The sequence below is a fragment of the Crinia signifera genome, chromosome 1, assembly GCF_055691185.1.
Source record: "Crinia signifera chromosome 1, ASM5569118v1, whole genome shotgun sequence".
Taxonomy (NCBI): Eukaryota; Metazoa; Chordata; class Amphibia; order Anura; family Myobatrachidae; genus Crinia; species Crinia signifera.
This window is the reverse complement of record NC_139217.1, coordinates 457,778,581-457,839,528: the sequence shown is the minus strand read 5'-3', so window position 1 is coordinate 457,839,528 and position 60,948 is coordinate 457,778,581. Positions and strand designations below refer to the sequence as shown.

Genomic DNA, 60,948 nt, shown 5'->3' with positions numbered 1-60,948 from the left:
GTATATTGTGATAAATTCTCACTCATTGGTGTATTGCATTTAAATAGCCCAATTGATGCTATTACAGAGTCATGGTGCAATCATGACTGGGACATAGCTATACCAGGATATACTTTATTTAGGAAGGACAGAAGGGAGGAATAGGAGGAGGGGTTTCAATATATGTGAAAAAGCATAAAGACTACCTTAATTCAATGTATTAAATAAAACACTGAGGCCCTTTGGATGACCATAGAAACAGGGGAGAGGATTCTTTGTATAGGGGTGATCTACAGACCACCAAGTCAGGAAAAGGAACTTGACAAGAGCCTATTGCAGGACATCAATAAAGTGCCATTAAAAGGAGAGGTGATAATCATGTGAGACTTTAATCTACCTGATGTAAACTGGGAGGTGGACAAACAAAGGTGGTGTGCCAGAGACACACACAGTAGTATCCAGATCTCCTGCGCTCTGTATCTGGATACTACTGTGTGTGTCTCTGGCACACCACCTTTGTTTGTCCATTTTCCAGGTGTAGGGTCACCTATTTTGTGTCCAGATCCCCAGCTGATCTGAAGCGCGATCAGTATAACATTTCAAATACCTTCTATTGTAAACTGGGAGGTGTCTGTTGCAAGTTCCACCAGAAGTAGGGACATGCTGAATTCCTTGCAAGGAGCATCCCTCCAGCAATTGGTGAGGGAGCCGACTCATAAGAACACGGTATTAGACTTAATACTTACAAATGGTGACAGAATATCTGATGTAAATGTGGGTGAAAACCTGGGATCCAGTGACCATCAAGCAGTATGGTTCAAAATAAAGACCGAGACCGACTCATCACACACAAAAACAAAGGTGTTAGATTTTAGGAAGGCTGATTTTGTAGAGATGGGAAACTCTGTAAGGGATTCTTTGGCAGAGTGGAGGAACTTGGAAGGAGTGCAGGAGAAGTAGGAAAAATTAAAAAGTGCAATACTAAAAGCAACAGAACTTTGTGTCAAAAGAGTTAGGAAAAACACAAGGAAAAGGAAGCCATTGTGGTTTACTAAAGAAGTACAGATGGAGCCTCCTCATTTAGCCTGTTAATTGGATTAAGTGAGTAATAGGATTACTATGCTAATCCCCTACTGTATTGTTCTATGTATTGTATTGCTGCTGAGAACAATAGGTAGTCATGGTGAGCCACGACCTAAGGAACAAAGTTGAGAGGGGCTCCAACTGTAGCAAGTACTATATTGTGATTGCAAAAAAGTTGGCCTTTAGGAAATGTAGGAAGTAGTGGGGGTTAGTGCTGAGCTTTGCCCTGGTGTGCGTACAATCAAATATAAATATAGATGTAAATATAAATATAAATGGTATCTGACACAGTGATGCAGTAAAAAAGGATGCTTTTACTGAGTGATATCTTATATCAAACAAAATAAAATAAAATCAAATACAGGTGGGGTAGTACCAAAATGATATGTCGTCTGCAATAGTGGTCTAAATACAATACTTCTAGACAAACAATTTTCTCAGCAAAAAGCTTGCTGCCCGTCTTGCCAAGGTGATTGTGGGTGTGCAGACGATTCCTTGGTATTTAAGTGAATGTCTCAGGTTTTGGTTGCTTGTACTGCAAAATTGCAGAAAGTCTCTGTCTGAGTGCGGCGTCCCGCTGCTCAGATACAATGTTAGCTTCGGGTACCCCTTTAAAACTTGCCACGGTGTTGGTGCAGGGTGCGGGTTTTCGGAGGTGGTTACTGTTGGTGCAGCCTAGGGTGTGCCAGTGTGCGGTAGGTCTGATGTACGTGTTACCGCCGCACGCGTGTGGATCCCACAGCGTGTAGCGGTCCCGGTGTATCAGACGTGTGCACTGGAGCGGATGACAGGATCACCTCGCTTTAACCGATAGTGTCGGTGTATGCATGGTGTCCCGCCGTCCGACTGGGAGCCCTCCTGCCTCGCGAGCAGTGCCTGTCTCCTACTTACCCTTCCTTTCTCAGATGGTGCTGCCGTGCCGCGTCCTCAGTTTCAGCGTTTGCTGTGGAGTCTTCCCGGGGTTGCGTCACAGAGTTGCCGGGCGTTGTTTGTGAGGGGACCTGACTGTGGATAATGTCCGTATTACCCAACGCGTTTCAGCTTTCAAAAGCCTTCTTCAAAGCTGAAACGCGTTGGGGAATACGGACATTATCCACAGTCAGGTCCCCTCACAAACAACGCCCGGAAAACTCCACAGCAAACGCTGTTTGATATAAGATATCACTAAGTAAAAGCATCCTTTTTTACTGCATCACTGTGCCAGATACCATTTATATTTACATCTATATTTATATTTGATTGTACGCACACCAGGGCAAAGCTCAGCACTAACCCCCACTACTTCCTATGATTACCATTTTCAGTGTAGTTTGAGTCAGACTATACTTAAGTGCTTTGTAGCTAGTCAGACCAGGGAACACTCAGTGCGCAGGTACACCCCCAATATCTATTCTTTAGGAAATATAAGCAGACACAGAACAATTAAGACAAAGAGGTGTGTCTTGTCAGCAGGGGCGGATTGGCAATTAAACCTGGCCCGAGAGAAATCCTAGAGCAGCCCGGGGGAAAGGAGGGGGGGGGGGGGGTTGCTAACGGGTTGCCGGGGGTGGTGCTAATGGGTGGGGGGGGGGGGGGTAATGCTGGCAGGAGCCGTTTACTTACTCTGGAAGTGGCAGGGGCGGACAACATGGCTTCGGCAGGGGAGGACAGCCTGGCTCTGATTGTAGCAAGCAGCAGAGCCGGGCTCTGGGAAAAGGAGCAGGCAGGAGACAGAGCCAGGCACCGCCACTCTAGGCAGCAGGATTTCATGTGTGTCGAGCACCCCGAAGGGCCATGGGTGGAGGAGGAGCTGCTGCATTTGGTCATGGGCAGTAGCTCTCCTCTAGGACCATGGTCGGCCACCATCTTTATCACTGGCAGCCTTCCCAGTCACCCTCCTCCAGTTAGTGGCCGCAGCCCAGCCAGGGGAGACAGCGGCGGCCCAGTCAGGGGGGAAAGTGGCCAAATCCAGTCCAGCCTACTGGTAAATGGCCTGGTTTTCCAACCACACAATCCGCCCCTACTTGTTAGACAGAAGGAGGCTAAGCAGAAAATGGCCCAGTCAGTGGGTAAAGGGGGGAAACTTTTTTAGATTTTTAAGTGAAAGGAGAAAAACAAAATTGGAGTAATAAGAGTAAAGACAGAGGCAATGAGGGAGACAATGTAATAGTAGATCATATTAATAATTATTTCTGTTCAGTATTCACTGCTGAAAGAGAGGGGAAGGGGCCACAGTTAAGTTGCAAGTATAATCAGAAAAACAAGGGAGAAACAAGTACATTTACAGAGGAGAAAGTCCTAACAGAACTCTCAAAACTGAAAGTGGATACATCAATGGGTTCAGATGGGATGCATCCAAGGATACTAAGGGCCAGATGTATCAAGCTTCAAAAGTGATAAAATGGAGAGTGATAAACAAACAGCCAATCAGCTCCTACCTGTTATTTTTTAAACCCAGCCTGTAACATGACAGGTAGGAGCTGATTGGCTGGCTATTTATCACTCTCCATTTTATCACTTTTTGAAGCTTGATACATCTGGCCCTAAAAGAGCTTAAAGGGGAGCTGGTAAAACATTAACAGAATTATTCAACCAGACACTAGCTACTGGAGTAATCCCAGAGGACTGGAAATAGCATATGTAGTCCCACTGCAAAAGTGGAAGCAAGGAAGAGGTAAGCAACTACCAACCATTGAGCCTTACATCAGTAGTAGGGAAATTGGCTGAAACACTTTTAAAACAAAGAGTTGTAGAATATCTTAAAACCAACAATTTAAAGGATCCTAAACAGCATGGGTTTACTGGGGGAAGAACATGTCAAACAAATCTTTTAGACTTTTTTTGACTGGGTGACTAAAGTAATATTATTATTATTATCGTTTAGTAATTTATTATCAAAAGTAATAGATCAAGGGGGGCTGTAGATGTAGCTTATTTATTAACAGTTTGTTATATAGCGCAGCATATTCTGTTGGCTTTACAAAAGGAGAAAGTGATACAACAAACGGGGTATTTACAGACAGTCAAAAGGTATAAGGGCCCTGGGGTTAATATATATACAGGTGCCCCTTTTGGGTTTATAGTCCAGAGGCAGGCGACTCCATTGCCTCTGGGAGTTATGCCCATGGATCACATGGAAAGGAAGTGGGTGGCGATTCTAAGCATAATAGGATGTAGATATAATTGCAAATATAAATATTTACATTGACTGAAATGTCTGTACTTGTGATCGTTGGTAGATTCTTGTTGTATAGAAATCCTCAGTGCCGGGTTACCAAATAGGGCCAATAGGCCATGCACCTTTTAGTGGCCTCCCAATACAGAAACGACTGTATTAATATCAGGGCTTAAAGTGATCCTGGAGAGGTGGTGGAACTTAATTCTCTTCCAAGTAATCCCCCCCTCTCCCGATTAGGCAGAGCCTTGGCCAGTGATAGGGTTTTTGGCACCCCCTCTGCAAACTATAATTCTTTTCTGTTGGAATGATTGTACAGGGCCAAGGTGGAGGTTGAACTGATTCCACCTGACCATTACAGTTGATGGAACTCCATTTCACCCTGCTCGCGCCCACTTTAACCCCTGATAAATATAATGTACCTATTAATATAGTGTGCCAAGCTACTGTGAATGTTGTTAATGTTCCAGGTATTATACATGATAGTGGTACTCATCAGGACTGCACATTGTATTTCAGAGTCTGCAGATATTATTTATAGTTATAATTATGTACATGTACAGTACCTTGTTATACTTCTATAATGTATGCTAATCATCTCCATCATCAATAAATGAAACCTCTACATTGACTTTTGTAAAAGTGGTGGTGGGTGGTGTAGTTGTAGCTAATGTTGTTGAGGGAGGTGTAGTGGTAGTGGGTGGTGTAGTTGTAGCTAATGTTGTTGAGGGAGGTGTAGTGGTAGTGCGTGGTGTAGTTGTAGCTAACGTTGTTGAAGGAGGTGTAGTGGTAGAGGGTGTTGTAGTTGTAGCTAATGTTGTTGAGGGAGGTGTAGTGGTAGTGGGTGGTGTAGTTGTAGCTAATGTTGTTGAGGGAGGTGTAGTGGTAGTGGGTGGTGTAGTTGTAGCTAATGTTGTTGAGGGAGGTGTAGTGGTAGTGGGTGGTGTAGTTGTAGCTAATGTTGTTGAGGGAGGTGTAGTGGTAGTGGGTGGTGCAGTTGTAGCTAATGTTGTTGAGGGAGGTGTAGTGGTAGTGGGTGCTGTAGTTGTAGCTGATGTTGTTGAGGGAGGTGTAGTGGTAGTAGGTGCTGTAGTTGTAGCTAATGTTGTTGAGGGAGGTGTAGTTGTAGTGGGTGGTGTAGTTGTAGCTAATGTTGTTGAAGGAGGTTTAGTAGTAGAGGGTGTTGTAGTTGTAGCTAATGTTGTTGAGGGAGGTGTAGTGGTAGTGGGTGGTGTAGTTGTAGCTAATGTTGTTGAGGGAGGTGTAGTGGTAGTGGGTGGTGTAGTTGTAGCTAACGTTGTTGAAGGAGGTGTAGTGGTAGTGGGTGGTGTAGTTGTAGCTAATGTTGTTGAGGGAAATGTGGTGGTAGTGGGTGGTGTAGTTGTAGCTAATGTTGTTGAGGGAGGGGTAGTGGTAGTGGGTGCTGTAGTTGTAGCTAATGTTGTTGAGGGAGGTGTAGTGGTAGTGGGTGGTGTAGTTGTAGCTAATGTTGTTGAGGGAGGTGTAGTGGTAGTGGGTGGTGTAGTTGTAGCTAATGTTGAGGGAGGTGTAGTGGGAGAGGGTGCTGTAGTTGTAGCTAATGTTGAGGGAGGTGTAGTGGTGGGTGGTGTAGTTGTAGCTAATGTTGTTGAGGGAGGTGTAGTGGTAGTGGGTGGTGTAGTTGTAGCTAATGTTGTTGAGGGAGGTGTAGAGGTAGTGGGTGCTGTAGTTGTAGCTAACGTTGTTGAAGGAGGTGTAGTGGTAGAGGGTGTTGTAGTTGTAGCTAATGTTGTTGAGGGAGGTGTAGTGGTAGTGGGTGGTGTAGTTGTAGCTAATGTTGTTGAGGGAGGTGTAGTGGTAGTGGGTGGTGTAGTTGTAGCTAACGTTGTTGAAGGAGGTGTAGTGGTAGTGGGTGGTGTAGTTGTAGCTAATGTTGTTGAGGGAAGTGTGGTGGTAGTGGGTGGTGTAGTTGTAGCTAATGTTGTTGAGGGAGGGGTAGTGGTAGTGGGTGCTGTAGTTGTAGCTAATGTTGTTGAGGGAGGTGTAGTGGTAGTGGGTGGTGTAGTTGTAGCTAATGTTGTTGAGGGAGGTGTAGTGGTAGTGGGTGGTGTAGTTGTAGCTAATGTTGAGGGAGGTGTAGTGGTAGAGGGTGCTGTAGTTGTAGCTAATGTTGAGGGAGGTGTAGTGGTGGTGGGTGGTGTAGTTGTAGCTAATGTTGTTGAGGGAGGTGTAGTGGTAGTGGGTGGTGTAGTTGTAGCTAATGTTGTTGAGGGAGGTGTAGAGGTAGTGGGTGCTGTAGTTGTAGCTAACGTTGTTGAAGGAGGTGTAGTGGTAGTGGGTGTTGTAGTTGTAGCTAATGTTGTTGAGGGAGGTGTAGTGGTAGTGGGTGGTGTAGTTGTAGCTAATGTTTTTGAGGGAGGTGTAGTGGTAGTGGGTAGTGTAGTTGTAGCTAACGTTGTTGAAGGAGGTGTAGTGGTAGTGGGTGGTGTAGTTGTAGCTAATGTTGTTGAGGGAAGTGTGGTGGTAGTGGGTGGTGTAATTGTAGCTAATGTTGTTGAGGGAGGTGTAGTGGTAGTGGGTGCTGTAGTTGTAGCTAACGTTGTTGAAGGAGGTGTAGTGGTAGAGGGTGTTGTAGTTGTAGCTAATGTTGTTGAGGGAGGTGTAGTGGTAGTGGGTGCTGTAGTTGTAGCTAAAGTTGTTAAGGGAGGGGTAGTGGGTACTGTAGTTGTAGCTAAAGTTGTTGAGGGATGTGTAGTGGTAGTGGGTGCTGTAGTTGTAGCTGATGTTGTTGAGGGAGGTGTAGTGGTAGTAGGTGCTGTAGTTGTAGCTAAGGTTGTTGAGGGAGGTGTAGTTGTAGTGGGTGGTGTAGTTGTAGCTAATGTTGTTGAGGGAGGTGTAGAGGTAGAGGGTGCTGTAGTTGTAGCTAACGTTGTTGAAGGAGGTGTAGTGGTAGAGGGTGTTGTAGTTGTAGCTAATGTTGTTGAGGGAGGTGTAGTGGTAGTGGGTGGTGTAGTTGTAGCTAATGTTGTTGAGGGAGGTGTAGTGGTAGTGGGTGGTGTAGTTGTAGCTAACGTTGTTGAAGGAGGTGTAGTGGTAGTGGGTGGTGTAGTTGTAGCTAATGTTGTTGAGGGAAGTGTGGTGGTAGTGGGTGGTGTAGTTGTAGCTAATGTTGTTGAGGGAGGTGTAGTGGTAGTGGGTGGTGTAGTTGTAGCTAATGCTGTTGAGGGAGGTGTAGTGGTAGTGGGTGGTGTAGTTGTAGCTAATGTTGAGGGAGGTGTAGTGGTAGAGGGTGCTGTAGTTGTAGCTAATGTTGAGGGAGGTGTTGTGGTGGTGGGTGGTGTAGTTGTAGCTAATGTTGTTGAGGGAGGTGTAGTGGTAGTGGGTGGTGTAGTTGTAGCTAATGTTGTTGAGGGAGGTGTAGTGGTAGTGGGTGCTGTAGTTGTAGCTAACGTTGTTGAAGGAGGTGTAGTGGTAGAGGGTGTTGTAGTTGTAGCTAATGTTGTTGAGGGAGGTGTAGTGGTAGTGGGTGGTGTAGTTGTAGCTAATGTTGTTGAGGGAGGTGTAGTGGTAGTGGGTAGTGTAGTTGTAGCTAACGTTGTTGAAGGAGGTGTAGTGGTAGTGGGTGGTGTAGTTGTAGCTAATGTTGTTGAGGGAAGTGTGGTGGTAGTGGGTGTTGTAGTTGTAGCTAATGTTGTTGAGGGAGGTGTAGTGGTAGTGGGTGGTGTAGTTGTAGCTAATGTTGTTGAGGGAGGTGTAGTGGTAGTGGGTGGTGTAGTTGTAGCTAATGTTGAGGGAGGTGTAGTGGTAGAGGGTGCTGTAGTTGTAGCTAAAGTTGTTGAGGGAGGGGTAGTGGGTACTGTAGTTGTAGCTAAAGTTGTTGAGGGAGGTGTAGTGGTAGTGGGTGCTGTAGTTGTAGCTGATGTTGTTGAGGGAGGTGTAGTGGTAGTAGGTGCTGTAGTTGTAGCTAAGGTTGTTGAGGGAGGTGTAGTTGTAGTGGGTGGTGTAGTTGTAGCTAATGTTGTTGAGGGAGGTGTAGAGGTAGTGGGTGCTGTAGTTGTAGCTAACGTTGTTGAAGGAGGTGTAGTGGTAGAGGGTGTTGTAGTTGTAGCTAATGTTGTTGAGGGAGGTGTAGTGGTAGTGGGTAGTGTAGTTGTAGCTAATGTTGTTGAGGGAGGTGTAGTGGTAGTGGGTGGTGTAGTTGTAGCTAACATTGTTGAAGGAGGTGTAGTGGTAGTGGGTGGTGTAGTTGTAGCTAATGTTGTTGAGGGAAGTGTGGTGGTAGTGGGTGGTGTAGTTGTAGCTAATGTTGTTGAGGGAGGTGTAGTGGTAGTGAGTGGTGTAGTTGTAGCTAATGTTGTCGAGGGAGGTGTAGTTGTAGTGGGTGGTGTAGTTGTAGCTAATGTTGTTGAGGGATGTGTAGTGGTAGTGGGTGCTGTAGTTGTAGCTGATGTTGTTGAGGAAGGTGTAGTGGTAGTAGGTGCTGTAGTTGTAGCTAAGGTTGTTGAGGGAGGTGTAGTTGTAGTGGGTGGTGTAGTTGTAGCTAATGTTGTTGAGGGAGGTGTAGAGGTAGAGGGTGCTGTAGTTGTAGCTAACGTTGTTGAAGGAGGTGTAGTGGTAGAGGGTGTTGTAGTTGTAGCTAATGTTGTTGAGGGAGGTGTAGTGGTAGTGGGTGGTGTAGTTGTAGCTAATGTTGTTGAGGGAGGTGTAGTGGTAGTGGGTGGTGTAGTTGTAGCTAACGTTGTTGAAGGAGGTGTAGTGGTAGTGGGTGGTGTAGTTGTAGCTAATGTTGTTGAGGGAAGTGTGGTGGTAGTGGGTGGTGTAGTTGTAGCTAATGTTGTTGAGGGAGGTGTAGTGGTAGTGGGTGGTGTAGTTGTAGCTAATGCTGTTGAGGGAGGTGTAGTGGTAGTGGGTGGTGTAGTTGTAGCTAATGTTGAGGGAGGTGTAGTGGTAGAGGGTGCTGTAGTTGTAGCTAATGTTGAGGGAGGTGTTGTGGTGGTGGGTGGTGTAGTTGTAGCTAATGTTGTTGAGGGAGGTGTAGTGGTAGTGGGTGGTGTAGTTGTAGCTAATGTTGTTGAGGGAGGTGTAGTGGTAGTGGGTGCTGTAGTTGTAGCTAACGTTGTTGAAGGAGGTGTAGTGGTAGAGGGTGTTGTAGTTGTAGCTAATGTTGTTGAGGGAGGTGTAGTGGTAGTGGGTGGTGTAGTTGTAGCTAATGTTGTTGAGGGAGGTGTAGTGGTAGTGGGTAGTGTAGTTGTAGCTAACGTTGTTGAAGGAGGTGTAGTGGTAGTGGGTGGTGTAGTTGTAGCTAATGTTGTTGAGGGAAGTGTGGTGGTAGTGGGTGTTGTAGTTGTAGCTAATGTTGTTGAGGGAGGTGTAGTGGTAGTGGGTGGTGTAGTTGTAGCTAATGTTGTTGAGGGAGGTGTAGTGGTAGTGGGTGGTGTAGTTGTAGCTAATGTTGAGGGAGGTGTAGTGGTAGAGGGTGCTGTAGTTGTAGCTAAAGTTGTTGAGGGAGGGGTAGTGGGTACTGTAGTTGTAGCTAAAGTTGTTGAGGGAGGTGTAGTGGTAGTGGGTGCTGTAGTTGTAGCTGATGTTGTTGAGGGAGGTGTAGTGGTAGTAGGTGCTGTAGTTGTAGCTAAGGTTGTTGAGGGAGGTGTAGTTGTAGTGGGTGGTGTAGTTGTAGCTAATGTTGTTGAGGGAGGTGTAGAGGTAGTGGGTGCTGTAGTTGTAGCTAACGTTGTTGAAGGAGGTGTAGTGGTAGAGGGTGTTGTAGTTGTAGCTAATGTTGTTGAGGGAGGTGTAGTGGTAGTGGGTAGTGTAGTTGTAGCTAATGTTGTTGAGGGAGGTGTAGTGGTAGTGGGTGGTGTAGTTGTAGCTAACATTGTTGAAGGAGGTGTAGTGGTAGTGGGTGGTGTAGTTGTAGCTAATGTTGTTGAGGGAAGTGTGGTGGTAGTGGGTGGTGTAGTTGTAGCTAATGTTGTTGAGGGAGGTGTAGTGGTAGTGGGTGGTGTAGTTGTAGCTAATGTTGTCGAGGGAGGTGTAGTGGTAGTGGGTGGTGTAGTTGTAGCTAATGTTGAGGGAGGTGTAGTGGTAGAGGGTGCTGTAGTTGTAGCTAATGTTGAGGGACGTGTAGTAGTGGTGGGTGGTGTAGTTGTAGCTAATGTTGTTGAGGGAGGTGTAGTGGTAGTGGGTGATGTAGTTGTAGCTAATGTTGTTGAGGGAGGTGTAGAGGTAGTGGGTGCTGTAGTTGTAGCTAACTTTGTTGAAGGAGGTGTAGTGGTAGAGGGTGTTGTAGTTGTAGCTAATGTTGTTGAGGGAGGTGTAGTGGTAGTGGGTGGTGTAGTTGTAGCTAATGTTGTTGAGGGAGGTGTAGTGGTAGTGGGTAGTGTAGTTGTAGCTAACGTTGTTGAAGGAGGTGTAGTGGTAGTGGGTGGTGTAGTTGTAGCTAATGTTGTTGAGGGAAGTGTGGTGGTAGTGGGTGGTGTAGTTGTAGCTAATGTTGTTGAGGGAGGTGTAGTGGTAGTGGGTGCTCTAGTTGTAACTAACGTTGTTGAAGGAGGTGTAGTGGTAGAGGGTGTTGTAGTTGTAGCTAATGTTGTTGAGGGAGGTGTAGTGGTAGTGGGTGCTGTAGTTGTAGCTAAAGTTGTTGAAGGAGGGGTAGTGGGTACTGTAGTTGTAGCTAAAGTTGTTGAGGGAGGTGTAGTGGTAGTGGGTGTTGTAGTTGTAGCTGATGTTGTTGAGGGAGGTGTAGTGGTAGAAGGTGCTGTAGTTGTAGATAAGGTTGTTGAGGGAGGTGTAGTTGTAGTGGGTGGTGTAGTTGTAGCTAATGTTGTTGAGGGAGGTGTAGAGGTAGTGGGTGCTGTAGTTGTAGCTAACGTTGTTGAAGGAGGTGTAGTGGTAGAGGGTGTTGTAGTTGTAGCTAATGTTGTTGAGGGAGGTGTATTGGTAGTGGGTGGTGAAGTTGTAGCTAATGTTGTTGAGGGAGGTGTAGTGGTAGTGGGTGGTGTAGTTGTAGCTAACGTTGTTGAAGGAGGTGTAGTGGTAGTGGGTGGTGTAGTTGTAGCTAATGTTGTTGAGGGAAGTGTGGTGGTAGTGGGTGGTGTAGTTGTAGCTAATGTTGTTGAGGGAGGGGTAGTGGTAGTGGGTGCTATAGTTGTAGCTAACGTTGTTGAAGGAGGTGTAGTGGTAGAGTGTGCTGTAGTTGTAGCTAATGTTGTTGAGGGAGGGGTAGTGGTAGTGGGTACTTTAGTTGTAGCTAATGTTGATGAGGGAGGGGTAGTGGTAGTGGGTACTGTAGTTGTAGCTAAAGTTGTTGAGGGAGGTGTAGTGGGTGCTGTAGTTGTAGCTAATGTTGAGGGAGGTGTAGTGGGTGCTGTAGTTGTAGCTAAAGTTGTTAAAGTAGGGGTAGTGGTAGTGGGTGCTGTAGTTGTAGCTAATGTTGTTGAGGGAGGGGTAGTGGTAGTGGGTGCTGTAGTTGTACCTAAAGTTGTTGAGGGAGGGGTAGTGGTAGTGGGTGCTGTAGTTGTAGCTATTGCTGTTGAGGGAGGGGTAGTGGGTACTGTAGTTGTAGCTAATGTTGTTGAGGGAGGGGCAGTGGTAGTGGGTGCTGGAGTTGTAGCTAATGTTGAGGGAGGTGTAGTGGTAGTGGGTACTGTAGTTGTAGCTGTTGTTGAAGGAGGTGTAGTGGTAGAGTGTGCTGTAGTTGTAGCTAATGTTGTTGAGGGAGATGTAGTGGTAGTGGGTGCTGTAGTTGTAACTAATGTTGAGAGAGGTGTAGTGGTTGTGGGTGCTGCAGTTGTAGCTAAAGCAGTTGAGGGAGAGGTAGTGGTAGAGGGTGCTGTAGTTGTAGCTAATGTTGTTGAGGGAGGGGTAGTGGTAGTGGGTACTGTAGTTGTAGCTAATGTTGTTGAGGGAGGGATAGTGGTTGTGGGTACTGTAGTTGTAGCTAAAGTTGTTGAGGGAGGGGTAGTGGGTACTGTAGTTGTAGCTAAAGTCATTGAGGGAGGTGTAGTGGTAGTGGGTGCTGTAGTTGTAGCTAATGTTGTTGAGGGAGGTGTAGTGGTAGTAGGTGCTGCAGTTGTAGCTAAAGTTGTTGAGGGAGGTGTAGTTGTAGTGGGTGCTGTAGTTGTAGCTAATGTTGTTGACGGAGGGGTAGTGGTAGTGGGTACTTTAGTTGTAGCTAATGTTGATGAGGGAGGGGTAGTTGTAGTGGGTACTGTAGTTGTAGCTAAAGTTGTTGAGGGAGGTGTAGTGGTAGTGGGTGCTGTAGTTGTAGCTAATGTTGAGGTAGGGGTAGTGGTAGTGGGTGCTGTAGTTGTAGCTAATGTTGTTGAGGGAGGGGTAGTGGTAGTGGATGCTGTAGTTGGACCTAAAGTTGTTGAGGGAGGGGTAGTGGTAGTGGGTGCTGTAGTTGTAGCTATTGTTGTTGAGGGAGGGATAGTGGGTACTGTAGTAGTAGCTAAAGTTGTTGAGGGAAGGGTAGTTGTAGTGGGTGCTGTAGTTGTAGCTAATGTTGAGGGAGGTGTAGTGGTAGTAGGTGCTGTAGTTGTTGCTAAAGTTGTTGAGGGAGGGGAAGTGGTAGTGTGTGCTGTAGTTGTAGCTAATGTTGTTGAGGGAGGGGTAGTCGTAGTGGGTGCTGTAGTTGTAGCTAATGTTGTTGAGGGAGGGGTAGTCGTAGTGGGTGCTGTAGTTGTAGCTAATGTTGTTGAGGGAGGGGTAGTGGTAGTGGGTACTTTAGTTGTAGCTAATGTTGAGGGAGGTGTAGTGGTAGTGGGTACTGTAGTTGTAGCTAAAGTTGTTGAGGGAGGTGTAGTGGTAGTGGGTGCTGTAGTTGTAGCTAATGTTGAGGGAGGTGTAGTGGTAGTGGGTGCTGTAGTTGTAGCTAAAGTTGTTGAGGTAGGGGTAGTGGTAGTGGGTGCAGTAGTTGTAGCTAATGTTGTTGTGGGAGGGGTAGTGGTAGTGGATGCTGTAGTTGTACCTAAAGTTGTTGAGGGAGGGGTAGTGGTAGTGGGTGCTGTAGTTGTAGCTATTGTTGTTGAGGGAGGGGTAGTGGGTACTGTAGTTGTAGCTAACGTTGTTGAGGGAGGGGTAGTGGTAGTGGGTACTGTAGTTGTAGCTAAAGTTGAGGGGGGTGTAGTGGGTGCGGTAGTTGTAGCTAAAGTTGTTGAGGGAAGGGTAGTGGTAGTGGGTGCTGTAGTTGTAGCTAATGTTGAGGGAGGTGTAGTGGTAGTGGGTATTGTAGTTGTAGCTAAAGTTGTTGAGGGAGGGCTAGTGGTAGTGGGTGCTGTAGTTGTAGCTAATGTTGAGGGAGGTGTAGTGGTAGTAGGTGCTGTAGTTGTTGCTAAAGTTGTTGAGGTAGGGGTAGTGGTAGTGGGTGCTGTAGTTGTAGCTAATGTTGTTGAGGGAGGGGTAGTGGTAGTGGGTACTGTAGTTGTCGCTAATGTTGTTGAGGGAGGGGTAGTGGTAGTGGGTGCTGTAGTTGTAGCTAATGTTGTTGAGGGAGGTGTAGAGGTAGTGGGTGCTGTAGTTGCAGCTAAAGTTGTTGAGGGAGGTGTAGTGGTAGTGGGTGCTGTAGTTGTACCTAAAGTTGTTGAGGGAGGTGTAGTAGTAGTGGGTGCTGTAGTTTTAGCTAATGTTGAGGGGGGTGTAGTGGTACTGGGTGCTGTAGTTGTAGCTAAAGTGGTTGAGGGAGGGGTAATGGTAGTGGGTGCTGTAGTTGTAGCTAATGTTGTTGAGGTAGGTGTAGTGGTAGTGGGTACTGTAGTTGTAGCTAATGTTTTTGAAATAGGGGTAGTGGTAGTGGGTACTGTCGTTGTAGCTAATGTTGTTGAGGGAGGGGTAGTGGTAGTGGGTGCTGTAGTTGTAGCTAATGTTGTTGAGGGAGGGGCAGTGGTAGTGGATGCTGTAGTTGTATCCAAAGTGGTTAAGGGAGGTGTAGTGGTAGTGAGTGCTGTAGTTATAGCTAAAGTTTTTGAGGGAGGTGTAGAGGTAGTGGGTGCTGCAGTTGTAGCTATAGTTGTCGAGGGAGGTGTAGTGGTAGTGGGTGCTGTAGTTGTAGCTAAAGTTGTTGAGGGAGGGCTAGTGGTAGTGGGTGCTGTAGTTGTAGCTGATGTTGTTGAGGGAGGGCTAGTGGTAGTGAGTGCTGTAGTTATAGCTAAAGTTGTTGAGGGAGGTGTAGAGGTAGTGGATGCTGCAGTTGTAGCTAATGTTGTTGAGGGAGGTGTAGTGGTAGTGGGTGCTGTAGTTGTAGCTAAAGTTGTTGAGGGAGGGCTAGTGGTAGTGGGTGCTGTAGTTGTAGCTAATGTTGTTGAGGGAGGGGTAGTGGTAGTGGGTACTGTAGTTGTCGCTAATGTTGTTGAGGGAAGGGTAGTGGTACTGGGTGCTGTAGTTGTAGCTAATGTTGTTGAGGGAGGTGTAGTGGTTGTGGGTGTTGTAGTTGTAGCTAAAGTTGTTGAGGGAGGGGTAGTGGTAGTGGGCACTGTAGTTGTATCCAAAATGGTTAAGGGAGGTGTAGTGGTAGTGGGTGCTGTAGTTGTAGCTAAAGTTGTTGAGGGAGTGTTAGTGGAAGTGGGTGATGTAGTTGTAGCTAAATTTGTTGAGGGAGGGCTAGTGGTAGTGGGTGCTGTAGTTGTAGCTAATGTTGTTGAGGGAGGGGTAGTGGTAGTGGGTACTGTAGTTGTCGCTAATGTTGTTGAGGGAGGTGTAGAGGTAGTGAGTGCTGCAGTTGTAGCTAAAGTTGTTGAGGGAGGTGTAGTAGTAGTGGGTGCTGTAGTTGTAGCTAAAGTTGTTGAGGGAGGGGTAGTGGTAGTGGGTACTGTAGTTGTCGCTAATGTTGTTGAGGGAGGGGTAGTGGTACTGGGTGCTGTAGTATTAGCTAAAGTTGTTGAGGGAGGTGTAGTGGTAGTGGGTGCTGTAGTTGTAGCTAATGTTGAGGGGGGTGTAGTGGTAGTGGGTGCTGTAGTTGTATCTAAAGTGGTTGAGGGACTGGTAGTGGTAGTGGGTGCTGTAGTTTTAGCTAATGTTGTTGAAGGAGGTGTAGTGGTTGTGGGTGCTGTAGTTGTAGCTAATGTTGTTGAGGGAGGTGTAGTGGTAGTGGGTGCTGTATTTGTAGCTAATGTTGTTGAGGGAGGTGTAGTGGTAGTGAGTGCTATAGTTGTAGCTAAAGTTGTTGAGGGAGGTTTAGTGGTAGTGGGTGCTGTAGTTGTAGCTAAAGTTGTTGAAAGAAATGTAGTGGTAGTGGGTACTGTAGTTGCAGCTAAAGTTGTTGATTGAGGTGTAGTGGTAGTTGGTGCTGTAGTTGTAGCTAAAGTTGTTGAGGGAGGTGTAGTGGTAGTGGGTGCTGTAGTGGTAGCTAATGTTGAGGGAGGTGTAGTGGTAGTAGTTGCTGTAGTTGTAGCTAAAGTTGTTGAGGGAGATGTAGTGGTAGTGGGTGCTGTAGTTGTAGCTAATGTTGTTGAGGGAGGTGTAGTGGTAGTGTGTGCTGTAGTTGTAGCTAAAGTTGTTGAGGGAGATGTAGTGGTAGTGGGTGCTGTAGTTGTAGCTGATGTTGTTGATGGAGGTGTTGAGGTAGTGGGTGTTGTATTTGCAGCTAAAGTTGTTGAAGAGGGAGTAGTGGTAGTGGGTAATTTAGCTGTAGCTAAAGTTGTTGAGGCAGGTGTAGTGGTAGTGGGTGTTCTAGTTGTAGCTAATGTTGTTGAGGGAGGTGTAGTGGTAGTGGGTGCTGTAGTTGTAGCTAATGTGGAGGTTGGTGTAGTGGTAGTGGGCGCTGTAGTTGTAGCTAAAGTTGTTGAGGGAGGTGTAGAGGTAGTGGGTGCTCTAGTTGTAGCTAAAGTTGTTGAGGGAGGTGTAGTGGTAGTGGGTGCTGTAGTTGTAGCTAATGTGGAGGGAGGTGTAGTGGTAGTGGGTGCTGATGTTGTAGCTAAAGTTGTTGAGGGAGGTGTAGTGGTAGTGGGTGCTGTAGTTGTAGCTAAAGTTGTTGAGGGAGGTGTAGCGGTAGTAGGTGCTGTAGTTGTAACTAAAGTTGTTGAGGGAGGTGTAGTTGTAGTGGGTGCTGTAGCTGTAGCTAATGTCATTGAGGTAGACGTAGTGGGTGCTAAAGTTGTTGAGAAAGGGGAAGTGGTAGAGGGTGCTGTAGTTGTAGCTAATGTGGTTGAGGGAGGAGTAGTGGTAGTGGGTGCTGTAGTTGTAGCTAAAGTTGTTGAGGGAGGTTTAGTGGTAGTGGGAGCTGTAGTTGTAGCTAAAGTTGTTGAAAGAGATGCAGTGGTAGTGGGTGCTGTAGTTGCAGCTAAAGTTCTTGAAGAGGCGGTAGTGGGTGCTGTAGTTATAGCTAATGTTGTTGAGGGAGGTGTGGTTGTAGTGGGTGCTGTAGTTGTAGCTAATGTGGAGGGAGGTGTAGTGGTAGTGGGTGCTGTAGTTGTAGCTAAAGTTGTTGAGGGAGGTGTAGTGGTAGTGGGTGCTGTAGTTGTAGCTAAAGTTGTTGAGGGAGGTGTAGTTGTAGTGGGTGCTGTAGTTGTAGCTAATGTCGTTGAGGTAGACGTAGTGGGTGCTGTATTTGTATCTAAAGTTGTTGAGAAAGGAGTAGTGATAGCGGGTGCTGTAGTTGTAGCTAAAGTTGTTGAGGGAGGTGTAGTGGTAGTGGGTGCTGTAGTTGCAGCTAAAGTTGTTAAATAGGGTGTAGTGGTAGTGGGTGCTGTAGTTGTAGCTAAAGTTTTTGAGGGAGGTGTAGTGGTAGTGGGTGTTGTAGTTGTAGCTAATGTTGTTGAGGGAGGTGTAGTGGTAGTGGGTGCTGTAGTTGTAGCTAATGTTGATGGAGGTGTAGTGGTAGTGGATGCTGTAGTTGTAGCTAAAGTTGTTGAGGGAGGTTTAGTGGTAGTGGGTACTGTAATTGTAGCTAAAGTTGTTGAAAGAGATGTAGTGGTAGTGGGTGCTGTAGTTGCAGCTAAAGTTGTTGAAGAGGGGGTAGTGGGTGCTGTAGTTGTAGCTAAAGTTGTTGAGGGAGGTGTAGTGGAAGTGGGTGCTGTAGTGGAAGCTAATGTTGTTGAGGGAGGTGTAGTGGTAGTGGATGCTGTAGTGGTAGCTAAAGTTGTTGAGGGAGGTGTAGTTATAGTGGGTGCTGTAGTTGTAGCTAATGTCGTTGAGGTAGACGTAGTGGGTGCTGTAGTTTTAGCTGAAGTTGTTGAGGGACGTGTAGTGGTATTGGGTGCTGTAGTTGCAGCTAAAGTTGTTGAGGGAAGTGTGGTTGTAGTGGGTGTTGTAGTTGTAGCTAAAGTTTTTAAGGGAGATGGAGTGGTGGTGGGTGCTGTAGTTGTAGATAATGTTGTTGAGGGAGTGGTAGTGGAAGTGGGTGCTGTAGTTGTAGCTAATGTTGTTGAGGGAGGTGTAGTGGTAGTGGGTGCTGTAGTTGCAGCTAATGTTGTTGAGGAAGGTGTAGTGTTAGTGGGTGCTGTAGTTGTAGCTAATGTTGAGGGAGTGCTAGTGTTAGTGGGTGCTGTAGTTGTAGCTAAAGTTGTTGAGGGAAGGGTAGTGGTAGCGGTTTTTGTCGTCGTAGCTAATGTTGTTGAGGTAAGTGTGGTGGTAGTGGCTGTTGTAGTTGTATCTAAAGTTGTTGAAGGAGTTGTAGTGGTAGCGTTTACTGTAGTTGTAGCTAATGTTGAGGGAGGTGTAGTTGTAGTGGTTGTTGTAGTTATAGCAAAAGTTGTTGACGGAAGTGTAGTTGTAGAGGGTCCTGTAGTTATAGTTAAAGTTGTTGAGGGAGGTGTAGTGGTAGTTGGTGCCATAATTTTATATAAAGTTGTTGAGGGTGGTGTAGTTGTAGCAGGTCCCATAGTTGTAGCTAATGTTGAGGGAAGGGTAGTGGTAGTGGGTGCTTGAGTTGTAGCTAAATTTGTTGAGGGAGGTGTAGTGGTAGTCGATGCTGTAGTTGTAGCTAATGTTGAGGAAAGGGTAGTGGTAGTGGGTGATGTAGTTGTAGCTAATGTTGTTGAAGTAGAGGTAATGAGTGCTGTAGTTCTAGCTAAAGTTGTTGAGGGAGGTGTAGTGGTAAAGGGTGTTGTAGTTGTAGCTAATGTTGTTGAGGGAGGTGGAGTGGTAGTGGGTGCTGTAGTTGTAGCTAAAGTTGTTGAAAGAGGTGTAGGGGTAGTGGGTGCTGTAGTTGCTGCTAAAGTTGTTGAGGGAGGTGTAGTGGTAGCGGGTGCTGTAGTTGTAGCTAATGTTGTTGAGGTAGAGGTAATAAGTGCCGTAGTTGTAGCTAAAGTTGTTGAGGGAGGTGGAGTGGTAGTGGGTGCTGTAGATATAGCTAATGTTGTTGAGGGAGGTATACTGGTAGTGGGTACTGTAGTTGTAGCTAATGTTGTTGAGGGAGGGATAGTGGTTGTAGGTGCTGTAGTTGTAGCTAATGTTGTTGAGAGAGATAGAGTGGTAGTGGGTGCTGTAGTGGTAGATAATGTTGTTGAGGGAGTGGTAGTCGTAGTGGGTGCAGTAGTTGTAGCTAATGTTGTTGAGGGAGGTGTAGTGGTAGTGGATGCTGTAGTTGTAGCTAAAGTTGTTGAGGGAGGTTTAGTGGTAGGGGGTGTTGTAGTTGTAGCTAATGTTGTTGAGGGAGGTGTAGTGGTAGTTGGTGCTGTAGTTGTAGCTAAAGTTGTTGAGGGAGGTGTAGTGGTAGTGGATGTTGTAGTTGTAGCTAATGATGTTGAGGGAGGTGTAGTGGTTGTGGGTGTTGTAGTTGAGGCTAATGTTGAAGGAGGTGTAGTGGTAGTGGTTGCTGTCATTGTAGCTAATGTTGTTGAAGGAGGTGTAGTGGTAGTGGGTGCTGTAGTTGTAGCTAATGTTGTTGAGGGAGGTGTAGTGGTAGTGGGTGCTGTAGTTGTAGCCAAATTTGTTGAGGGAGGTATAGTGGTAATGGGTGCTGTAGTTGTAATTAAAGTTGTTGAGGGATACATAGTAGAAGTGGGTGTTTTAGTTGTAGCTAAAGTGGTTGAGGGAGGTGTAGTGGTAGTGGGTGCTGTAGTTGTAGCTAAAGTGGTTGAGGGATATGTAGTGGTAGTGGGTGCTTTAGTTGTAGCTAAAGTGGTTGAGGGAGGTGTAGTGGTAGTGGGTGCTGTAGTTGTAGCTAAAGTGGTTGAGGGATATGTAGTGGTAGTGCGTGTTTTAGTTGTAGCTAAAGTGGTTGAGGGAGGTGTAGTGGTAGTGGTTGCTGTAGCTAACGTGGTTAAGGGTGATATTATGGATGCAGTTTTTATTGCAGTTGTTGCTAAGGTTTTTGTGGTCAATGATTTGGAGGTAGTGAGTTTTATGGTTGCTAACGTTGTTGTCGTGGATGCTTTCGAGGTAGATGGAGTTGTAATTAATAAAGCTTTAGAGGGTGATGTGGAGGTACTTTCTTTTATAATTGCTAAATTTGTTGAGGGTGATGCTGTGATTGTACTGGATGTTGCAGTTGCTAAAATTGTTGAGAGTGATTTTGTGAAGTTAGTGGTTGTTCTGGTTGCTAAAGTTTTTGAGGTGGATGTTGTGGCGATACTGGGTGCTGTGGTTGCTAACGTTGTTGAGGTGCTAGTGGGTGTTTTAGTTGCTAGTGTTGTTAATGTAGTAGTTGGTCGTGTTGTTGAAGTTGTTGCAGTAGTTGATGTAGATCTTGCAGTTGAAGTTGCCTGAGTTGCTGAAGATACGGTTGTGGTTGTATTGAAAGTTGTTGAATCAAGGTGGATTGTTGAGGTAGATGAAAGTGTTGTAGAGGAACTTGTTGTTGATTGTGATGTACTGGCTGATGTCGTCCTCAGATCAGTTGGTATTTTACAGATGTTTCCATAAGACGACACAAAGGTGATATTATGATTGTAAGCAGGAATTTGTTTAAAATCACGCTCCTTTTTCTGGAAAACTTGGGCCAATATAATTACTGGTGTAGCCTGGAAATAATAATCCAGAAACAAAGTGTTCACCTAAAAAAGAGATAGTAACTTTCAGTAACATCAACAGTGATGTCCATATGAAATCAGGACAAAATTCCTCCCACCAGAGGACACCCCACTTTGGGATGAACATACACCCATATATATCCACCCTTCCATGATTCTGGGTAGCCCAGTGAGCACACTATTTGCCAGTACAGATGGAGCGGGTCTCTTCTTTGTAGGGGATGGCGATGGCGACGCCAGCCGCCATCCCCCGCCCCCCACCATCTCTATCTGCGAAAGGGGACGCGCGTGCAAGAAATGCGCGCGCGTCCCCTTCTGATGGCTTCCCCTGGGTCCCCGCTGGCTTGTTGGCGGTCACCCGGGGTCCCCACCGCCTCCCCGCACCCCCCCCCCCCCTAACCCTGTCCGTCTCCTGAAACAGAGACGGACAGGTTCCCGTCGCCCCGCCGCACGGACACTGGGACGCGCGTGAGACGCACGTGCATCTCAGTCAGATGGAGAGCCGGGCTGCTGGCGGATCGCCAGTGGTGACATTCTGGCGATTCGCCAGCAAGAGGGAGCCCAGCTCCATCTTTATGTCGGATTTTTGCCCTCTCGTTAATTCAGTAGCTGTACAGAGAGTGTCTAACTTTAACTGCAAAGGTCAAGAAGCAATGGGCCTGATTTAGGTTGACTCAGTAAGCTGCGAACATCGCAGCTAACCAAGCACGTGAGATGACACATGCCGGAACGCCCCCCCCCCCCCCCCAGCCGCTGCCTCCGCCGATTCCCCTTGGTGACATGTGAAACATGTGTCCGCTGCAAGAGAAATCAATCGATAGTCACATCCATCAAATGATTTCTCTTGCCATCGCAAATAAAAGTCAGTGAAAACTGGAAAAAGACAAGTGAGCGTCTGACGTCCTGTGACATCGACCCACCCGCGTACTCATGGAAACCTTTTCATGGGGATACCCACAAAAGAGCCCCATTCCCACTGCTGTCAGCCCCCAACCCGCCCCGATGTTTGCATACAGCTCGGCATCTATGCAAGTCCCCGAAGCCATTCGCAAAGGGGCGCTGCACCTGCGCATAATAGACTTTGTCTGTATATAATGGGAAAAGGGGAAGTGGGGAGGTGAGAGTGACCAAGCGCAAGTGAAACGTACGTCGGGACCTCCCCAGGACACGTGGTGCACCACGTAACCAGGCATCTCAGGCAAGGAACAGACGCCAGCGGGGATGCCAACTCCTTGTTATCACGCTGCAGTACATAGATGCTCAGAACTGACAGGTTAGAAGTAATCTCAGCAGCGGTTACACACACAGGAGCAAAAACTGTTCAAGGACGCCCCTGTCTCCTGGCTATTACAAGCACTTGTCATAATAATAATTTTTTTATATAAAATCGTGACCTATGATTGTACTCCCATTACCATCATTACCTCAATATTGGTAGGAACTGGGACATATGAGGATCACACTCTGACAAGTTGCCTCTCCTTGCCACTCACAGAAGGCAATACCAGCCTCTCAATTACTCTACATATTTTCAAAGCGCTTATATATTTTAATCTTAACCCCTTCCCGACATTTGACGTACATTTACGTCATGGCTGGGATGTACTTCCCGACACATGGCGTAAATGTACGTCATGACTTCAAACTGTCACTGCGTCTAGAGACGCAGTGACAGAGGGACGATGTCTGCTGTCCCTGACAGCAGACATGTCCCTGCATGCCCAGGGGGGGCTGCGATGCCGCCCCCCCGTCGGCGATCGCTGTGATTGGCTGTTCAGTGTGAACAGCCATTCACAGCGTTTTCTGTGTCACCGGCGAATAGTGTTCGCCGGTGACACGGGATCGGAGGTGATTGGTGCTGTAAAGTACAGCACCAATCACCGCGGGGTGTAAGGGTGACACTGGTGTCACCCCACCACACCCCGCCCGCCCCCAAAGGCCGTGATTGGTTCGTCGGACCGACGGACCAATCACAGCCATGGAGGGGGGTTTAAACTAACGGTGACTGCACTGCAGACGCCATTCCGGTCTGGAATTGCGTGCAGTGCGGTCACCGTGCCCAGCTGCCGCCATGTACTGACCAGAACCTTGCTAAATACTTACCTGATCACTGCCTGGATCTTGCTTCTTCTTGTGACATCCTGTGCTGTGTTGTGCTGTGTTGTGCTGCTGCGAGTTATTAGATAGAGAGATAGAGAGAGAGAGATAGAGAGAGATAGAGAGGCCTAGTGACAGAGAGTGCTATATTTTGTGCTGCTGCAGTGTAATAGAGTTATAGATAGAGAGATAGAGGGGCAGATTTATTAAGCTTGGAGAAGAGATAAACTGGAGATAAAGCGGAGAAAAGGTAAAAGGAGATAAAGCACCAGCCAATCAGCTGTGTTTGAAAAAGACAGTTGGGAGTTGATTGGCTGGTGCTTTATCTCCTTTTACCTTTTCTCTGCTTTATCTCCAGTTTATCTCTTCTCCAAGCTTAATAAATCTGCCCCAGAGAGAGATAGAGAGAGATAGAGAGAGAGAGATAGAGAGATAGTGACAGATTGTGCTATATATTTTTTATATAACTGACTGCTGCCCCCCCTTTTGTGCTGATCAGTATAAATTAACTGATCAGCAACTTTTTGGGGGCGCAGGTTTTTTTTTATATATATATATATACCTGTCAGTGCTGCTGCTGCAGTGTCATAGAGTGATAGATAGTGAGAGATAGAGAGATAGAGAGATAGAGAGAGATAGTGACAGAGAGTGATAGAGACTGCTATATTTTGTGTCTGCTGCCCCCCTTTTGTGCACCCCCAGCAACTTTTTGGGGGTGCAGGGGTTATTTTTCATATATATAACTGTCAGTGCTGCTGCTGCAGTGTCATAGAGTGATAGATAGTGAGAGATAGAGAGATAGAGAGAGATAGTGACAGAGAGTGATAGAGAGTGCTAAATTTTGTGTCTGCTGCCCCCGCCTTTTGTGCTGATCACTATATCTGAGGTGATCAGCAACTTTTTGGGGGTGCAGAGGTTTTTTTTTTTTATATATACCTGTCAGTTGCTGCCAGTTGCACTGTCAGTTGCACCAAAGGTTGTGCACCTGCTGCCCCTCACTGGTAATCAGTGTCGCATCACTGATCACCTTTTTTTTTTGTGGGTGCTGTGGGGTCTTTTTTAAATTTTTTTTTACACACACTGTGATTTTGTGGGTGTCCTGTGGCCACTGTGCGCTGATCAGTGACGTACATCACTGATCAGCTTTTTCGGCAGAGGGTTGATCTATTTTTTTTTTTTTTTTTATCAAATTCCTGTTGCCTTTGAGCGCTGTTCAGTGACGGACGTTACACTGACCAACATCTGTGCTCAATTTTTGGCGCAGGACCTTTTTTTTTTTTTTTTTTTAACCCCTTCAATTTTTTTTTTTAACCCCTTCATTTTTTTTTTTTTTTTAACCACTTCAATTTTTTTTTTTTGTATAAACTATTTTTTTTTTCTGCACTACATACACACTACACACTACATACCCCCCGGGTTGAAATAAAGTTTGTACCCCCCCCTACACTATACACGTGTTGAAACATTTCACTACCAGTAACACAAAAATAAAAATGGCATCCCAAATGTCATCCCAAATGTCATCCCAGTCATCCAGAAGAATGTATTCAGCGGAGGAGGCATATGCCATGCTTGCCTCTGACTCTGACACAGCCAGTGAGGCAAGCGGGGAATTTGAAGGATTCGTCTTAAGCTCCTCTTCCTCCTCTGGTGATGAGGGACCCCCTCAAAGACGCCCCCGTAGAGCAGCTGAGACCCCCCCCCCCCAATAATTGATCTCGTATGGACCCCACCACCAGACAATTTTGAGCCCCAGGTTCCTGAGTTTTTGGCCATGCCAGGAATCCAATTTGATTCCACAGGTCTCAGAGAAATTGACTTTTTCAAATTATTTTTCTCTGATGATTTTATAAATTTAATGGTGGACCAAACTAATTTATATGCCCAGCAGTTTATTGCTCAAAACCCCACGTCATCATTTGCTAGGTGGACCCCTGTAGATGCAGTAGAGATGATGACGTTTTGGGGTCTGGTGTTTCATATGGGCATAGTAAAAAAGCCAGAAATTAGGCAATATTGGAGTACAGATGTTCTGTACAGCACCCCATTTTACCGTATGGCCATGCCCCGGGCTCGATTTGAGACGATCCTTAAATTTTTGCATTACAACGATAATGCACAGTGCCCACCCAGAGATGATCCCACCTTTGACCGGCTATTCAAAGTCAGGCCGGTCATTGATCATTTCAGTGCCAAATTTGAAGAGATGTACATCCCAGATAAATTCATTTGCATAGACGAGTCCCTTATACATTTTAAAGGAAGGGTTAAATTCCGCCAGTACCTTCCCAGTAAGAGGGCAAGGTATGGCATAAAAATGTATAAGCTGTGTGAAAGCACCTCAGGGTACACTCACAGGTTTAGGGTATATGAAGGGAAGGATTCAAGAATTGAACCGCCAGAATGCCCCCCCTCCCTCGTAGGTGTTAGTGGAAAAATTGTCTGGGATTTAGTGCACCCCTTCCTGGATAAAGGTTATCACCTCTATGTGGATAACTTTTACACTAGCATCCCCCTGTTTAAGGCCCTTGGTTCAAGAGGTACAGCAGCTTGCGGTACTGTGCGCAAGAACCAAAGAGGCCTCCCAAAAACGCACATTGCCCAAGTAATGAGAAGGGGTGAAAGCAGGGGAATATGCACCGAAAATATGTTGTTGGTCAAATATAAGGACAAGAGGGATGTCCTTATACTGACAACAATTCACGGAGACAGTACCACCTCCGTCCCTGTACGAGGTACCAGTACCCACACCTCAAAACCTAATTGTATCCTGGATTACAATAGGTACATGGGCGGAGTGGATCTTTCAGATCAGGTACTGAAGCCGTACAGTGCCCTGCGGAAAACAAAAATCTGGTACAAGAAGCTGGCCGTGTATATCATCCAGATGGCACTGTATAACGCTTACGTGCTATTCCGTTCTACCAGCCAGAGGGGGACATTTATGCACTTTCAAGAGGAAGGCATAAAGGGCCTAATATTTGGGAACCAGCAGGCAGAGGGCCCCAGTACTTCTAGTACTGGCCCCCGTATTGTACCAGGGCAGCATTTTCCTGATGAAATCCCCTCCACTGGAAAAAAGGGCAGGACACAAAAAAGGTGCAAAGTTTGCTATAAAAAGGGAATAAGAAAGCAAACTATTTTCCAGTGTGACACTTGCCCCGACAAACCCGGCCTATGTATAAAGGAGTGTTTTAAAATATACCACACATCTATGGATTTTTAGGTTCATCATTTCACCGTGCTTCGGGGGTCTTGCTAATGCCACATAGCACCCACCATTCATTCCACCAGAATCTGAGCCGCAAAATCCAAAAATCACTCCTTCCCTTCTGAGTCCTGCCATGCACCCAACTGGTATTTTTTGGTCACATGTGAGGCATTGCCGTACTCGGGAGAAATTGGGGCACAGATTTTGGGGTGCTTTTTCTCCTTCATACCTTATGAAAATGAAAAATTTTGAGCCAGAACTGCATTTTTGTGTAAAAAAATGTAATTTTTCATTTTCACTGCCCAGTTGTATCAAAATTGGTGAAACCCCTGGGGGTTTGAAATGTACACTATACCCCTAGATGAATTCCCTGAGGGGTGTAGTTTGCAAAATGGGGTCACTTGTGGGGGGGTTCCACTGTATTGGTGCTTGGGGGGTCTTGCTAATGCGACATAGCACCCACCAACATTCCACCAGAATTTGTGCTGCAAAATCCAAATATCACTCCTTCCCTTCTGAGTCCTGCCACTTTTTGGTCACACATGAGGCATTGCCGTACTCGGGAGAAATTGGGGCACAGATTTTGGGGTGCTTTTTCTCCTTCATACCTTCTGAAAATGAAAAATTTTGAGCCAGAACTGCATTTTTGTGTAAAAAAATGTAATTTTTCATTTTCACTGCCCAGTTGTATCAAAATTGGTGAAACCCCTGGGGGTTTGAAATGTACACTATACCCCTAGATGAATTCCCTGAGGGGTGTAGTTTGCAAAATGGGGTCACTTGTGGGGGGGTTCCACTGTATTGGTGCTTGGGGGGTCTTGCTAATGCGACAGAGCACCCACCAAAATTCCACCAGAATCTGAGCTGCAAAATCCAAAAATCACTCCTTCCCTTCTGAGTCCTGCCATGCACCCAAATGGTATTTTTTGGTCACATGTGAGGCATTGCCGTACTCGGGAGAAATTGGGGCACAGATTTTGGGGTGCTTTTTCTCCTTCATACCTTCTGAAAATGTAAAATTTTGAGCCAGAACTGCATTTTTGTGTAAAAAATGTAATTTTTCATTTTCACTGCCCAGTTGTATCAAAATTGGTGAAACCCCTGGGGGTTTGAAATGTACACTATACCCCTAGATGAATTCCCTGAGGGGTGTAGTTTGCAAAATGGGGTCACTTGTGGGGGGGTTCCACTGTATTGGTGCTTGGGGGGTCTTGGTAATGCGACATAGCACCCACCAAAATTCCACCAGAATCTGAGCTGCAAAATCCAAAAATCACTCCTTCCCTTCTGAGTCCTGCCATGCACCCAAATGGTATTTTTTGGTCACATGTGAGGCATTGCCGTACTCGGGAGAAATTGGGGCACAGATTTTGGGGTGCTTTTTCTCCTTCATACCTTCTGAAAATGAAAAATTTTGAGCCAGAACTGCATTTTTGTGTAAAAAAATGTAATTTTTCATTTTCACTGCCCAGTTGTATCAAAATTGGTGAAACCCCTGGGGGTTTGAAATGTACACTATACCCCTAGATGAATTCCCTGAGGGGTGTAGTTTGCAAAATGGGGTCACTTGTGGGGGGGTTCCACTGTATTGGTGCTTGGGGGGTCTTGGTAATGCGACATAGCACCCACCAAAATTCCACCAGAATCTGAGCTGCAAAATCCAAAAATCACTCCTTCCCTTCTGAGTCCTGCCATGCACCCAAATGGTATTTTTTGGTCACATGTGAGGCATTGCCGTACTCGGGAGAAATTGGGGCACAGATTTTGGGGTGCTTTGTCTCCTTCATTCCTTGTGAAAATGAAATTTTTTTAGCCAGAACTGCATTTTTGTGTAAAAAATGTAATTTTTCATTTTCACTGCCCAGTTGTATCAAAATTGGTGAAACCCCTGGGGGTTTGAAATGTACACTATACCCCTAGATGAATTCCCTGAGGGGTGTAGTTTGCAAAATGGGGTCACTTGTGGGGGGGTTCCACTGTATTGGTGCTTGGGGGGTCTTGCTAATGCGACATAGCACCCACCAAAATTCCACCAGAATCTGAGCTGCAAAATCCCAAAATCACTCCTTCCCTTCTGAGTCCTGCCATGCACCCAAATGGAATTTTTTGGTCACATGTGAGGCATTGCCGTACTCGGGAGAAATTGGGGCACAGATTTTGGGGTGCTTTTTCTCCTTCATACCTTCTGAAAATGAAAAATTTTGAGCCAGAACTGCATTTTTGTGTAAAAAAATGTAATTTTTCATTTTCACTGCCCAGTTGTATCAAAATTGGTGAAACCCCTGGGGGTTTGAAATGTACACTATACCCCTAGATGAATTCCCTGAGGGGTGTAGTTTGCAAAATGGGGTCACTTGTGGGGGGGTTCCACTGTATTGGTGCTTGGGGGGTCTTGCTAATGCGACATAGCACCCACCAAAATTCCACCAGAATCAGCTGCAAAATCCAAAAATCACTCCTTCCCTTCTGAGTCCTGCCATGCACCCAAATGGTATTTTTTGGTCACATGTGATACATTGCCGTACTCTGGAGAAATTGGGGCACAGATTTTGGGGTGCTTTTTATTCTTCATACCTTCTGAAAATGAAAAATTTTGAGCCAGAACTGCATTTTTGTGTAAAAAAATGTAATTTTTCATTTTCACTGCCCAGTTGTATCAAAATTGGTGAAACCCCTGGGGATTTGAAATGTACACTATACCCCTAGATGAATTCCCTGAGGGGTGTAGTTTGCAAAATGAGGTCACTTGTGGGGGGTTTCCACTGTATTGGTGCTTGGGGGGTCTTACTAATGCGACATAGCACCCACCAAAATTCCACCAGAATCTGAGCTGCAAAATCCAAAAATCACTCCTTCCCTTCTGAGTCCTGCCATGCACCCAAATGGTATTTTTTGGTCACATGTGAGGCATTGCCGTACTCGGGAGAAATTGGGGCACAGATTTTGGGGTGCTTTTTCTCCTTCATACCTTCTGAAAATGAAAAATTTTGAGCCAGAACTGCATTTTTGTGTAAAAAAATGTAATTTTTCATTTTCACTGCCCAGTTGTATCAAAATTGGTGAAACCCCTGGGGGTTTGAAATGTACACTATACCCCTAGATGAATTCCCTGAGGGGTGTAGTTTGCAAAATGGGGTCACTTGTGGGGGGGTTCCACTGTATTGGTGCTTGGGGGGTCTTGCTAATGCGACATAGCACCCACCAAAATTCCACCAGAATCTGAGCTGCAAAATCCAAAAATCACTCCTTCCCTTCTGAGTCCTGCCATGCACCCAAATGGTATTTTTTGGTCACATGTGAGGCATTGCCGTACTCGGGAGAAATTGGGGCACAGATTTTGGGGTGCTTTTTCTCCTTCATACCTTCTGAAAATGAAAACTTTTGAGCCAGAACTGCATTTTTGTGTAAAAAAATGTAATTTTTCATTTTCACTGCCCAGTTGTATCAAAATTGGTGAAACCCCTGCGGGTTTGAAATGTACACTATACCCCTAGATGAATTCCCTGAGGGGTGTAGTTTGCAAAATGGGGTCACTTGTGGGGGGGTTCCTAAATTTTAGCATCTTATGGTGCCTAGAAACCTACATGGTGCCTAAAAAATAATCTCATAAAAAGGAGGCTTCAAAATCAAGTAGGTGCTCCTTCTATTATGAAGCCTGTGGTTTGTTCAACGTGCACACTAGGGCCACATATAGGATATTTATGAAAACAAAAGAATTGGGGGAATCAATTTTTAGTCACATTTCTCTAGTAAAATGTACTGTGTTCCTTAGAAAAATGTATTAAAATTGCAAATCTGCAAAAAAAATGAAATTTTGAAATTTCACCTACACTTTGTTTTAATTCCTGTGAAACACCTAAAGGGTTAACAAACTTCCAAAATGCTGTTTTGAATACTGTGAGGGGTGCAGTTTTTGAAATGGTATCATTTATGGGGGTGTCTCACATACAAGTCCCTCAAAGTCACATCAGAACTGAACTGGTCCCTAAAAAAATCAGTGTTTGAAATTTTCTTGAAAATTTGAGAATTTGCTATTCATATTGTAAGCCTCCTAGTGTCCAAAAAAATTAAAAGGAAGTTGAGATAATGATGGAAACATAAAGTAGACATATGGTCTATGTTAGTTATTAACTATTTTGAGTGGTATGATTATTTGTCTCACAAGCAGAAAATTTAACATTTTGCAAATTGCTAAATTTTCCATTTTTTTACGACATTTTGGTATTTTTCACAAAAAAACACAGACTGTATCGACCCAAATTTACCACTAATTTGAAGTACAATGTGTCACGAAAAAACAATCTCAAAATCACTGGGATAAGTAAAAGCAAAAAAAAGTTATCCCCACTTAAGTGATACATGTCAGATTTGAAAAAAAGGGCTCTGTCAGGAACGCAAAAACTGGCTCTGTCAGGAAGGGGTTAAGGACCAGGCACACCATTATTTTAGAGCATACAAATAAAGATAATAAATTTTAAATACTGAACCTCGTATATATTGATCTATGATTTAAGGGTGCCCCCACCTAGAGTTTCTCTCTCTCTCTTCCTCCCCTGGAAACCCATAAATACATAATAGACTTTGTGCATGTGGAGTCCGCAAAACATCGGGATGGGTGCCGAACTCGCTATATTGTGAGTCAACTAGAATCCCGCCCATATACAGTTGTGCTAATAAGTTTACATACCCTAGCAGAATTTGTGATTTTCTGGCCATTTGTCAGAGAGTATGAATGATAACTCACAAATTTTTCTTTCACTCACTGGGCCTTATTTTGGTTCATTCTTTCTGACAAAATCCTTCTTAGATGGACAAAACCATGTGCACTGCAGGGGGGGGGGCAGATGTTACTTGTGCAGAGAGAATTAGATTTGGGTGAGTAATTTTGTTTCTGTGCAGGGAAAATACTGACTGCTTTATTTTTACACTGCAATATAGATCTCACTTTGAAGTAAAACCCCACCCAAATCTAATTCTCTCTGCACATGTTACATCTGCCCCACCTGCAGTGCACATGGTTTTGCCCATCTAAGAAGGATTTTGTCAGAAAGAATGAACCAAAATAAGGCCCACTGTTAGTGGTTGGGTGAAGCCATTTATTGCCAAAAAACTGTGTTTACTCTTTTTAAATCATAATGACAACAGAAACTACCAAAATGACCCTGATCAAAATTTACATACCCTGGAGATTTTGGCCTGATAACATGCACACAAGTTGACACAAATGGGTTTGAATGGCTACTATACATAACCATTGTCACACCAGGGGGCTTAGTCGACAAGACTGAGACCTCTGGTGGGGACCTGGACCGGTACCTGAACCGGGGAGGTTGGAGAGGACCCTTGCGCATGGACTGCGCGACAGTGCACCCAGAGCCAATAAGCAGTCAGAGGTAAAATACAACCGGAGTTTATTTGCAGATGGTTGTAATAATGACAGACAGTAAAGTATGCAGGAGTAATGACAGTTCATGCAGATTGCAATACTTTACAGGTATGATGAATGGTATCGATGGTGGAACATCGGATCCGGATATCGGATATGGAGATGACTGTGGGTCCGGAATGACGGACGGGAGATGACTGTGGGTCCGGAATGACGGACGGAAGCAGGAGATCCGGAATATCAGATTAACGATGAGACATCGATGGTGGATGATGCTGGAGCATCGGAAGGACCAGAGTCCCGGAGCTAGGCTTGGTCGCTGGGCTGAGAGGCAGGATCACAGGCGGTGGAATAACCTGGACTTCACAGGAGATGGAACAACCTGGAACACACTGCAGCATGGAAGACAACACCAGCAGATAAATACACTTGCATGGAGACAAGGACAGCTGACCATAACTGGAGACAACTGAAGCACTAGCAATGGTTCTGAGAGCTCCCTGCATACATATACCCACTGGGTGGCCAGGATTGGCCGGGCAGGTATGACAGGGAGATCAGAACCAACGGGATTGGACAGTACAGACATGTGACTGGGAAGAACATGGCAGCCCCCATGTCTGCTATGGCGGGAAAGTGTGTTTGTGCACGCCATGCTGGATACTGGGAGCAATGGCGGCGGACAGGTGGGTTGCCGTGCACTGGGGACTGTCACTGGGAGACAGGAGAGCGGTGCGCCGCGCAGCCGCGGACTCAGCAGCGCTGAGAGGACTGGAGGATGGCAGCGGTGATGGCGCACGGCAGACAGGACGCTGGCAGGGATGACGTCTGGACCGCAAGCTGAACCTGCGGAGGCACTTAGCCGGTAAGAAAGTCTGTCTGACAGCTCGGATCGTGACAGCACCCCCCCCTTTAAGGGTGGCCCCAGGACACCTTTTAGGCTTGCGGGGAAACTTGGAGTGGAACGCCCGGATGAGTCTGGGAGCATGGACATCGATGACATTGGTCCATGATCGCTCTTCGGGGCCGTAGCCCTTCCAACCGATCAGATATTGCAGACGACCATATCGGATGCGAGAGTTCAAGATCTTACTGACCTCATATTCTGTTCCACGCTGGGTGCAAACCTTAGGAGCCTTGGGGAGCTTGGAATGAAAGCGATTCAAGACCAGCGGCTTGAGCAGCGAAATGTGGAATGTAGCTGGCACTTTCAAATAGGGCGGCAACTTGAGCTTGTAAACTACTGGATTGACGACTCGCTCAACTGGGAAAGGGCCAATATATCGGGGAGCGAACTTCATCGATGGCACTCTCAATCGAAGATTCTTAGTTGACAACCAGACACGATCTCCTGGACGGAGGGCTGGCACAGCTCTGCGTTTCCTGTCGGCAAATTTTTTGTACCTGCTTGAAGCCTTCAGAAGTGAAGAACGAATGAGCTTCCAGGATTTGACGAATTGCCGGATGGTCGTGTCGACCGCTGGAACAGAGGACACAGGTTGCAAAGTGAAGTCAGGAACTCGAGGATGAAACCCATAATTGGCAAGGAATGGAGTGACATTTGATGAAGAATGATATTGGTTATTATGGCAGAACTCTGCCCATGGAAGGAGTTGAGCCCAGTCATCTTGGGAAGAAGAGACATATGTGCGGAGAAATGCTTCAAGGTCCTGATTCACCCTCTCCGTTTGGCCATTGGTTTGAGGGTGGTAGGCTGTGGAAAACTTTAACTTGATTTGAAGCAGGGAGCACAGGCTTCGCCAGAACTTGGCTACGAATTGGACTCCTCTATCGGAGATGATTTCAAGAGGCAGCCCATGAAGCTTGAATATCTCTTTGATGAAGAGCTGGGACAGCTTGGAAGCTGACGGAAGACCGGTGAGGGGAACGAAGTGAGCCATCTTGGTGAACCGATCAACAATCACCCAGATGGTGGTGAACTTGTCAGACTCAGGAAGATCAGTTACAAAGTCCATAGAGATATGTGTCCAAGGACGATGTGGCACAGACAGTGGCATCAATTGCCCAGGAGGAGACTGACGACTGGTCTTGTGCTGAGCACATTTAGCACAAGAGGAAACAAAGTCCTGTACATCCTGTTTGAGGGACGGCCACCAGTAGGACCTGGTGATAAACTCGTAAGTTTTCTGAATGCCTGCATGGCCAGCGAATTTTGAAGAATGCGCCCAACAGAGCAACTTCTTTCTTAGAGCTGGCTTTACATATCTTTTCCCTGTAGGGGGCGTGAGATTTGAAACTCTCGTTGCGGAGAATGCCACTGGATCAATAATAAAGTGTTGATGTGTGGACTTGGACTCACTTTCTTGCTCCCATGAGCGGGAAAGGGCATCAGCTTTTCGGTTTTGTGTCCCTGGACAGAACGACAGCTTGAAACGGAACCTGGAAAAGAAAAGTGTCCATCTGGCTTGACGGGGATTTAAACATTGAGCAGACTTGAGATACAGAAGATTCTTGTGGTCTGTGATAATTGTGATCTCATGAACAGCGCCCTCTAGAAGATATCTCCATTCTTCTAATGCCAACTTGATGGCGAGGAGCTCTTGATCGCCGATGGCATAGTTACGCTCTGCAGGCAGGAACTTACGGGAGTAGAACCCACAGGGATGAAGACGACCATCGGGCACTTTCTGCGAGAGGGCTGCCCCGACACCCACGGAGGAGGCATCAACCTCGAGAATAAAGGGCAAGGTGGTATCAGGTTGTCTTAAATCAGGAGCAGAAGTGAACCTCTGTTTCAACAGATGGAAGGCTTCGATGGCTTCTGCCGGCCACTTCGCTGGATTAGACCCCTTTTTAGTCAAGGCAGTGATGGGAGCCACAATAGAAGAGAAGTTACGAATGAATTTTCTGTAATAATTGGCAAAACCCAGGAAACGTTGAATACCTTTCAGCGAAGAGGGAATTGGCCAATCTTGGATGGCCTGCAGTTTTCCTGGATCCATTTGAAGACCAGAACCGGAGACGATGTACCCTAGGAAGGGTATAGACTTCACCTCGAAGACACACTTCTCCAGTTTACAGTAGAGATGATTAGCTCGCAGCCGGGACAGAACCTCTTTGACCCAATAACGATGTTCAGTGATGTTATTGGCGTAGATTAAAATGTCATCGAGATATACAACTACATGACGATACAGAATGTCCCGAAAAATCTCATTGAAATAGTGCTGGAACACGGCTGGGGCATTGCTGAGCCCAAAGGGCATGACGAGGTACTCATAGTGGCCGTCTCTGGTATTAAACGCCGTCTTCCACTCGTCGCCCTCTCGTATGCGGATGAGATTGTATGCACCCCTCAGATCGAGTTTCGTAAAGATGGTTGCACCGCTGACACGGTCAAATAGCTCGGTGATGAGGGGCAACGGATATCGGTTCTTTACTGTAATGTCATTGAGGCCGCGATAATCAATGCAGGGACGTAGGCCTCCATCCTTCTTCTTGACGAAGAAGAATCCTGCGCCAGCAGGGGAAGTCGAAGGACGGATGAATCCCTTTGCCAGATTTTCCTTGATGTAATTGGTCATGGCTTGAGTCTCTGGAAGAGAAAGAGGATAGGTTCTACCTCTGGGTGGTTCTTTGCCTGGGATAAGTTCGATAGGGCAATCCCACGGTCTGTGAGGAGGTAGGACATCAGCGCCAGACTTGCTGAATACATCTGAGTACTCTTGGTAGGGAAGAGGCGGAAGGTCTGCTGCATCGGCTGAAGAATGACGAGCTGGGAGTACCTTTTGGAGACAGGTACCGGAGCAGGAAGGGTCCCAGGAAAGGATTTCCGATGTCTTCCAATCAAGACGAGGATTGTGAAGACGGAGCCAGGGTAAACCCAGAACCAGAGCATGAGTGGCTCGGGGTAAAACCAGGAAGGACAAAAGTTCAGTGTGCAGGACTCCCACTTTTACTGTAAGTGGCAAAGTTCTGCGGGAGACTGTCGCATCAGGAATCCTACTGCCATCCACAGCAGTAAGGAAGACAGTCTTGGAAAGACTTTCAGTGGGTAACCCCCACTTGCGGACCAGTTCTGCAGTAACGAAGTTGCCAGCGGCACCGGAATCAAGAAGTGCGGAGACAGACTTGAAATGCTGACCAACTTGTAGGGAAACTGGAAGGACACAATCAGTTGCTGATGGAGAGGACTTAATCACTCCTAGCCTACCCTCTCCTTGACGGGCTAGGAGGAGGAGTTTTCCTGACGCTTTGGGCATGCAGAAATTTGATGTGCAGGATCGGCACAATACAGGCAGACCTATGCCAATACGTCGACGTCGACGTTCTCCTGGAGACAAACGGAAACGGTTTATCTCCATTGGTTCTTCTTTGGAATGGACCGCAGGAGCAGTGGGTAAAGAAGGCGGAGGAGTTGGCACTCTAACTGGAGCGCTCTTGTGACGTTCTACAGCCCTTTCTCTGAAGCGTAGGTCTACTTTGATACACAATGAAATAAGGTCACTTAGACCTGAGGGTAAGTCTCTGGTAGTGAGTTCATCCTTGATACGGTCGGATAGACCCTGCCAGAAAGCTGCGTATAAGGCCCCATCACACCAGGAGAGTTCAGACGCCAGAATCTGGAACTGGACCAGATATTGCCCGACGGAGCGGGATCCCTGTCTGAGACGGAGGAGTTCAGTGGAGGCAGATGCTGATCGCCCAGGCTCATCGAAGATACGCCGGAATGTTGACACGAAGTCCTTGTAATTGGACAGGATGGCATCAGATCTTTCCCATAAGGGAGACGCCCATTCTAACGCTGCTCCACACAGGAGGGAGATGATGTAGGCGATCTTGACCCTTTCAGTAGGGAAATTACTGGGTTGCAGCTCGAAGTGAATCTCACACTGATTGAGAAAACCTCGATAGGTCTTGGGGTTCCCATCATACTTGGTGGGGACAGACAGATGAAGGCGAGGTGCAGCAGCCATTACAGGAGGATGAACTGGACTTGGAAGTTCTCTGACAGGCTCAGGGCCACTGAGAGTGGTCTGTAGCTTATCCAGCCGGGAAGACAGATCTTGCAGACAATGAATCACTTGGCTCTGCGCAGCCTCTTGCTGATCCAAGCGAACAGCCAGTTGCTGTACAGGGCTGGGTGGAGATGCTTGGTTTGCGGCTGGATCCATTTGGCTAGTGCTTACTGTCACACCAGGGGGCTTAGTCGACAAGACTGAGACCTCTGGTGGGGACCTGGACCGGTACCTGAACCGGGGAGGTTGGAGAGGACCCTTGCGCATGGACTGCGCGACAGTGCACCCAGAGCCAATAAGCAGTCAGAAGTAAAATACAACCGGAGTTTATTTGCAGATGGTTGTAATAATGACAGACAGTAAAGTATGCAGGAGTAATGACAGTTCATGCAGATTGCAATACTTTACAGGTATGATGAATGGTATCGATGGTGGAACATCGGATCCGGATATCGGATATGGAGATGACTGTGGGTCCGGAATGACGGACGGGAGATGACTGTGGGTCCGGAATGACGGACGGAAGCAGGAGATCCGGAATATCGGATTAACGATGAGACATCGATGGTGGATGATGCTGGAGCATCGGAAGGACCAGAGTCCCGGAGCTAGGCTTGGTCGCTGGGCTGAGAGGCAGGATCACAGGCGGTGGAATAACCTGGACTTCACAGGAGATGGAACAACCTGGAACACACTGCAGCATGGAAGACAACACCAGCAGATAAATACACTTGCACGGAGACAAGGACAGCTGACCATAACTGGAGACAACTGAAGCACTAGCAATGGTTCTGAGAGCTCCCTGCATACTTATACCCACTGGGTGGCCAGGATTGGCCGGGCAGGTATGACAGGGAGATCAGAACCAACGGGATTGGACAGTACAGACATGTGACTGGGAAGAACATGGCAGCCCCCATGTCTGCTATGGCGGGAAAGTGTGTTTGTGCACGCCATGCTGGATACTGGGAGCAATGGCGGCGGACAGGTGGATTGCCGTGCACTGGGGACTGTCACTGGGAGACAGGAGAGCGGTGCGCCGCGCAGCCGCGGACTCAGCAGCGCTGAGAGGACTGGAGGATGGCAGCGGTGATGGCGCATGGCAGACAGGACGCCGGCAGGGATGACGTCTGGACCGCAAGCTGAACCTGCGGAGGCACTTAGCCGGTAAGAAAGTCTGTCTGACAGCTCGGATCGTGACAACCATCCTCACCTGTGATCTGTTTGCTTGTAATCAGTGTGTGTGTATAAGTTTCTGGTCTCCTGAAAGACCCTTGCATCTTTCATCCAGTGCTGCACTGACGTGTCTGGATTCTGGAGTCATGGGGAAAGCAAAAGAATTGTCAAAGATTGTGCGGGAAAAGGTAATTGAACTGTATAAAAACAGGAACGGGATATAAAATATATCCAAGCAATTTGAAATGCCAATCAGCAGTGTTCAAACTCTAATTAAGAAGTGGAAAATGTGGGATTCTGTGGAAACCAAATCACGGTCAGGTACGCCAACAAAAATTTCAGCCACAACTGCCAGGAAAATTGTTCAGGATGCAAAGAAAAATTCACAAATAACTTCAGCTGAAATACAGGACTCTCTGAAAAACAGTGCTGTGGTTGTTTCAAGATGGGCTGCATGGTCGAGTTGCCAGAAGAAAGCCATTACTACGCAAATGCCACAAAGCATCCCACTTACAATACTCCAAATAGCACAGAGACAAGCCTCAAAACTTCTGGAACAGTCAGTTGGAGTGATGAGACCAAAATTTAACTTTTTGGCCAAAACCATAAATGTTACATTTGGAGAGAAGTCAACAAGGCCTATGATGAAAGGTGCACCATTCCTGCTGTGAAACACGGAGGTGGATCGCTGATGTTTTGGGGATGTGTGAGCTACAAAGGCTCTGGAAACTCAAAATTGATGGTAAGATGAATGCAGCATGTTATCAGAAAATACTGGAGGAAAATTTGCACTTATCAGCCCGGAAGCTGCGCATGGGACGTACTTGGACGTTCCAACATGACAATAATCCAAGGCCAAGTCGACCTGTCATTGGCTACAGGCTACAGCAGAATAAAGTGAAGGTTCTGGAGTGGCCATCTCAGTCTCCTGACCTCAATATCATTGAGCCACTCTGGGGAGATCTCAAACCTGCAGTTCATGCAAGACAGCCCAAGAATTTGCAGGAACTGGAGGTTTTTTGCCAAGAAGAATGGGCAGCTTTACCATCTGAGAAAATAAAGAGCATCATCCACAACTACCACAAAAGAGTTCAAGCTGTCATTGATATTAAAGGGGGCAATACATGGTATTAAGAGCTGGGGTATATAAACTTTTGATCAGGGTCATTTGGGTCGTTTCTGTTGTCATTATGATTTAAAAAGAGTAAACGGTTGTTTGACAATAAATGGCTTCACCCAACCACTAACCATGAGTGAAAGAAAAGTAAGTTGTGAGTTATCATTCATATTCTCTGACAAATGGCCAGAAAATCACAAATTCTGCTATGGTATGTAAACTTATGAGCACAACTGTATATCTTTAAAACATCATGGATTTAGTATAATCTATATCACATAGCGATCACATAGTCGCAGCAATTCCATACGCAGCACACCTGCCATCCAATGGTTTCCCCAGTGTGTGCAAGTGTGCGTAACTCTGACAGTTCTACAGCTGTGCAACAGAGACAGGCTGATGGAGACCAGCGCTGACGTCGCACACCCTCCCTGAGAATGCCTGGGCGCGCCTGCGGTTTTTTAGGACACTGTTTTTTGTTACTGTTCGAATTCGCACTACAGGGTTCAACTCTGCATAACCCTCTATTTTGATGAAACATCGCTCCGCCAAAACACACGGCTTATACATCTGCTCGTATGCGGCCGCACAAAGGAAAAATAATTTGATGGTCGCTCACCATCGATTGATTTTTCCAGCCTTCGGTCTGAAAAGTAAATCTATACTTGCTTTTCAGATGACCGGTTATTCAAAAATAAACAGGGGAGCCACACCAACTGTCCCCAACTGTCCTTTCAAGTTGACTCATTGGTAGTTGGTTTTGCTCCCCTATTTGAATTTTGAACTGTGCTGCAGCCCCACCCTAGATCCGCCACTGGAGTGACAGTCATTCAAGGGATTTAACAAACATGAGTGCTGCGTAATTTTGAGTTTGCACGTTGCACAGTTATGGGTGCAAAACACATTTTATAATGCAATTCCACAAAAATTAGTGGTTCTGCCAGGATACTGTATATAGCCATAGGCAAACGCAGGGGGGGGGGGGGGGGGGGGGGGGTTCTGGTTGCCCGGAAACCCCCCCCCCCCCCACCCCCTTCTTGGCAAGTACCTTAAATTATGAAAACAATAGCACTGGTACATAATATGATTACTCTTACAGTTTAAGGGACAGAGCAGAGTTGCTGCACATGCCCAGTGTACCAGCTTCTTCTACCATAACTACTGTACAGTATGTGTGGATCTGAGCCCTAAAACATCTCAATGGACCAGAGAGCAGCTGCCAGGAGGAAGAGACAGGAGCCTTACCATGAAGTGGGAGATTGTGAGCTTAGAAAGTGCAGTACTTGTTCTATTATGTTTGTGTATTTATTTATTATTATATGTTTAAACATTTCCTAACCACTTATCTTATTTAAATGTTTGAAACAGCCTATACTATAGACCATTTGTACTGTTAAATATTAATACTGTATTCCATAAAGTATCCAGTGTATAAAAAGACCAAAATCAGGGCTGTTACTGCTCCCCCAGACTCCCATACTTACTCCAATGCGCTGCAGAGTGGGAGATATTGGATTACATTTGGAAACCCCCCTCCAAAAATCTTGAGTTTGCCACTGATGGCAAATGTAAGCAAACCCCCCACATGGCCGACATTACAACCATTAGTTGAATTGACCTCTGATTCCTATATAGATGGAGCCCCTCTCATTATTGTCCGGCTCTCGCCAGACCATCCCCGCTGACGAGAGCCGGTGGAGAGGGACTCCATCTGACTGTGACGCGCGTGTGTCTCACGCGCACACGAGTCCCAGTCTCTCTGCGGCTGGGCAGCGGGAACCTGCCCATCTCAGCTTGAGGGAGAGGGGAGTCAGGGCAGCGAGGGGGACCGTCGGTGGTGGCAGACGTCAGTGGGGAGCTCCGGAAGAGCGCATGTCTGAACTGCTTCTGTTAGTGATCAGCAGTGTTACAGTGTATTGCAACCGGTCCAGCAATACTAAGGGAATATTTGAACACAGTTCTCAGATCTTACCTGGACTGGTGTGCTGAAAGCTCGAATCAGAATAAAGTCATCTTCACAGGTGTTTTCTAAGTAATGTTGGACCCCAACAGGAAAGTAGACCACATCCCCAGCACCAATGTCAAATTCAACAGCTTCTCCACCAGTCATTCCAACCTGCATAGAATAAGCATATATCTTTATGGAGAAATTGTTCTTCTCATACAATTGATCTGTTTAGTTTTCATTAATGACTGCAACAGAATTCAAGACTTATGTATATGGAAATTCAGACCCTGATTCTGGTTGACTCGATAAGCTGCGAAGCTCGCAACTTACTGAGTCCCAGAGGGCCTGCCCTGCCACCCACTGAATCACAATCCCCCTGCCGCCACCATACTCCCTAGCTATCACCTGAGAGGATGTGTCATAAAGACACATCCCCTTGCATGTTCCGCTGGTGGAGAAATCATTAGATGGTCTCAGTGGAGACTGACTTATATTTGCGGCCATTCCACGGAAGACAGGGTGGGAGGCTGACTTAATGTGATGTCAGCTGCCCGCTCCCGGACACACCTCCTCCCACCCGAATTCTCATGGGAATGTCCGCACTGCTCCGTGCGATAGGCCCGGCGACATTGTAAATTGCGGTGGCCGTTCGAAGAGTGGACTTGTACATACGCACAATATGCTGTGTGCATGCACAGTCCATTAACCATCAGAACGGGCCGAGTTCAGCCCATCCGAATGGATCCGAATGACCCCCTCAGTTCGTATTAAAAAAAAACCACTCAATGATAACCAATAGGATGCATCATTTAATGACTACAGTATAATACAACATATGTATAAAATGTGTGATACAGGCACTGATAAAGTTATTGATGGGAGATCTGTGTGTCCCAGATCTCTGTCTTATGTGATGTAAACCCCAGGAAATATCTGTGTCTGCAAAGCAGACTTGATCACATTTTGGTAAAAGCCAGATTAGGGTCCTGGAGTTGGATGGATGAAGAGAGGGAGGGTTCACCATCCACAAAGCTAGGGTTACCACCCGTCCGGGATTACTCCGGACAGTCCGGTAATTGAGACTGGCGTCCGGAGTCCGGACGGGTGGCTGACCCGGACTATACAATGTCCGGGAATTGCTTGCTTCCCTGCCCGGCGCCGCCTGACATGAGGACGCTGCGTCTCCCTCCCTTCACTTTTACACTCTGCCACGGCACGGAGGAGGGAGAGACTGTATGTCACTCATATCTTCATGTGCTTTCCGGCTCCTCCTCCTGCGCTATCAGCGCTGCGTGACGACAGGCGCGCCCCAGCGTGAGCCAGTGTCGGATCAAAGTTGTGCAGTTATCTTTCCGGCGGGCAGCCAGCAGTCCACCTGCAACAGTTTTATATACGCTTAGAAGGGGTGTTCCTCGAGTGTGTGTGGTCCACTGGTGGGTTGCTTCTGGCAGTCGGTCAGCGTGGCAATCTGTATACAGTAGCTCCGGAGAAGGCTTACTGCCAGCCACCGCACCCCAGACTGAGGAGGGCACAGCATTCATCATCTGCGAGGGACTGACAAACCTACGTGGGACGCAGGGAACAGTCCTGTCAAAAGGTAAGCCAGGGGTGTGTGCACTGCTGGGAGTAGGGACGCCTGCTCCCTGCAACACACCCCCTGGCATTATCACACAACAGCCCAATACTTTATACATCAAAAAGGGACTCCCCTGGAGATATATTGGACTATTTCATGCATGCCACCCCCTCCCCCCGCCCCCCCCCCCTTTTTTTTTTCTTATATCCCCTTTTTTGGTTTTAATTAATTTGTGAATATGTATTGATAATACATTTAGTGCACTTTTTCACCTCCAGTGCAATATTAAAATGTATGTTTTCCCCATAGATTGCCTCAAGGTGATATATCATTTCAGTGGCACAGAACCACCTAGTAGTGAGTAATACATTGACATAGATATTGGAACACATATCTCTATACATATAGGGGAGCACAGCACGCATATAACTGAGATGGTGGCAGCGCCAACCTTCTAAGCATATATAAGTTATCCACAGAGGATTGGGGACATCCTTTTGGTTGAGCAGCGCCGGCTTAGATATACATGTAAGGTGAGCGCAGTACAGTCCCTTTTCTGTCAAAATACCTGCTGCAGTCTGTCTGCAGTGGGAGTCCCACTCCCTTTCTGCAGTCAGTGACAGTCCCCTTCCGCGCCGCAGGCCACAGTCAGAAGATTTATTTTGCTTGCAAGTAAATCAATTATTAATGCCTGGCCTTACTGCTCCCAATGCCTGGCCTTACCGCTCCCCCTAGCAAGCAGGGTTTAGGATAGGACCTGTGTAGGCGCAATGCTGCCTGAGAATCTGTACTTAACCCGGTTATCACCTAATAACCAACAAGAATATACAACATACAAGATTGGGAATTTCCAAGTCTCTGGCGCAATGCTTGAAAACGATGAGTCTGAAGGTTTTCAGAAATCTTCACAGTTCTCAAGGGAGTTTCTCAAAAAGAGAAAGGATATCAGTAATGATACTGACTATTCTAATATCAGAAATGGATCACAAGGAGGAGACGAATAGATGGGCGTACCCCACTCACGGTAAGTAGCTTTAAGTACAGGCACGTAGCGGTTTCTTGTCTTTATCTCTCCTTCTTTCTTCTTTTCTCTTTTTCTTTTTTTCTTTCTTTTTTTCTTTATTTTCTTAAACCGGAGATTTTTCACTCAATGGGTTATGTGGAAAATGTAGGAGTAAAGAATCAGGGTTAGTGCATTTGATCAAAAATTTCTCTAAACATCCCGTGCAGGTAGGAAGTGGTGATGCTCGTACCTTACTCACCCGAAAGAAGAGTAAGATACTTATATAAAGGTATCTTTGTAAGTGTAATTAATATTTATCCAAGGGAAGTATGAGAGTGCGTACCGCACTTACGTGACTGTATGGTAAGTATCCACCCGTAGCGTGTGCTTGACTTGAAATATGGTTCCAATATCACCGTTGGGACCAGTTTTTCTCAATTGAGGTGTACATAGGTAAGTAAAAATAGTAATAGAATATTAGTGAGTGAACTTAAATTATACTCTTGGAGCCTCTATATAAAGAGGGTAAGTAATGGGTGGATTGTGCTTTCAAGATAGAAAGAGGTACTGGTGTCGTAATGTGACTTACACTGTGATGTGTGGAGAAGTTCCCAGAAAGGTTTCTTTTAGAGAAGGGATTTCACCGCTTATAGTGTTTATATGCATAAATCACATATATACCCCAGATATTTTCAATGAGTTGGAGATATGCGTACCAGAACTTACAGTGAAGTAAGTGTATTACCACCTGTAGCAGTTTCTTTTGCTCAGGATGGGGTCCCCCAAAATATTCTTAGCCGAAAAAATTATCTTTTTTTAAAAAGGTTCTTTATTGTACATAGGAAAAAATGCATAAAAAATCCTCCATCCCAACAATGGAAGGATCAGGTACAAGTCCCAAATATAGCAGCAGGAGATCCACAATAATCCCAGAAAAATACAAAAAAAAATAAAAAAAATAGTCGGACTAATTCTGTGGAGTGTGAGCAGCCATCACCTTCTTCATCTATTTCCGGACAAATTTTGGACTTTCTGTATGTATTTTTTAACTTTTTAAATTTTTTTTTTTTTTTAGTATTTTTCTGGGATTATTGTGGATCTCCTGCTGCTATATTTGGGACTTGTACCTGATCCTTCCATTGTTGGGATGGAGGATTTTTTATGCATTTTTTCCTATGTACAATAAAGAACCTTTTTAAAAAAAGATTTTTTTTTCGGCTAAGAATATTTTGGGGGACCCCATCCTGAGCAAAAGAAACTGCTACAGGTGGTAATACACTTACTTCACTGTAAGTTCTGGTACGCATATCTCCAACTCATTGAAAATATCTGGGGTATATATGTGATTTATGCATATAAACACTATAAGCGGTGAAATCCCTTCTCTAAAAGAAACCTTTCTGGGAACTTCTCCACACATCACAGTGTAAGTCACGTTACGACACCAGTACCTCTTTCTATCTTGAAAGCACAATCCACCCATTACTTACCCTCTTTATATAGAGGCTCCAAGAGTATAATTTAAGTTCACTCACTAATATTCTATTACTATTTTTAATTACCTATGTACACCTCAATTGAGAAAAACTGGTCCCAACGGTGATATTGGAACCATATTTCAAGTCAAGCACACGCTACGGGTGGATACTTACCATACAGTCACGTAAGTGCGGTACGCACTCTCATACTTCCCTTGGATAAATATTAATTACACTTACAAAGATACCTTTATATAAGTATCTTACTCTTCTTTCGGGTGAGTAAGGTACGAGCATCACCACTTCCTACCTGCACGGGGTGTTTAGAGAAATTTTTTATCAAATGCACTAACCCTGATTCTTTACTCCTACATTTTCCACATAACCCACTGAGTGAAAAATCTCCGGTTTAAGAAAATAAAGAAAAAAAGAAAGAAAAAAAGAAAAAGAGAAAAGAAGAAAGAAGGAGAGATAAAGACAAGAAACCGCTACGTGCCTGTACTTAAAGCTACTTACCGTGAGTGGGGTACGCCCATCTATTCGTCTCCTCCTTGTGATCCATTTCTGATATTAGAATAGTCAGTATCATTACTGATATCATTTCTCTTTGTTTTTGAGAAACTCCCTTGAGAACTGTGAAGATTTCTGAAAACCTTCAGACTCATCGTTTTCAAGCATTGCGCAAGAGACTTGGAAATTCCCAATCTTGTATGTTACCGCTCCCCCTGCCTTGCCTTACCGCTCTCCCTGCCTGGCCTTACCGCTCCCCTTGCCTGGTCTTACCGCTCCCCCTGCCTGGCCTCACCACTCAGCCTGCCAGTACATGGCCTCACCTCTCACTTCCCCCATGGCAATGAGCATGTAACCCTTGGCAGAGCATATAACCCCTGGCATAGTGTATGTACCCCCCTGGCACAGAGCATGCAATCCCTGACATTGAGCATTAAATATGAAACCCGTAGCAATGAGCATGTAGGTAAGCATTACAGTGTGTGGCATAATGTGTAATGAGCATTACGGTGTTTGCTATAACATGTAATGGGTATTATGGTGTTTGGTATAATGCGTAATGTGCAATATGGTGTTTGGTATAAGGTGTAATGGGCATTACGGTGTGTGGCATAACGTAATGGTCATTATGGAATGTGGTATACTATGTAATGGGTGTGTGACATTTAATCTGCATTACAGTGAAATTTTTTGCCGCGCGCCTTCGGCGCACACTGTCCATGTTGTCCCTACTTTAAAAATATTTGAGTCCTGGCATAACGAGTAATGGGCATAATGTATAATGGGCATCATGGTGTGTGACATAACATGTAATGGCCATTATGGCATGTGGCATACTATGTAATGGGCGTGTGGTGTGTCGGCAACATGTTGAAAATTTTGACGCGCGCCTTCGGCGCGCACTGTCCATATTGTCCCTCGTTTGCAAAACATTTGTTGAGTCCTGGCATCATTGTGTAATGGCCATTGGGGTATATGGTGTGACATGTAATGGGTATCACAATGTATGGCATAACTTGTAATGGCCAGTAATGTGTGTGATGTAACATCTAACTGGCATTATGGTATGCAAAATCAAGAATGAAATTGAAGGAAAGGTTAAAAAAATCAACATAAGGTGGGTCAAAGAGCGGGGCTAGGGGCAGGACTGGGGCGGGTCAGTGGGTGTGTCAAGGGGCGGGCCAATGTCCGGGAATCTCTCAACAAAAAGGTGGTAACCCTACACAAAGCCCAGTTTGGATCTTTATTATATCAGCCTGAGAGCAGGATAATTAGGCTTACACCTGCAGAGACTGATTTAAGCTGTCTGAGAACTCAGCTCAGTGTCTCACTACATGGGGAAACAGGCAGCAGGCCTGTGTGAGACCATGTGACTTGCTGGCTGTAAGTAATACCCCTTTTACACCAAAATACCGGGACGCACCCATGTTTTGTACCCAGCTTCAACCTGGGTGCGATCTGGCATTTGGTCCCTTATACAGCGGTGGCTGCTCCTCCTGCACCCCCCCCCCTCGGCAGAAGCGGTTCCCTCTGCGCTTGCAGATGACATCATCTGCAAGCGCCCGGAATGCTGTGCCAGGCACCAGATCGTTGCACTGGGGGCAAGCCCAGCACCAAGGTAAGCACTCGTCTGTGATGTGAATGGATGCCGCACACAGGCATCCATTCACCTTCTCCCTGCCTCCACTGCTGTCTGCAGAGTACAGCAAACAGCAGTGGAGGCTGTGTGTGCCCCCCCCCCTCTCAACCTGCAGACGCTGCAGTCCGCTGGTTGGGATTCCCCCCATTGATGTAAACGGGAGCTGGGTCAGATGACCCGGCGTACCCGTTTACACTGCCCTCTTCCCAGATCCTAGCTGTGTTCAACCCAGGTCAGGACCTGGGTAGAGGTCCCATGTAAAGGGACATGGCTTGACCCATTTACAATGCCGCTGACCCGGGTCTGACCCACCGCTGACCCGGCAAATATTTTATGTTTTATATGGTGCATTTTGTTAGTGAATCCTCTCAACAGTAACCAAGTTATTAATTGGTTACTATCATTTACATTGTTACCAACCTCCATGGGTAGCTACAATAAATAGGTCTCCATTGGTAGCCACAATCCATTGTTAGTTTGACAGCTGCATTCCACCAAGCTTTATTGCACCTAAATGCATGGTTAGACCCACCGCCCCCAACTTCATGTACATAAGTAACCTTTGAAACATTGGGCCGGATGTAATAGCCTCTGAGTTTGGTGGCTAGTGGTATGCCGGCAGAACAGCCGGCATACCACAGCCAGCTATTAGAACTCAAAAGTTATTTGTCAAGTGGCGACTTGGCCACTGCCGCCTCCTCCCTGCTTCCCCGAGCTCCGACTATGGCTGCAGGACAGAGTCTCAGGGACAGAGGTGGATGGCTGCCATTTCTTCCGGTTGTCTCCACTGCTGGCCAGAGTTGCCAAGCAACGTCCCAAGCTTCCAGCTGTCGCAGGCGGCCAGGTGACCAGGCAGGGGCTGGTTGCTGACGTCACATACCACAGAGTGGTATTTTTGAATAAAAGACCTGCGTCTGCTGGGAACGGAAAGCGGGTATAGTTATGTAAGCCTGATTTGTCCCACTCCAGAGTGTTCCCGGTCCAGGTGTCCAGTCTGTCCTGAACCTCTTCCTGTCTGCTGTTTCCGTGTCCTCCTGGTGGTGCCAGCTTTGTCATCTCAGATAAGTCAGGGGATATCCCTGCAGCATTTTTCTCTGTATTGCCATCCTCTGCATTGTTGCAGTGACCAGCACAGGAGGATCTTATTTTTAATTTCTTTATATCCCTGTGCATTGTTGCATTGTTATATTATTTTGGGTACATCGTCCAGGTAACATCTGTGCATTGTTGCACCCATGGGTTCTAACCTCACCTAGGTAAGACTGAGTGTGCCCGCTTAATCCCATATTGCAGTACTCTGTGGGTCGCCTCGTCCAACATAAGACCTGGTGGCACTGGCTGGGGCCGGACCTAATTTGGCCCCACAAATGTGGCTGCTGTAGGTGAAGCTTTAGCCGGCAGGAGGCAAGCAGGACCTTTGAACTACTGCAACCGGGTCCGTGCACTCATTCTCCCCTAACACTATTATGTTTTGCCCATTGACATTATTTTCTTCATTGTAAAAGAGAGAGATGGGTGGTCCTGCAAGCTGGTGCCATATGAGTCATCAACAGTCAGGATTCCGATGGTCGTTTCTTAGACATCAAAATCCCAAGTTACACAGGATATTTTCCCTCGTGGGGGTCCACGACCCCCATAGAGGGAGATTAGAATAGGTGGTGAGCGCTCGTCCCCCTGTCGGACTCCTGAAAGTCGGGATTCCAATGTCAGAGAAAAAACAGTCAAACTATCAGTAAGTTATTCCATACCCTTACAAGCATGTTGGAGATTCTTGTACTGCCCAATGAAGAAACAGGGGATCAGTTTGACATCATTTGCTATCTAGGAGTAGATTAGCGGCAAAGGTATTTTATGATTCAAGGAGGTCCTTGGGCCCAGCCATTTGAATAAAAATGAAAGTTAGGGCCCTTTGAATAAAAATGAAAGTTCGTTACCCAGTGAAGACAACAATTGTCTAGGCTAATTCAATATTAAGAATATCAATCTTGATTGATGTTTCATGTCATAGACAGGAAATCGTTGTCTCTAATTTTGATATTGGAGACTGCTAAACTTCTATTTTACCTGTAAATCAGAGGCTTTTATAATGTGCTCCAAATATTAAGAAAATCTCACAGTAGTGACTCAACAGCCAGAATGTGAGAGTGTGGCAAAGAAGGAAGCGGTGAAAGGCAGGAACGAATGACACCGATAGAGTAGAACGGAGTGGTCCCAGATGGTGCTCGATGATCTTGATAACTGTTACTGTGACATTACTGTTACATTTTTGCCCAAAAGTAGCTGGTTGACTATGTCATCTTAAATTGCAGATGTCAGGATCTGCATCTTGTTTGGCCTCTGCATACCTCCCAACAATCCCAATTACTGCGGGAATGTCCCGGTTTTTGGGGACATTCCCGTGTCCCTCCCACGGCCAGCAGTGTCCCGCAGCGAGGGGGGCTGTTGGGAGTCCCCCCTGTCGGCAGCTGAGAATAAACACTGTGCGCATGCGCACAGCATCTATTCCTGCAGCCAGGGGGCTGGGGGCATGGCTAGAGGCCCACAGAGCCTCTGGGTCATACCCCCATAGCGTCAAAACGGGGCGTGGCCTCATGGGAGAGCCACAAGTATAGGCCACGCCCCTTTAATTAGGGCCCCCCTGAGTGTGCCCACTTAATCCCATCTTGCAGTACTCCGAACTTCTGTGGGCCGCCTCGTCCAACATAAGACCTGGTGGCACTGACTGGAGCCGGACCTAATTTGGCCCCACAAATGTGGCTGTTGTAGGTGAAGCTTTAGCTGTCAGGAGGCAAGCAGGACCTTCGAACTACTGCAACCGGGTCCGTGCACTCATTCTCCCCTAACACTATTATGTTTTGCCCATTGACATTATTTTCTTCATGGTAAAAGAGAGAGCTGGGTGGTCCTGCAAGCTGGTGCCATATGAGTCATCAACAGTCAGGATTCCGATGGTCGTTTCTTAGACATCAAAATCCCAAGTTACACAGGCTATTTTCCCTTGCGGGGGTCCACGACCCCCATAGAGGGAGATTAGAATAGGTGGTGAGCGCTCGTCCCCCTGTCGGACTCCTGAAAGTCGGGATTCCGCTGTCAGAGAAAAAAACAGTCAAACTATCAGTAAGTTATTCCATACCCTTACAAGCATGTTGGAGATTCTTGTACTGCCCAATGAAGAAACAGGGGATCAGTGTGACATCATTTGCTATCTTGGAATAGATTAGCGGCAAAGGTATTTTATGATTCAAGGAGGTCCTTGGGCCCATCCATTTGAATAAAAATGAAAGTTAGGGCCCTTTGAATAAAAATAAAAGTTAGTTACCCAGTGAAGACAACAATTGTCTAGGCTAATTCAATATTAAGAATATTAATCTTGATTGATGTTTCATGGTCATAAACAGGAAATCCTTGTCTCTAATTTTGATATTGGAAACTGCTAAACTTCTATTTTACCTGTAAATCAGAGGCTTTTATAATGTGCTCCAAATATTAAGAAAATCTCACAGTAGTGACTCAACAGCCAGCATGTGAGAGTGTGGCAAAGAAGGAAGCGGTGAAAGGCAGGAACGAATGACACCGATAGAGTAGAACGGAGTGGTCCCAGATGTTGCTCGATGATCTTGATAACTGTTACTGTGACATTACTGTTACATTTTTGCCCAAAAGTAGCTTGTTGACTATGTCATCTTAAATGGCAGATGTCAGGATCTGCATCTTGTTTGGCCTCTGCATACCTTCCAACAATCCCGATTACAGCGGGAATGTCCCGGTTTTTGGGGACATTCCCGTGTCCCTCCCACGGCCAGCAGTGTCCCGCAGCGAGGGGGCTGTTGGGAGTCCCCCCTGTCGGCTGCTGAGCAGTGGAGAATAAACACTGTGCGCATGCGCACAACGTCTATTCCCGCACAGAGCCTCTGGGTCATACCCCCATAGCGTCAAAACGGGGCGTGGCCTCATGGGAAAGCCACAAGTATAGGCCACGCCCCTTTAATTAGGGGCTCCCCCTGAGTTTGCCCGCTTAATCCCATCTTTTAGTACTCCGAACTTCTGTGTGCCGCCTCGTCCAACATAAGACCTGGTGGCACCGGACTGGGGCCAGACCTAATTTGGCCCCACAAATGTGGCTGTTGTAGGTGAAGCTTTAGCCGGCAGGAGGCAAGCAGGACCTTCGAACTACTGCAACCGGGTCCATGCACTCATTCTCCCCTAACACTATTATGTTTTGCCCATTGACATTATTTTCTTCATAATAAAAGAGAGAGCTGGGTGGTCCTCCAAGCTGGTGCCAGATGAGTCATCAACAGTCGGGATTCCGATGGTCGTTTCTTAGACATCAAAATCCCAATTTACACAGGCTATTTTCCCTCTTAGGGGTCCACGACCCCCATAGAGGGAGATTAGAATAGGTGGTGAGTGCTCATACCCCTGTCTGACTCCTGAAAGTCAAGATTACGCTGTCAGAGAAAAAAACAGTCAAACTATCAGTAAGTTATTCCATACACTTACAAGCATATTGGAGATTCTTGTACTGCCCAATGAAGAAACAGGGGATCAGTGTGACATCATTTGCTATCTTGGAATAGATTAGCGGCAAAGGTATTTTATGATTCAAGGAGGTCCTTGGGCCCATCCATTTGAATAAAAATGAAAGTTAGGGCCATTTGCATAAAAATGAAAGTTAGTTACCCAGTGAAGACAACAATTGTCTAGGCTAATTCAATATTAAGAATATTAATCTTGATTGATGTTTCATGGTCATAAACAGGAAATCCTTGTCTCTAATTTTGATATTGGAAATTGGTAAACTTCTATTTTACCTGTAAATCAGAGGCTTTTATAATGTGCTCCAAATATTAAGAAAATCTCAAAGTAGTGACTCAACAGCCAGCATGTGAGAGTGTGGCAAAGAAGGAAGCAGTGAAAGGCAGGAACGAATGACACCGATGGAGTAGAACGGAGTGGTCCCAGATGGTGTTCGATGATCTTGATAACTGTTACTGTGACATTACTGTTACATTTTTGCCCAAAAGTAGTGTCCCTCCCACGGCCGGCAGTGTCCCGCGGCAAGGAGGTCTGTTTGCAGTCCCCCCTGTCGGCTGCTGAGCAGCGGAGAATAAACGCTGGGCTCTGGGCATGGCTAGAGGCTCACAGAGCCTCTGGGTCATGCCCCTTAGTGTCAAAACTGGGCGTGGCCTCATGGGAGAGCCACAAGTATAGGCCACGCCACTTTAATTAGCCCCCCCCTCCCCCCCCCCCCCGAAGTTTTCGGCACACATCCATCTGTCCCTCCTCCGGCTCTTTGTAAGTTGGGAGGTACTCTGGATTGGGTCCACTGAGCAAAGCTGGATGAGCTTGATTGAAGAAGTTTATGTGTTCTCATGATGCTCATCCTCATTAGAAAAAGGAGCTGAGAGTATCAGGAACAGAGCAGGAATGAAAGTCAGGATGAAGCAGGCACTTGGTGAAGGACCTTGCGATCAGGTGCACAAGAGTGCTCTCTGCTAGTGAAGAATCTGTGCACTCCAGTGAAGGTTATCTCCTTGTTGGTGATGGATGGTGTCCACATAAAGGTAAAGGTTGCAGGTTAAAAGTGGTAGTGTTCAGGTATATAGAGTTTGGTTGGACACAAGCCAGTTTATTTTTACAGATGATTTTCATTTGTTTCAAAGTGGTTTCAAACCAGTTCATTATATCATCTCTGAACTTAAAACAAATTAACATGAAATTAAAAAAGGCCAAAAAGTTTGACCATGTTTCTCCTGCGTCTGACATCTATGGGTTTCTTCAAATTGGAATAGCAACTTTATTAAGTATTTTGTGCAATCTACAAATTTTGCATTCCTAAATGTAGAATTAGGAATGCAAAATCAGCAATTTTCGCTATTTAAACCAAAATAACATTAACAATTCTATAATATCTCATCATTTAAGCTTTTACAGAGAACATTTTCTAGTACATTTTAATACATTTCGTAAGTTTAAGTTGCAAATGTGTGATTTAAACCAACAACCCAAATCAGATACTCCTACACAAAAGTTACTGTAATGGGGATACACACGGGGCGATTTCAGCCCATTTTTTTAACTATCTCACTAGATCACTTAGAAAATTACTCTACATCGCTCCGTATGTACGGACAATAGCAATAGCGATGCACGGCCCCACGCATCGCTATCACAAGGCGATTAAGATCCTCCATGATGAATAATGCCTCCCCCCCACACCGTATGTAGGCCCATTAACGCTCAAACTGGTCATGGTGGATCACTTTTCTAGCTGAACAATTTGAGTATCTACTTATTTTGTCCCAGTTGTGCACCTGTATTGGTTGGGGGGCAGGAGTTGGGCACAATGGTAAATTGCATCTGTTTGGGTGCTGACTCCTATACTAATACTCTATAATATTATAGAGTATACACAGCTCTATTGTAGCATACAGTATATTAAGCAATGTTACTATTATTTAAGTCAGAATGTTGATGTGGAACATTAAATATGCTTACCTTACCACAGCCTCGGAGCACATACGCCATCTCATGTGCATTTAAATGAAAATGTGGACCCAAAAATGCATATGGTTTCAATGTCAGCACTCCTAGGCTCAGAGTATCTGGGTGCTGAAATCATGAAATTATAAATGCATTAATATATGTTCCCAAATACTAAAATGGGGGATCATCTTTGGACGAATAACAGCCGGTGCCCAGTATTTCTGCTTAAACCCATCTGAGGGGCGAGCTGAAATGGTTTTTATTTTCTAGTATGCCCATCCAATGTGAAGTACAGTAGAACTCCTGTCTTAGTAAAACCATGTGCACTGCAGTGGGGCAGATGTAACTTGTGCAGAGAGAATTAGATTTGGGTGGGGTTTTACTTCAAAGTGAGATCCATATTGCAGTGTAAAAATAAAGCAGTCAGTATTTACCCTGCACAGAAACAAAGTAACTCACCCAAATCTAATTCTCTCTGCACATTTTACATCTGCTCCCATGCAGTGCACATGGTTTTGTCAGAAAGGATTTTGTCAGAAAGAGTGAACGAGAATAGTTTCTTAGTTACATAGTAGTTAGGGCTGAATAAAGCCTCACGTCCATCCAGTTCAACCTTGGAGTATTAGCTTCATCCCTTGCTATACGTAATGTATACTGATGTGATTTAAGGGCAGATTGTGATTATTGGATGTACCCCTGTATGTTTTTAACCAATAGATGTTTGGCCAACCTTATTTTAAATGTATTTATTGTGTCTGTCGACACCACTTCTCCATGAAGAGAGTTCCATAGTTTGGCTGCTCTGACTGTAAAAAAATGCTTTCATCTGATGGAGCTAAATCTTCTTTCCTCTAATCTAAACTCATGACCCCGTGTGCTTGAGTCCTTCCTTACAGTAAAAAGGGCATCTGACAGTTCCTTATATTTGCCCCTGATATATTTGTACATGTGTAAATGGTTCAATCTATCTTCATAGCTTAAATTCTCCATTCCCTTTTATTATTTTTGTTGCTCTTCTTTGGACTTTTTCCAGTTCTATGATGTCCTTTTTATACTGCGGTGCCCAGAATTGTACTCCGTATTCTAGATGTGGTCTAACCAATGCTTTGTACAGTGGTATAATTACATTTGAGTTCTTAGTCTCCATGCCCCTTTTTATGCATGCTAGTATCCTGTTCGCTTTATTTGTGGCTATATGACATTGAGCACTACACCCCGCTTGTTATCTATTTGGACTTCTAGGTCTTTTCCAAGTTCTGAAATACTCAGTGCCTCCCCGCTTAGGTTATAGCACATTGGTTATGTTTCCCTAGATGCATAGTCTTGCATTTATCCACATTGAACATAATTTTCCACTTTTTTGCCCACTCGTCTAATTTATTAAGATCACTCTCAAGAGTTTTAGAATAAATACATTTTGACATAAGGAACATTTAGCGGCCAGTTGGCCAATGTTAAAGTGACTTAAGAGTAGTTGAGGTAGATATATCTTTAATGGGGATTCCCATAGAAATGCGTTCAGGATGCCGGTATTCACAGTACTGACACATGAGTCCAGCACCGGAATCCTGACATCAATGATGATTCCTGGGATGACAAACGTACTGTAAGTATGCAGAGTGGTTCAGGGTTATGCTGGAGAAAAAGCGGGTTATGTTTAAGAATAAGGGAGGGACTGCGGGAAGGGGTGGGATTAGAGTAAGGCTGCGGGGAGGGAGGTTTTAGTGTCGAGGCACTTAGAAGGGAGGGTTAGGCTAATGAGTGGGGGGGTTCGGTTTAGGTGGGGTACAGGGGTTAGACACTAGCGGGGAAGGAAGGCTATTGTTGGGTGGGGGCGGTAGGAAGAGGGTCACTATACTTACAGGACACCTATCAGTATTCCATCCATTGTGACGCCAGTATTGGTTTTCTGACCACGGACATCCCCACTGGTCATCTGTATGTATCCCTACCAATGTATAGATTGGCAGTGTCGAGACAGTCAACAGGTTTGCACCATATAGTCAATATGATCAAAGGGTGGACAGGTTAAAGTTGACTGTGCTTATGGCCGACACACAAACTGCAGACACTTTTTTTATTTTTTTTAGTTTATTGCTTCATTTGCTATTCACGTGCAGGAATAGTAAACTACCCGAAACGTGTATGGATCATTGGATAGACACCGCTAGTTCAACATGCATGGAGGTCGACATGGCTGATGGTCGACATGGGGTTAGGTCGACAGGGTCATTAGGTCGACACAAGCATTAGGTGGACATGGGGAAGGTTGACAGTCAAAAGGTCGACATGGAGTTTTAATTATTTTTTTCAAATGTTGACACAGTCGACATGGATACTAAAAAAGTGCATGGCTCGTAGTGCTCACTCCCACCATGCCCTAGTGGATGGTAGAGCAAAAAAAGTGAAAAAAAAAAACCATGTCGACCTTTTGACTGTCGACCTAATGCTTGTGTTGAACTAATGACCCTGTTGACCTAACCCCATGTCGACCTTCAGTCATGTCGACCTTCATGCATGTCGACATAGTGGAAGTGAACGTATCCCCCCAAAATGTGGCACCTGATGCAAGTACATGAATGGTCTAAGTTTGCACTAATCGTGCTCAAAGACTGTGAAACGGACATTTTGGACAAAAAATAAATAAAAAACTTGCATCAATCTTTTTCATGTGGACTATTTCCATGTAGACCTTTAGGCCCTGTTGACCATATGGGGTAGAGTGGCAGCACCAGAGGAGCGGCTCCAGCACATTCCATAATTCAAGTAGGTGAGCCACACCAACTGCCAGTGAGTCAGTTTGGAATGGCAGTTGGTGGTAGTGGGTGTGGCTTCCTTTTTTGAATTTTGAACTGTGCTGCAGCCCCTTCTATGGGGTCTCCCCTGGGTAGACCTATTGACTATCTATTGAATATGGGTCGATCTATTATACCCCTTTGGTGGGCAGCTTTTTTGACTCTCGCAAATGTTTTTTTGTTGCATTTGCAGGAATTAGTGGTCGTGTTTGCAGAGTTATTGGCTGTGTCTGATGCTTATTTCATCTTGTTGTGGACACAAATTTGGAGCATAAGAAGTAATGGAAAGGCAGAAGCTGATTGGTTCCCCTGAACACCTGTCTCTGCCCTCCATTGACCTCTGGACCAGATTTAATAAATGTCTTTAATTTCCGGTTTTTCTAAAACATACAACTTTTCCTTATAAGAATACCGCGTATTACCGAGAATATTGAATTTCCGTAGACAATTTCCTCTTCCGTTAGTCCAGTAGTATTCTTATAGAAACGGGCCCATGTTATTTCTATTTCTTTATTAACCAATCGTGTTGCACCTAAAAAAAAAAAATAAAAAAAAAATTATTGTAGCTGTTAACAAAACACACACACACACACACACACACACCACTTTTTTTTTTTTCATTTACTGTAGCCCCCTGCTACGGCCCATGATTAAGCTTTGCCCCTCTGGCTTTAGCTCCGCCCTCTCTTGAAACTCCCGCAAATGGCAGGCTGTGCAAAGTACAAGCATGTCCCATTGAAGATGGAATTTTGCCCATATCAGCCAATCAGATTCTACTTCCTATTTATTTAGCACCTAGAAGATAATAGATCGAATCTGGTTGGTTTCCCATAGCAACATCCGTTTTTCAATAGAACTCCCATATTAGTAAATTTACCCCAGAGACACCGGCTGCACCCAACAGCTTTACTGCAGATAGAGACGCTGCTTGTGACTTGGCAGCCGCACTGCCAGGCCTGGCAGCTGCAACAGCCAGACCCAGCGGTTCTACCATCAGATAGAGACCGGCCGGACTCAGAGGCAGAACTGTCACAGATTTTATTCACTGGCTGACTACAGCCCATACATGGTTTATAGGACAACTGTTTGACCGCACCGTTTGTGAGTACCATTGATTTGTATGAAAAGTGCAAGCTTTATTCATGACATACCTCTTGGAACTTAAATAGTGTACATTGTTCCCAGTCACATCTGAAGATAAAGCAGCCCCAGTTTTTAGTGTATGCACTGTGTTAGAAATTGATTGTACGTTAGCGGTCACCACCTGTGCTCCTATACATGTAGTCAAAACGCCGGCCTGTGCTAACCAGAACACCGGACAGCACAGATCGCCCATACACATACAGTATCGTTCTGTGTACAGTATATGGTCATTCTAGCTGCCGTGAAGCACCAGGGTGATTTCTGTAGCCTGCATCGCTCAGCATGCAAGTTAGCAGGGCCGGCGCTACCCACTCAGCAGCTTCTGCAAAGCAGGGAGGCGTCATGCTGAAAAGGCGCTGTCTCCCTCCCTGCTCTGCAAAAGCTGCCTCAGCCCTCACTGTCACTGCCTCCTGCATGCGGCCCGCAGCGCCTGTCTGACAGCGGGCGGCAGTATGGAGAGGCTGAGCAGCTCCCTGCACCGCGAGTGCACACACTGTCCTCATCCTGCAACCTGCCCCCTCTTCCTCATGGACACTTGCGCTGAGGCATGTAGCGCTGTCCGTGAATGCCTGGATGACATGTCATGTCCGGATCCACCTCCTACCCCTTGCTCCCTACGCCTGTCAGCTGTCAATCAAATGACGAACAGGCAGCAGCGCCGCCTCCCCTTCCTTCCCTCTTCTCAGTGAGCTGGGCCGGTGCCACTGCCAGTCCTCAACACTCCGCCCCCTCTATCTCCTCCCCTCTTCTTTCATCTCCTCCATCTCTCCCCTCCTTTCCCCCTCATTTACGAGAGGGGTGTAATGGCGTCCTCAGCATCCTGCCTATGCAGATCGAAGGGGAGGGACTGCACAAGAGTTAAACAGCAAAAGACCAGTGAGTCTTTTATTATACATGTTTATAACAAATTTTTTAATAATTGTAGATTTTTTTTTTATTAATGTAGACACTTTTTAAATAATGGGCTGGGTTATGTGCCTAAAGGTGACCATACATGCTGCAATAGCAGCGTGCGATGCGATGTGCGCTCCCGCGGGCATCGCATCGCACCGCACAGTACAAAAAGTATGTACTGCACATACTATTTGTACTGCTTTCGGATTGCATCGCACACATTGCATGCATGCCGTGCCATGCGATCTAGCCCATAACGTATGCGATTCTCACACCTTTAGCGCTTGCAACATTTTGCGGACACAGCACTGAGATGGTGTATGCATACATGTACATGTACCCGAGATCCTCCATAGGACAATCAGGCTGCAGCTTGTTGCAATGGTAATGTGAAAGGGCGCAAAAGGTATGGTTTGCAGGAGGGCGCCGGACACCCTAGCACCAGCCCTGCAGGTTTGCAGAAATCTCCCCTTGTGATGGGGCTTTAGATTTTGGGTTTGAGTTATTTGGTTTCTGTGCAGGGTAAATACTGGCTGCTTTATTCTTACACTGCAATTTAGATTTCAGTTTAAACACACCCCACCCAAATCTGATGGGTCCTACACACGGGCGATTTCAGGACACTTTTTAAGCAATCCCAGTAGATCGCTTAGAAAATGCCCCTATATTGCTCCATGTGTTGGTGTTTGTGTAATGTGTAATATATTTGGATTTTGCAGACGCTAATGTTAATATTCTAGTACATGTACACAACAAGTTAGCCCGCTCGAAGAAAATGCTTCGAAAGCTAGTCTGCTTCCTTGTGATTGCCTCTGTGTTCGTGCATGTGTGAGAGAGAAAAATATGTAGTTTCACTCGCTGCCAGCAGTGTTTCGGAGACACACAAATGGACACTAGACATATATATATATATAGGTGATACATGGACACAGTTTAGTACATAAAGTCATATATGTAAATGGATATAGTACTATTTAAACGATAGCAAAGGTTAGTCGTACTGCACTAGTAAGCCCCCCTCAAAGCAAAAGCTTTGAAATCTAGTCCTTCTGTGTTTGTGGATGTGTGAGAGAAAGAGATGTAGTTTCACTCTTTGCCAGCAGGTGGCAGTGTTCCAGAGACTCACGGACACTAGACATATATATAAATAATAAACCATATTCAGGCTGGTCCTTTGACATGACATGAGTTAAGTGAATTTTGTATGCTGTATTTTTGTGAGGCTTTTATTTTGCATGTACGTATGTTTACTGTGTATTTTCTATGTATCATACAATGGATTATGGAGGATTTTGAGAATTCTTTGATTCACAGAAAAAATAGCAAAATGGACAGGGATAAAGTAGATTACGAGCAGGGAACGGTACATTCATACAATAGACCGAGAGGGAGAGGGTGGGATACCCCCCTAGAAATGAATATGAGAGGAGACCCTATAATAACAATCAGGAACAAAGGAACAAGAGGTTCACTACACAAAAAAATCAGCATAGAAATAGGGGAGAGGATGGAGAGAGGTATTCATTAGTCACGAAAAACAGATATGAACCCTTATCAGAATATGAGACCCCAAAAAATCAGGAGAATAGTCATAATTATAGAAGAACTGAAAGGTCATATGAGGAAGAGAGGGGAGGAGCTAGGAGAAAAGAAGGAACCAACTACACCCCATATAGAAGAGATGAACCGTTTTTTTTAGGGGGGACACCAAGATCAAACTATGCCCCATACAGAGCAGAAAGTCGGAAGGGAACTTTAAAAAGAGCAAGGGAATACGACCAAGGGGAAAACGAGGAGGAAGGAAACGGAAGAATAAAGAGACATTAAAAGGGAAAGGGATTTTTAATCTGTCTGCTAAATTTCGCCCCTGCAAACAGACCGAATCTCTTCGAATTGTTCATCGATCTAAATAGGTACACAAGGTCACTGAGTCAAAAAAGATATTTCGCCCTTAAAAAAGAAAAATACACAGTTAATGAGGATCTCTCTGTGACTCTAAATCAGGAGGATACAGAAATGATACAAATTTTGGAATCCCTCTCTGAGGAAAATCTACCAGAAGGAGATAGTGTTCAGATTTATAGTCTTAACGAAGGTACCTCAAAAATGAGGTTTAAAAAGAAGTCTGAATTTTACCCCCTTCAGTACAGAGGGCCCTTTATTGAAAGTTTCTATAAAAACACCCTGGAGGAGTTTAGAGAACTATGCACCAAAACAGATAAAATGAAGATAAAAGATAATCTCACTAAGCAAAAAAGAGAGGCAATGAAGGCAATGTGAGACGATCCAAATCTTACTATAAAACAGGCAGATAAAGGAGGGGGGGTGGTCCTCATGGAAACAGAGGACTACCTCAAGGAGGCCTTTAGACAACTGAATAATGAGGATTACTATGTGAAATTGTCTGAAAATCCAACGGCAAAATTCCAGAGGGAATTCAGGCACCTTTTGGATGAAGGTATTGCAGTGGGAGCGATATCCAGGGAAACCAGCACTTTTTTGTTTATTCCGCACCCGGTCACATCCACATATTATTTTCTGCCTAAAATCCTTAAAACTTTAATCAATCCCCCCGGCAGACCCATTATTGCCGGGATAGGATCAATGACCAATAATTTATCTTTTTATCACATATTAAAGACACAACACACTTTTTAAGTAAAATTAATGAAGTGGTGTGGAAAGAGGGTTATTATTTTATCACGTGTGATGTAGAGTCACTGTATTCAAATATTGATCACACATTAGGAATATCAGCAGTGGAATATTATTTATCTATGGATAAGGACGTGTCACCCCAACTTCGCACATTTATTTTACAGGCTATTAAATTTATATTAACACACAATTATTTTATTTTTGATTCACAATATTTTTTACAGTCACGGGGGACTGCCATGGGGACCAGGTTCGCCCCGAGTTTTGCCAACCTCTTTATGGGTCGCTTCAAGGAGCGGCACATTTGGGGGGGCGGACTGGGGGCGAGCCTGGTCCTCTATGGCAGGTATATAGATGATTTAATTTTTGTTTGGGATGGGGATTTGGATTCTGTCACTCATTTCACTAATAGTTTAAATATGAATTCATTTGGGCTTAGATTCACTAGTACATTTCACAAGGAGAAGGTCAATTTCCTGGATATCGCTCTCACTGTGAAAGAAGGGGTCATCACTACGGAAACGTATGTGAAGAGTGTTGACCAGAATCGTTACCTGAATTATAAAAGTAATCATTATGATAAATGGAAAAATAATATCCCCAAAAGTCAATTCATGAGAATTAAAAGGAATTGCTCGTCACACATTGCCTTTAACCCCTTCCTGACAGAGCCAGTTTTTGCGTTCCTGACAGAGCCCTTTTTTTCAAATCTGACATGTATCACTTAAGTGGGGATAACTTTTTTT

The 60,948-nt window shown here is 45.6% G+C and overlaps 2 protein-coding genes across 2 annotated transcripts; both read right to left on the bottom strand.

The window, feature by feature from the left end:
* Nucleotides 1-2,106: 2,106 nt before the first annotated feature.
* On the bottom strand, nt 2,107-17,964 carry LOC146017678 (uncharacterized). Its single transcript, XM_083151823.1, has 8 exons — nt 17,373-17,964; nt 15,385-17,312; nt 14,860-15,043; nt 14,268-14,666; nt 12,558-14,138; nt 8,597-9,641; nt 7,646-8,503; nt 2,107-2,125 (listed from the first exon to the last, which is right to left on the bottom strand). The coding sequence occupies exons 1-8, from the start codon at nt 17,962-17,964 to the stop codon at nt 2,107-2,109; spliced, it is 6,606 nt and encodes a 2,201-aa protein (XP_083007949.1).
* A 194-nt stretch (nt 17,965-18,158) lies between these two features.
* LOC146017662 (uncharacterized) lies at nt 18,159-18,954 on the bottom strand. The gene is made up of 2 exons (XM_083151822.1): nt 18,334-18,954; nt 18,159-18,200 (listed from the first exon to the last, which is right to left on the bottom strand). The coding sequence occupies exons 1-2, from the start codon at nt 18,952-18,954 to the stop codon at nt 18,159-18,161; spliced, it is 663 nt and encodes a 220-aa protein (XP_083007948.1).
* Nucleotides 18,955-60,948: the final 41,994 nt, after the last annotated feature.

Coding starts and splice junctions, on each gene's coding strand:
- LOC146017678 (XM_083151823.1), bottom strand. CDS start 17,964: ATGGCACCAACTACCACTACACCTCCCTCAACAACTTTAACTATAACT. Junction 15,044..15,384: donor CAACTTTAGCTACAACTACA/GCACCCACTACC, acceptor TACAGCACCCAG/TACCACTACCCCTCCCTCAA. Junction 9,642..12,557: donor CCCTCCCTCAACAACTTTAG/GTCCAACTACAG, acceptor CCTCAACATTAG/CTACAACTACACCACCCACT.
- LOC146017662 (XM_083151822.1), bottom strand. CDS start 18,954: ATGACAGCAACCACTACCACTACACCTCCTTCAACATTAGCCTCAACT. Junction 18,201..18,333: donor CAACTTTAGCAGCAACTACA/GCACCCACTACC, acceptor CAACAACTTTAG/CTAGAACTACAGCACTCATT.